Source organism: Salvia splendens, chromosome 7 (genome assembly GCF_004379255.2).
Source record: "Salvia splendens isolate huo1 chromosome 7, SspV2, whole genome shotgun sequence".
Classification (NCBI taxonomy): Eukaryota; Viridiplantae; Streptophyta; class Magnoliopsida; order Lamiales; family Lamiaceae; genus Salvia; species Salvia splendens.
The window spans coordinates 7,509,374-7,580,323 of record NC_056038.1 but is presented as its reverse complement, the minus strand read 5'-3'; the positions used below and the strand labels follow the sequence as shown (position 1 = coordinate 7,580,323).

General features: G+C 40.0%; 4 protein-coding genes, 2 long non-coding RNA genes and 1 pseudogene across 10 annotated transcripts; 6 read left to right on the top strand and 1 right to left on the bottom strand.

Annotated features, from left to right (window-relative positions):
* The first annotated feature begins 24,395 nt into the window (after positions 1-24,395).
* Positions 24,396-28,102, top strand: LOC121741848 (ATPase GET3B-like). Of its 2 annotated transcripts, none has more exons than XM_042134776.1 (11): positions 24,396-24,661; positions 25,268-25,449; positions 25,532-25,594; positions 25,685-25,792; positions 26,313-26,387; positions 26,460-26,528; positions 26,593-26,658; positions 26,792-26,866; positions 26,990-27,088; positions 27,366-27,500; positions 27,759-28,102. In XM_042134776.1, the coding sequence occupies exons 1-11, from the start codon at positions 24,532-24,534 to the stop codon at positions 27,894-27,896; spliced, it is 1,140 nt and encodes a 379-aa protein (XP_041990710.1). In that variant the 5' UTR covers positions 24,396-24,531; the 3' UTR covers positions 27,897-28,102. The 2 variants fall into 2 exon arrangements, with proteins under 2 accessions (XP_041990710.1, XP_041990712.1); XM_042134778.1 differs by having other exon boundaries at positions 24,397-24,661; positions 25,274-25,449.
* Positions 28,103-28,243: 141 nt separating this feature from the next.
* Positions 28,244-38,626, bottom strand: LOC121741849 (annotated as a pseudogene).
* Positions 38,627-42,291: 3,665 nt separating this feature from the next.
* Positions 42,292-49,432, top strand: LOC121742150 (ruBisCO large subunit-binding protein subunit alpha, chloroplastic-like). 2 transcript variants are annotated; one of them, XM_042135202.1, is made up of 18 exons: positions 42,292-42,590; positions 43,200-43,551; positions 43,631-43,803; positions 44,272-44,345; positions 44,748-44,802; positions 44,890-44,964; positions 45,050-45,123; positions 45,204-45,252; positions 45,391-45,475; positions 45,594-45,650; positions 45,739-46,819; positions 46,906-47,107; positions 47,315-47,436; positions 47,501-47,708; positions 47,803-47,948; positions 48,032-48,338; positions 48,424-48,875; positions 48,968-49,432. In XM_042135202.1, exons 2-11 carry the CDS (start codon positions 43,218-43,220, stop codon positions 45,825-45,827), a joined length of 1,065 nt encoding a protein of 354 aa, XP_041991136.1. In that variant the 5' UTR covers positions 42,292-42,590; positions 43,200-43,217; the 3' UTR covers positions 45,828-46,819; positions 46,906-47,107; positions 47,315-47,436; positions 47,501-47,708; positions 47,803-47,948; positions 48,032-48,338; positions 48,424-48,875; positions 48,968-49,432. The 2 variants fall into 2 exon arrangements, with proteins under 2 accessions (XP_041991136.1, XP_041991135.1); XM_042135201.1 differs by lacking the exons at positions 42,292-42,590; positions 43,200-43,551; positions 43,631-43,803; ... (5 more) ...; positions 45,391-45,475; positions 45,594-45,650 and having other exon boundaries at positions 46,344-46,819.
* On the top strand, positions 46,763-47,725 carry LOC121810335 (ruBisCO large subunit-binding protein subunit alpha, chloroplastic-like). Its single transcript, XM_042211128.1, has 4 exons — positions 46,763-46,819; positions 46,906-47,107; positions 47,315-47,421; positions 47,501-47,725. The coding sequence occupies exons 1-4, from the start codon at positions 46,763-46,765 to the stop codon at positions 47,723-47,725; spliced, it is 591 nt and encodes a 196-aa protein (XP_042067062.1).
* Positions 49,433-50,209: 777 nt separating the features above from the next.
* Positions 50,210-52,202, top strand: LOC121741310. Its single transcript, XR_006037829.1, has 3 exons — positions 50,210-50,387; positions 51,493-51,556; positions 52,036-52,202. It is a non-coding gene; the product is annotated as an uncharacterized LOC121741310 (long non-coding RNA).
* Positions 52,203-58,608: 6,406 nt separating this feature from the next.
* On the top strand, positions 58,609-60,039 carry LOC121741501. Its single transcript, XR_006037886.1, has 3 exons — positions 58,609-58,653; positions 58,734-58,803; positions 59,984-60,039. It is a non-coding gene; the product is annotated as an uncharacterized LOC121741501 (long non-coding RNA).
* A 1,425-nt stretch (positions 60,040-61,464) lies between these two features.
* On the top strand, positions 61,465-67,369 carry LOC121811510 (P-loop NTPase domain-containing protein LPA1 homolog 2-like). Of its 3 annotated transcripts, XM_042212388.1 has the most exons (8): positions 61,465-61,514; positions 62,063-62,227; positions 62,805-63,130; positions 63,774-63,855; positions 64,340-64,744; positions 64,850-65,566; positions 66,300-66,407; positions 66,631-67,369. In XM_042212388.1, the coding sequence occupies exons 2-8, from the start codon at positions 62,072-62,074 to the stop codon at positions 66,994-66,996; spliced, it is 2,160 nt and encodes a 719-aa protein (XP_042068322.1). In that variant the 5' UTR covers positions 61,465-61,514; positions 62,063-62,071; the 3' UTR covers positions 66,997-67,369. The 3 variants fall into 3 exon arrangements, with proteins under 3 accessions (XP_042068322.1, XP_042068323.1, XP_042068321.1); XM_042212389.1 differs by lacking the exon at positions 61,465-61,514 and having other exon boundaries at positions 61,826-62,227; positions 64,340-64,741; XM_042212387.1 differs by lacking the exon at positions 61,465-61,514 and having other exon boundaries at positions 61,826-62,227.
* Positions 67,370-70,950: the final 3,581 nt, after the last annotated feature.

The window sequence follows — 70,950 nt, the reverse complement described above, 5'->3', positions numbered from 1 at the left end:
GCAGTGAAAGACATATTTCCCTTCAAACTCCAGGAGAAGGGCAAGTTGAACTCCATGGAATCACTATGAACAAGCGCAAATCCATAATTTCGGTCCTACAAGCAGCCGCGCTGGTGAGAAAAGGGTGTCCCGCCTACCTCGTCTACTTAAGCAGAGAACATAATGAAGAAAAGAAGATTGAGGACGTGGAGATTGTACGTGAATTTCCAGACGTGTTTCCTGATACGCTACCCGGGTTACCCCCAGACAGACGACTGGAATTCACCATCGATTTGGAACCAGGAGCCGCGCCAATTTCAAAAGCGCCATACCGAATGGCCCCAAAGGAACTGGGAGAACTGAAACTACAACTGCAAGAACTTTTAGACCTGGGTTTTATCAGACCCAGCGTGTCACCATGGGGAGCTCCTGTACTTTTCGTCAAGAAGAAGGATGGGACGTTGAGGATGTGCATAGACTACCGAGAATTGAACAAGGTGACACTCAAGAATAAATACCCATTGCCAAGGATAGATGATTTATTTGACCAGCTCAAGGGGGCCAGTATATTTTCTAAGATTGACTTAAGGTCCGGATACCACCAACTGAAGATTCGGTCTGAAGATATACCCAAAACAGCTTTTCGCACCAGGTACGGTCACTATGAATTCGTAGTAATGCCTTTTGGATTGACCAACGCCCCTGCGGTGTTCATGGATTTGATGAATCGCATTTTCCATCCATATCTCGACAAATTCGTCCTGGTCTTCATAGACGACGTCCTCATTTACTCGAAGAATAGATCAGAACACGCGGAACATCTAAGAACTACCCTCGAAATATTAAGGACCGAGAGACTCTATGCTAAATTCAGCAAGTGCGAATTCTGGCTCACGGAGGTTAATTTTCTTGGACACATAGTAACAGCAGAAGGAATCCGGGTAGACCCAGCAAAGGTAGGGGCCGTACAGAACTGGAAATCACCAACCAGCCCGAACGAAATTCGAAGTTTTCTAGGACTGGCTGGCTACTATAGAAGATTCATCGAAGGGTTCTCAAGGATTGCCAGGCCAATGACCCAACAACTCAAAAAGGGCATCAAGTTCGTGTGGACCCCTGAATGCGAAGCTAGCTTCCAACTGCTAAAGGAGAAACTAACCACCGCCCCCGTGTTAGCCGTGCCGGAACCAGGATCAAACTACGTGGTTTACACAGATGCTTCGAAAAATGGACTTGGGTGCGTCCTAATGCAGAACGGGAAGGTGATAGCTTACGCGTCGAGACAACTTCGACCCCACGAACTGAACTACCCCACTCACGATCTGGAATTAGCAGCCGTAGTGCATGCACTAAAAATTTGGAGACACCACCTATATGGGGTTAAGTGTGAGATTTTCACTGACCACAAGAGTCTAAAGTACTTTTTCGAACAAAGGGATCTAAACATGCGACAGAGAAGATGGCTTGAGTTGGTGAAGGATTACGATTGCACCATAAACTACCATCCTGGCAAGGCAAATGTGGTAGCTGACGCACTGAGTCGAAAGTCCCAATCACAAGCTTGTCTAGCCACCAGGGAGGGAATACTAATACAAGAATTCGCCAAGATGAGAATAGAAATAATACAAGCACCGGAAACGGTGGAAGCTAAAATCGCAACTTTGGTGCTGCAGCCCGACCTGAGGAAACGAATAGTTGACGCCCAAAGACACGACGAAGCGCTGGAGAAAATACGAATAAAAGTGCGGACCGGTGAGCAAAGCAATTATAGAGAAGAGGCGGACAATGCCCTCACTTTTGAAGGAAGACTGTGTGTACCGGCCAATCCGGACCTTAGGAATGAAATATTGATTGAGGCACACGACACACCGTATACCGCTCATCCGGGAAGCACAAAAATGTACCAGGATCTGAAAAGAAAGTTTTGGTGGGACGGCATGAAAAGAAGCATCGCAATGTTTGTCGAGAGATGTTTAACTTGCCAGCGAGTCAAGGCATTGCACCAACGACCTTACGGGAAACTACAACCCTTGGAAATTCCCGAGTGGAAATGGGAACATATCGCCATGGATTTCGTGACAGGCCTGCCCAGATCCAAGCGTGGAAATACTGCCATTTGGGTAATTGTTGATCGACTCACGAAAAGTGCTCATTTCATCCCTATTCCCATCACGTATGGATCCGAGAAGCTAGCACAGTTATACGTAAGGGAAATTGTGCGTCTGCATGGAGTACCTGTGACAATCACGTCAGACCGAGACTCGAAGTTTACATCCAGATTCTGGCAAAGCATGCAAAGGGAAATGGGTACGAGATTAAATTTCAGCACCGCATTCCACCCCCAGACCGACGGACAATCCGAGAGGACAATTCAAACTCTAGAAGATATGTTGAGGGCCGTCGTACTCGATAGAGGAGAAAATTGGGAATCCATCTTGCATCTGATAGAGTTTGCCTATAATAATAGTTATCAAGCCACCATCGACATGGCACCTTATGAGGCACTATATGGAAGAAAATGTCGGTCTCCACTCTATTGGGACGAAGTAGGGGAGAGAAAGGTATTAGGCCCAGAATCCGTGGCGGAGATGATTGAAATCGTGAGACGAATCCGGAGTCGAATCAAGGAAGCGCAAGACCGACAAAAATCCTACGCCGATAAGCGTCGAACGGATTTGAAATTTAACATCGGAGAGAAAGTCTTTTTGAAAGTATCTCCTTCCAAAGGGATAACCAGATTTGGACTCAGAGGAAAGCTGAAACCACGGTTTATTGGACCCTATGAAATTCTGGAAGAAGTGGGCCCGGTAGCATATCGTTTGGCATTACCACCCAATTTTTGTAATGTGCACCACGTATTCCACGTCTCCCAACTTCGGAGGTACGTGTTCGACCCGAAGCATGTCATTCGTCACGAGGAAATCGCTTTAGAACCTGACCTGAGCTACGAAGAAAAGCCGATAGAAATACTAGACCGAAAGGTGCAACAGCTTCGGAACAAGTCGATTACTACAGTGAAGGTTTTGTGGAAAAACCACGGACAGGAAGAAGCAACATGGGAGCTAGAAGAGAAAATGAAGGAGAAATATCCCGAGCTTTTTGGTTTAAACACATCCTAAATTTCGGGACGAAATTTCTTTTAAGAGGGGTAGTATGTAACGACCCGCTAAGCCGATATTATTAGAAACAATATTATTAGCTAAATTACTTATATAAGTAACTTTTACTGCGATTAAATCCGAGCCCCGAGCTTGCGCCGTTTGTACCTACACCAAATGAAATGATCAAAAAAAAAAAATATATATATATATATATATATAATAATAATTAATTAATATATTCTCTGATAGCTTATCCGAGAAGGGCATGACAATGCATTTAATGTTACTTGATGAGTAGTAAAAGTAATAAATGCTGCATTTATGAATGCATTAATGAAGTATGAAAAAAAAAATTCTCTTTCTCTGACACAAATGGTGAACATTCTCTCCAAGAATAATTACCGCTTACGTGGCCATCTTTTATTGCCATCTTCTATAGATTAGTATATTTCCTCACTTTCTTTCACCAGAAAAACGTTACCATCACATATCCTAATCACCCCTTCCCAACCCCACTTAATTCCTTCACAAACCCCACATACTATTTCCTCTTCCTACTGCAATTCCACATCGGACAGAGCCTAAGGAGGAAGATTTACACACACTTGTAGAATCAAGTCACCAATCCAACACCACCTCTTTTTCTCCCACATAAAAGGTAATTCCAAGTTTTTTTTTTTTTATGCATATACATCAGATTATAGTAAGAATGAAAATGGAAACATGCTAGGTAACCTTTATTTCCACATATTACATCAGGGACTCCAAAATTCACCCAACACATACAAGTAGCATGCCAAAACCAGAATTTTCCCCAAACTATCGAATGATAGACATAACATAGGACTTTTAATGATGCTTTAGACAACACCAAAAGCATGTGACTCTTATAACAATTCTATGTAGACCTCTAAAATAAATATAGAAACTCATCTTGAGCCAATCAGTAAATCTGCCGTGAGGAACTTCCGGCAGCGAGCTAGGCGCTCCGTCGTCAACAATGACAGCCCACGCTCCAAAAACCCATCCTTTCTTTTCGTTCCATGAATCTGGGAAATCTTGGAATGAAATTAACAAAGTCTATTATCATAAAGGTATTTAAAACTTAAATAAAAAAAGGGGGAGGGGATGAGGGTCTCGACGGCAACGGCGCTGGAAGGGAGGGGAGGGCTGGTGGATGCAATCCCAGCCGAGCTACAACCTCGGCAAGAGCCGAGCATGGTTCCAGCCGAGCTGAAACCTCGGCCAGAGCCGAGCATGGTCCCAGCCGAGCTGAAACCTCGGCAAGAGCCGAGCATGGTCCCAGCCGAGCTGCAACCTCGGCATGAGCCGAGCAGGGAGTAGGAAACGACTCCGGCAGACCTACAGCCTCGGGAAGAGCCGGTCGAGGAGCAGAGTGTAGCAAGGGAGGTAGTATCCATTGCGAGGACAAGGCCGGCGAGGAACGTGGAGCCTCCGAGCCGATTCAGCGACCTTGGGGCTGTAATGCATATTGATTTGAGGTCCATTCCGAAATTAAATTATTCCGGGCCTAAGAATGAAATGGTTAAGTAAGCTAAAATAAATAGTTGTGACCCAAATTGTTTTATTTTTTTTTGGGAGTAATTAGTAAAGTATAGAATATCAAATTTTGGTTGGAATCTAACTAGCAAACGAAGTGGAAGTAAATAATGCAAGATTTGGAAATTTCGAATAATAATAATAATAATAATAATAATATTAATAATAAAGTTAAACCTTGAGATTTTATTTCTCATTTAATCAGATTAGTTTAAAACTGAATTAGTATTTTTTTTTCTTTTCCTATTGTGTTGTTTCAAAAGGTTATCTCCGCAAGTAAGGTCGGAGTAAGAGATTCAAGTAAGGAAAATAAGCGATCAAGGTGAGCTTTCTTATACTTAAAATACAAATCGTATTCTATGAAAACGCGAGCACATGTTCGTGGATGTTTTAAAGATATTGTCTTGCCATAAATGTTTTGTGTATGATGCCTATCTGTTTGGCTAAGGCCAAGTGAATTGTGAATGATGATATAAGTCGAATTCGGGTCCCAGTGAGGGTGGTGTCCCCGCTCGGACTAGTGTACACAAGCTCCCTCTGTCATGTTGGGCAGAGCAGGTGACCGAGGAAGGTGGCCACCTTCCCGGCACATGCATGTAAGGTGACCGTGCGAGAACACCATCTCGACGGCACAAGGTGATCAGATATGGCTAAGTACAGGAAAAAGGGCCCAAAGTGAATATTTTAGTAAGCTCGGGTCTTTTAAATAAAACCCCGAGTATTACTGCGATGATGGCTTGACAATATTTTCAAATGTATATTTGTAATTTTCGGCATTATGTTCACTGAGTACTTTTTGTACTCAGCCCTGCATATTTCTAAACGTGCAGGTTGAGTCGTGGAAAGGGGAAGGGATAAGTGCTGTGGAGAGCAATCTAGTAGATAACTATGAACAAAACTCTCGGAGGTTCATGTCTCCATACATGGACCGCGTTCTTTCGTTTCCGCTGTGCCGGTTAAGAGGCAGTGTCTATCTTACTCTTTACTCTGATAATCAGAACTTGTATGAACGGTCACTCGATTCTACATGATCGAGTGTATTTTGGTTATAAGTATTTCCGTATTTAAGTTATTATGTGCGTCTCGTTTTGCTTTGGCTTTAATTTCCCCTAAATTCTATCCCCGCTTCTTATAATCCCTCCTTAGTCGCGAATTCCCCGAATTATGCTATCCTTAGCTAACTGCGGTCGTGACATGTTTATACATAAGAATTCACGATAAGTTGTAGTTCAATCATGTTATATGCACGCATTCGAAGACCAGTTTTTTGGTTGATTGAATTTGTTGATTATGATGGTGAATTAATATAAACATTTCAATACTTGTTGATGCATTCATACAAATTGAAATGTGAAATTGATGATTCAATTGAATGTGTATTATTCTAACGTTAAAAATTTAGAAATTCACATAAAGTCTCTCAATTAATTGGTTAATTAACTGGGGACTAAGAATTCTTTTAAGCATTCAATTAAAGTTTTAAATTCAATAATTTTTGGTGCATCTCATGTTCCCTTATTGATGTGTGTATTTTAATGTGGATATTAGTCTGCCCATATGAAGATTAATATTTGGCACGAGATACACACATACTTTTAGTGATAAATACGTGACAATTATTCAGTTTTCGTGTAAGTAAGGTGTGATGCCCACATGTGGACACTGTTTAACATGATCTTATTGTCATTGTTTGATCACTGTAAAGAGGCTACAACTTACAAATTCACATTACTGTCAAATGACTTATTGTGAATGTTGTGCTCGGTACCTCGATATGTTTTACTAGTGTTCAAAATAGATTAGTCGAAATAAGACGTTGCAACAGTAACCTCTCTTGTCTAGACTTCTTTACTGCGAATGTTAGGACGGTAAGTGTGTGTGTATTTTTAATGCGGATATTAGTCGGCCCACAGGAAGATTAATATTTGGCACGAGATATACACATACCTGTGGTGATAAAAACGTGATGATTATCCAGTTTTCGTGTGAGTAAATATGATGCCCATAGGTGGACATTACTTGACATGATCTTATTGTCAGTATTTGATCACTACAAACAGGTTGTCACTTACAAGTTCATATTACTGTCCACAGACTTGATTTGAATGTTGTGTCGGTACCTCGAGATGTTACCATTTTATTTGAATTTTATGATGTGAGCATGACAATTTATTTGGTTTTGTTCTCTGTGCAATCATGATGCCTGCTTCTGCAGTTTTGTAACAACCCAAAGTTTTATAAGGAGTTTTTACGAGATCAAATAAAAGCACATTGCGGCTAATGTTATGACATTTCAAAGTGGCACCTAAGATTTTTAGGTATATGATGATGAGTCTAAGAAAATTTAGACAAGACATCCAATAAATATTTTTTAATGTTTAGCAATTATTTCCAATAACTATCAAAGAATAAATTCGAAGAAAAGTTGTAGTGCCCGTTTCACAAACGTCCAACATTACAAAACAAATTGAATCCTAATGTAGCACAATTGAGGAGAAATGTGCAAGTCTCAGACAGCCGTTCAATGGTTGTAGTCTTTTCCAAGAAGGCCCGATTCACCTATGGGAACCACCACCATTCTTTACATGGAGATTTTTTTTCCTACATAAGAAGATGGTTAGCAAGAGTAAGATACTGTTTGCTATTAATAAAATCTCTAAGAAGATATTGGAAAATCAAAATCCATGTGCAAATATGAGTAGGATGCTCGGGTTGATGGAGGGAGGAGATTTATCCACAAGTCCAATCAAATCTTTGAGATGATTCTAACCAAGGAGAAATTAAATGCAAATATAGTGGCAAAACACGTATCTTGGCCGCAGCATTTAATAGAAGATCCAAAATTGGATCTTTGAGATCTTGTAAAGATCTTAAAAAGATTTGCGTCATTAATACAAGATCTTAAAAAGATATGCGTCATTAATAACCATAGCCACTTGCCAAAAGGAGAAGCTTACATATACATATATACCTTAGCCTTTCCTTTTCAACACTCATCACTTTGAAGAAAAATCACACACACGCTAACACTAAGAATCCGGGGGTAAGAAGTAAGAGGGAAGGAATGCAAATTTCGCAACACTAAGGCCCACAACTAACACTCACATCAAGGTATAACCCCTTCAAATTCAATTCAGCGAGTACAAAATCGCAATTTACTGACTCTTGCCACAATTTGCTTGACATCACAGTTTGAGGAAGAAAAAAATAACAAAACTGCCGTGAATCCAATTCTAGGCAATTTCTTCTCTCCAAAGGTACATCAATTCCTCTACAATAGCCTCAATTTTGTGCATCTCATAACTCTATAACCAAACTAATGATCTGGTAACGAAAACAAAATCAAATCCAAGAATCAAACTTTAATTTCACGAAATCAACGTAAGAACTTTACTTGCGGGGCGGTTCGGGTTAGTTTCGGGGCTGCGCGGTGTCGTTTTGGGGCTGTTCGAACAGCGAGCTGACCGACGGGCGGCTGCAAACGACGAGACTCATCGGAAATCAAAACTCACCGCCATTTAGCGACAGCTCTGCACGACCACCGACGGAGCAGCGGCGTCCGACGACGAAGGTGGCTCGGCTGGACGGCAGTGGATGCGCCCCAGCAGCAGCTCTTCCCGGCGGATTGGCGGCAGAAATTCTCCACCGCGACGGCGACTGCACATCAGCGACCGTCGGGGAACAACAGCGATGCGACGGATTCCTCGGCAAAAGATATGTGGGTCGTCAATTCTGGAGGTGGAATCGGAGAAGAACGACGGGAATTTGAGGATTACCTCTGTTGTGTTGAGAGAGAGAAGAAGAAGAAGAAGAAGAGAGAGATAGGCGTGGGGTATGGGGAGTGAATTTTGGGCTCCTTTGTTTTTCTTTAGAAATTGGGCATATGGAATTAAAGTGGATAGTGATAATCATTTGGGCCTCACAAATTTTGAATTTGAGAAATAAGGTGGATGGTGATATTTAGTTTGGGCCGGTAATTAAATAAATCTTTGAGTTGATAATTAAATTAATTGTAGGGAATTATTTAATTAATTCTCAGAATAATTCGATGTACAAATAATTTACCCCAAGTTTCGAAATAAATGTAATTGCGAGGGGAAATACTTGCGATAATTCGGTTAAGCGCTTATATAATTTTGGGATTTTAATTCGATATCGTGGAGGAAAAATACGAGGAGTCAAAGGTGGAAATATGGGCGTGAGTGGCTGACCGGCGTCGCACGCGACGCCTTGGGCAGCCGCCGAATAATCGAAAATATGCGAAAACCGAGAAACGAGATAAAAGACTTTAATGAGGGTGCATGCATTCTAATTAGAAGTTTTCTCGCGCTGATTGTTGTGTTATTATTTTATTTATCTAAAGGGAATTGTTCTGTGAGACTCTAATCCGGAAAGAGGAAATACTCATGTGCGACACCTTTAAGCAGTCGATGTGAGCTTTCCTATACTAAAAATACAAATCGTATTTTATGAAAACACGAACACATGTTTGTGATTTTTAAAGATGTTGTCTTGCCATAAATGTTTTGTGTATGATGCCAATCTATTGGCTAAGGCCAAGTGAATTATGAATGATGATATATGTGAATCGAATTCGGGTCCTAGTGAGGGTGGTGTCCCTACTTGGACTAGTGTACACAGGAAACCTCTGACCGTGAACGACAGAGAAGATGACCGTGGAAGGTGGCCACCTTCCCGGCACATGGAAACCTCTGACATGATGGGCAGAGAAGGTGACCGTGGAAGGTGGCCACCTTCCCGGCACATGGAAACCTCTGACATGTTGGGCAGAGAAGGTGACCGTGCGAGAACACCATCTCGACGGCACAATGTGATCAGATATGGCTAAGTACAGGAAAAAGGACTGCAGTCCAATGTTTATATTTTTAGTAAGATCGGGTCTTTTTCAATAACACCCCCGAGTGTTAATGTGACGATGGCTTGACAATATTTTCAAATGTATATGTGTAATTTTCGGCAATGTGTTCACTGAGTACTTTTTGTACTCAGCCCTGCATATATTTCTAAATGTGCAGGTTGAGCAGTGAAGTGGTGGAAGAAATGCTATTGAGACAAGACATTTAATCCAGTCAGATTTTGACTCTCGGAGGTTCATGTCTTCACACATGGAACTGCGTTCATTTGCTTCCGTTGTGCATCTAAAAAGACTCAAGTCTATTTTGTTCAAAACTCTGATATTTTGAAATTTTTACAAACAATTACTCGAGTCTTCATGATCGAGTATCTTTCTTCTATGTATCAGCACTTAATTAGTCATGTCTCGCAACCAATGTTTGATTTTATTTTCCCTATTTTCTTTCCCCGCTTCTTATACCCCCACCCCTAGTCACGGTTCCCCGACCATGCTATCCTTAGCCAGTGCGGTCGTGACAAGTTTCTTCCAACATGAACAATGTGTCAGTTTGAATGGGTCAAATTTTAAGGACTGTAAAGATTATATTTTGATTGCTCTGGGTTGCATGGATCTGGATTACACACTAAGGATTGAGCAACCTACTTCTCCTACGGACGGTAGTACTTCTTATCAAAGGAGAAACTTCGTGAAGTAAGAATACTCGAATCGTGTAAGTCTATTGATCATTGGGTTTCGCATCCCAGAAGCCTTTCGAGGCGCTGCATCTGAGCATATCACTAAGGCCAGTGAATACCTTGTCAAAATTAAGGAACGTTTTGTGAAAAACGATAAGGTTAAGACAAGCGTGCTTGATCTCAATAGATTATATAAGGGCAAGGGCAATATAAGGGAGCACATTATGAAAATGTCTCACGTTGCTTCACTTAAGCTTGAATTCCAAATACTTGTTTGTGAATTTAGTGTTGCACATCTGGTCAGTATCTCAAGAAATAAAGTAATGGGCATTAAGAAAAAGGGTATTGAGAATGCCGCTATGAATAAGGGTTAATCACAAAAGAAACAACATAAGGATAATGATAGTTGTTTCTTTTGTGGTAGACATGGATATATAAAGAAGAATTGTAACAAATATCACGCATGGCGTACAAAGGAAGTTACAATTCTTGTTTTGGTATGTTCTAAAGTTAGTTTGGATTTAGTCCCTAATGATATACAGTGGGTAGATTCTGGTGCTACTGCTCACATAAGTTATCAATGCAATGCTGTCTGAGCTACCGAAAGTCAATTGATGGTGAAAGATATATCTATGTGGGATATGACAAATCGGTGGAAGTATAGACTATTGGGCATTGTAGATTGTCATTAAAGACAAAAATTATTCTAGTTTTGAATGATACTTTATTGTACTGTCTTTAGACAGAATTAGGTTTCTATTATGCTTAGGACAAATTTGGTTTCTCTTGTTCATTCAAAAATAGTAAGTTTCTTCCTTCAAATAATTCCAGTAATATGGACACTATTATGTTAAGTGCCTATGGCAATCTTTACATGCATAATTATGTTACTTCATATTAAGAAGCTTTACATATTAATTCAAAAGAGACTAGGAAAAAAAATAATAATCACATAATGAAAATTCAGTAATTTATGACACAAGTGTTTAGGTCATATCTCAAAATCAAAAATTGAGAGACTTGTGTCAGATGGTATATTGAATACACTTATCTTTTCAGATGTTGATTTGTGGGTTCAATGTATTGAAGGAAAGCAGGCCAAACATAAGAAATTAGGTGCTAATAAAGCTATACGCTTTAGAATTGATATATACGGACATTTGTGATCATTCCCTTCAGATTCTTGGAATGGTCAACAATATTTTATATCAATCATAGATGATTGTTCTCATTATGGGTACCTATATTCAATTCATCAAAAGTCAGAGGTTCTAGACAAGTTCAAAATATTTTGGGCTGATGTTGAGCTCCAACTCAATAAAGGCCTTAAGAAAGTCAAATCTGGTCGTGGTGGTGAATACTACGACAGAAATGACTGCTCAGGTGAACAATGTCAAAGACCTTTTGCCCTCTATTCGGAAGAGTGATCGTCCATTAGTACACCATGTCGGGATCGCCTAGCATGACTGGTGTAGCTGAAAGACGAAATAGAACTCTAAAAGATATGTGAATGAGTATGGTTTATCATTATTTCTTGTCACATTCGCTTTGGAGAGAGGAATTAAAGACTGTAGCATATATTCTCACTTTGGTTATCCAGAAAATTTTAGGTGTTTTTAAATTTTATGATCCCACAAAAGGAACTGGTTTTTGGTACGAGAATTATAGTATTCCTTGAGGATGTTGAGTGTGGGGGAAAGAATTTAATAAGTGACATTATTTTTGAAGAGGTGTCTGTTTCGGCACCTACTACTGCTTCTGACAATGTTTAGGTATCAATTACTATCATTGAAGAAGAAGCAGATTAAGAACCTCATTTAAAGTCATTCTCAACAACCTCAATTAAGACTCTCGTCAATGGTACCACAAATTTTATGAAGCAGTTCTTTCATTTGGATTTAGAAAGAATGCTATTGATGGTTGTGTGTTAAGTTCAGTGGGATCAAATGCATCTTTTTGGTATTATATGTCAATGACATATTGATTATGATTAATGATAAGGATATGTTGCACTAACACCAAGAATTTTCTCTCGAAGAAATTTGAGATGAAAGGTCTTGGGAAACCCTCTTTTGTATTTGGAATCGAAAGAAATAATTTTCGATTGTCACAGAAGGGATATAGTAAAAAGGTGCCTAAAGTATTTGAGATGCATAATTGCAAGTAAAGAAATACCCCTATGACTAAGGGAGACAAACCTAGTCTCATTCAGTGCCCTAAGATAAATCTTGAGATTTAGAAAATGCAGAAGGTTCCATATGCTTCGACGATTGAGAGCCTAATGTGTGATCAAGTGTGTATTAGACCCAATTTAGTTTTAATTGTTTATATTTTGGATAGATATTTCAATAACCCGATATGGATAATTAGGAAGCAGCAAAATGGGTTATGAGATATTTATAGAGAACTAAACATTATATGCTCGCATACAGAAAATCAGATCATTTGGAGAGATCTTTAGACATTTTGATTCTGATTTTGTTAGCTGCCAATACAGTAAATGATCCATTTTAGGTTACGTGTGTTTGTTGGCTGTAGAGTCATTTCGTGGAGAAGTGCTGAGCAAACACTTGTAGCTACTTCTGCCATGACAACAGAATTCGTAACTTGTTTTGGGGCATCTAGTTATTGAATATGACTATGAAATTTTGTCACTAGGCTGCATACTATAAGGTATTGAAAGATCGCTTAAATTATGTTGTGACAGTAACTCTGCAGTATTATATTACAAACAACAAGAGCTCTGCTATGTCATAGTTTCTTGGTTGTAAATTAAAGTTCAGAATGGACAAATACCTATAGAGCATAAGAGAATGCATTTGATAGCAACTTCGTTCACTAAGGGACTAACACTCAAGGTCTTTCATGGGCATGTAGCCCAAATGGGTGTTATGTTGTTTAAGGGTACTTCCATTTAGTTGGAGTAATTTTGGTTATTGCTCTATATTGTGTTTTGAACATGCAGTTATAAAACTCATGTTATTCTCCGCATAAATAAAGTATTATATTTTGTCCATTATTTGTGTTATTTGGTTTTGGTTTGATCTCATTAAGAATTTGGGAGTACCAGTTGGAAATAGGCATGTATGATCACCTTGCATGAAATTTCCATGCTACACTCCATAATTGATCTGTTGTTGATTATATTTGCATATGTGATTACTGATGGGTTTAATCATAAAAAAATATGGTGACTGCCTCTTTCCTATGCCGATATGGTTGATAATAAGATTGTTCAGGAATACACTATGTGATAGCATATTTGAGCGCTCATTCGGTTTGTACACATTTATTTGGTGTCACGTGTTGCCCAAGTGGGAGATTGTTAGAAATTTGGGCTTCCACATGACTAATTTAATGTGTATGACTATCTTTCAGTTGCCCAATTAAAGTGATCTATTAAAGATTAAAATTTGGGCTAAAGTGTATTTATTCGTTATGGAAATAAGTGTAGATGCCATATGAGATTTCCTATTTGACGAGGGACCGAATAGAAAATAAAAGGGTCTTATATTTATATAAATATAAGATTAGGTTATGGTTCTCAGACGTCAGAAGAACGTTCAATATTTCTGTATTCTCTCGGCAGACTATTGTGAAGGACGTCTCTGATCGTTTGGAAGATCCATAGCCGATGCAAAGCAATTCCACGCTATAATTCTAGATGGATCAAGGTACGCTTCCGCTCTACAGTTTGTGCTCCTTCTCCGTTGTTCTTGATTAATCATCATAGAGAGCTTTATGTAATTATTCACTCAATTATTCCACCAGTATTATTTCATTAATCCCGGCACAACTTGACTAATTTATTTTCAACATGATATTTTTAGAGAGTAGGTTGTTGTATAAGTAAAAGTTATTGGCCAAAAGGAAAACATGCAAAGTGAAGTTAGATAAAGAAACGTGTGCCGTGAAGTAGAACAAAAGGGGTTAATTTTTATGTAAACAAGTAGAGATAATAAACGCAAAATATGGAGTAAGAATTTAGTGTTGTATAGAACCCAAAGGATGAAATGGAGAACACATTTTAAGAGAGCAAATAATTATGACGAAATAAGAATATTTTCACAAGACAGGGGTAGCATAAAGTAATACTCCCTCATAGAGCTAGCCATTGTAGGTGAATGGTACATATATTATAGTACTCCTACTTCTTTCTTGATAAATTGAGTAATTTTTATTTATGATAGCGATAATAATTTATTTTCTCATTTTCACTTATTTTTTCTATTACTTTATCTTTTTTTTAAATTCATTTTGCTATTTTTTTTTCTTTTATTTTAGCTACTCCTATTTTATTACGACAAGGATCACCTGTTGTGCACAACACATGTTGTGCATTGAAACGCAGGCTTAACCTAATAAAATGCAGCGATTTTTTCTTTCATTTTTTCTCTTTTTCATTTTCTTTAAAATCATTGAGTGTGTATATAGCCGTCAGTGATGTGATAGCAGGGAATCCTCCCCACTTTATTATCTACCCACTTAACACACTAAATATTAATTTCATAAATTTATACTAAAATGAAGTGTCTCAACATAACTATAAAGAAGTGGAGGGAGGAGAGAGTCCTTTGTACGAGAAACTCTAGATTTAAATTCAATTAAAGCTATCGGTTACCAATTCAAAGAAAAAGAATTCAGAATTAATCTACTTTAAAAATAACTGAATGTTAGGCTTAAAAGTTAAAATATATCTATAAAATTGCCAGCGTTATTTGGCTTAATTCTAGAGTGATTGTAATCAGTGGCGAATTCAGAATTAATCTACTTTAAAAATAACTGAATGTTAGGCTTAAAAGTTAAAATATATCTATAAAATTGCCAGCGTTATTTGGCTTAATTCTAGAGTGATTGTAATCAGTGGCGGACACAGAAAAAATTCTTGGCAGGACCTTCACTAGTATATGAAAAAAGTACTATTTCCCATGATCCATTTAAGATGACTTGTTTTCTTTTTTACATCATCTCTATTTTTTTCTTTCTTAATTTAACTTTGAATAGAACACCATATAAAATCTCATTTCTAGAAAGAAATTTCGCTTTAAGCAATATATTAAAGCGATTCATGTTGTATTTAAATTTGTTATTGTTTGATAGTATTTATGTATTTCCATGGATTGAATTATATATTTTCTGAAGAGTGTAAATATGATTTGAATCTACTTCAAAATATTCAACTTAAATAACTTAAATTCTAACCCATCATAAAGATTTTAAACCTAATATTTTAAAGTCAAGCAAAATAATCATACATTATAATTTTTTAATAAATTATTCAACTTTATATGAATTATACTATTACACGTCCGATGCTTATTTTTTATATTGTATTCTCATATTTCAATAATAAAGTAAATATAAAGAATTATAAAAAAAATTAATGTTTACATAATTGAATAAAAAGAAAAATCATGATGAAAAACTGAACTTAAATCAAAATTGGCTAAAAAGCTGAGCCACTAAGTTTCCCACAAACTATTTGATTCGACCTCGATTATTTTTTAGTCAATTAATGTGATTTATTATTTATATATCGGTTTACAGATTTTTTATTGAATTAATCACTTATAGAAATAAAATAGATATAGTAGTTTTTGGAAAGTGAAATTATTTGGTAAAGTCAATAAATGTAATAGGCTCAGCAATCAATAATATAATATAATAATCCTATATTGATGGTCATCTTCCTTCAGATGTTGGGCGACCATTTTATTTCTTTATTTTCCTCAGTAAGTTTTCAATTTGCAGGTTTAATTCAGCCATTCCTACCAATAATTTTTTGTTAATTTATTCTTTAATTGCACTATCTTGGCATGGGCTGAAGCTTGCTTTTGAAATTTACCAAAAGTTTTGAAGTGGAAAAAGGAGAAGAAATTAATTTGTTGGCAGTTCTCTCTTACTGTGTCCGCCAGTGATTGTAATGACACCAATTATAGTCTCAATTCTAATTTAACAAAACTCCAAAGCGTGATCTTTGAATCTAATGTTCAATTAAGAAGAAAAAAAAGGATTTGCGTATTATGATAGTCGACAATAAAAATAAATTAGTATGCAACGTTGAACAAAAAAGGTATTCTTAATTGATCGATCATTTTGTTATATCACAGAAAAAATGTGCATATTCAACCCACGTAGTACTTAACATAAAATGATTCATGTTGAATAAGTGCTAATTATGAGAATCTGAGATTATGTAGGACAGTGCAACGAGAGTTAAATATTCCTTTTGTCAGTTTAACGCAAGTACAGTTTGAAAACTGATAAAGATTTGAAACCGTCGGATCTCGATCTAAAGGCTGCCTTGATACTGCTGCCTTATCTTTCCCTAAATTACGAGTTTTTCTTTTGTCCTCTATTTCTTCAATTGAATTTCTTTTGCCTAATTAGGGCATCAATAACTCCGGCCCGGTTTCAAGCCTCAAGTCCCCTCCACGTCATCACTCCTCTACAGTTGCGGCCCAGACTCCAACCGCTATAACCCTGCAGGCCACAACCCGGGCCGCAACTAATAAATGACACTATTCACAACTTCAACCTATTGTAAACGTAAAATAAAAAACGCCGGAAATTTATAACACGGAAAAGTTAATTTCGATCGAAGATTGAAAATTACAACATAGAAATTTTAAAATACAAAATAAAAACGATAAAAAACACAACGTCAATGCTGGAAAACGTTGGTGCGAGTCCAAATCTCTTCGAATAGATCGGCTTGGAGGCGAGTGTGTTGTTCCTCTTGGCGCCGGAAAACGTTGTTGATTTCTTCTTGGATTGCCGGTATCGCCTCTGCTAACAACCGGGACATTTGAGATTCGAATAATCTTTAAAGAGGAGACATTTTTTCAAATTCTAGGAAGAGATTTGAAGTTGAAATGAAGTTGAATGTGTATGAAAATGGAGGAATGGAGGAGTATTTTTAAAAAAAAATCGAATTTAAAAAAAAAAACAAAAATCAATTGCGGCCCGGCCCGAAAACGAAATAACCCTGGGTCGGGCCGCATTGCGTCACGTCACGCACCATTTAACACGTGGCTGGGCCGGGCCGCGGGACCGGCCCAGGCAGTGACGCTCTCCCGTTTAACGCGTGGGATGGGCCGGGACTCGCGATTTGCAGCCCAGCCCGTAACGTTACCGATGCTCTTAATCCGAGGCCCAATTCGTTGTTCTATTTTCTTTTCTTTTCTTTTCTTTTCTTTTCTTTTCTTTTCTTTTTAATTACGCAGGCCTTCTAAAGTGGTTATTCGAATAATGACACAATAATTTGTAAAGTGGGAAATAGATCATAATTTTCATTAAAAAGTTTTGAACGCAACAACTCAATTTTGAAGTTGGAACTGATAATCGAACTTGCAACGTAAAAGACTGATGAGTATTCAAAATTTGTTAATTATAAGTAATGAATTTCTTTTATTCGCGAGATTTAAGAAAAATATAGTAAGTACTTCCTATCTATCAGGTTAAGTGAAATAAAAAAAAACATGAGAGCGAATCAAATAAAAATTTACGGAGTAGTAATAAAGAACGAGATGAAAAATATGATATTTTTTGCTTAAAAACTAAAATCGATTATGTGTAGTGGGGATTAAAAAAATTACTAGTATCAAATTCTATTTGTAGTGGAATGGATTGAGTATTAGTTTATTCAATAATTAAAGATAGTTAAAGATTATACAGAGCATTAGTTATATTTAAACATTGTTTATAAAATCTACTTGGTATCTTATAGTACTATTTTTGTAAGAAAGTGATAGTTACTAAAGTTCCACATCCAACATTATGTTTGAAGAACAAATTAGTAAGTTCAGTGAACTCTTATAAGTAATACTGAGTTGATTAGCTTAAATTTTTTATGTCCACTGCAAAAAAAATATGATAAGAACATTTTTTATGTCTAATTATATCACCAACGTTTTATAAATTGTCCTAATTAAAATTAGAGTACATAAATAGAAGCGTCCTAAAAAAAATAAAAGATTAAGATAACTTGTCCTCAACTTAAGAACGGTTTCTTTTGCGTCCTGTGATTATTTTTGTCAGTCCCACAAAAAGATGTGGATTCCATTTTTGGGAAGTAATCTCAATTTATTACTCATATACATCAACTTATTTACAACTTATACTACCATTAAACAAGACTAATAATGTGGGTTCCACTATCCGCTAACATTATTTTAATGGCGACCCTTCTACTTCTTTCTCTTACTTTACCAATTTTATCTTAATTCTCGTGTCATATCAATTGTACGTATTTTTATAGGACGAAGAGAGTAACTAGTAGAAATAATGTACTGCCGTTATAAGTTTTTCATAACAAATAAAAGTAAAAGTTCAATTCACAATATGACGGTATGGAGTACTCCCTTCGTCCAATGAAAAAAATGTGTATATGAAATGACATGAAAATTAATGCATAATTGGTAGAGTAAAAGAGAAGAGATAAATAGTATTGTGGGTCATAGTAGTATATGTTGTAAATAAATTGATCTAAATGAGTAATGAGTTATGAACAACTTTCCATAAATAAAAATGTTTATTTCTTTATATGAAAGACGAAAATGGAAAGTGCACATATTTTTAGTGACGGGGATTATAATCTTATTTGTGTATATGTCGCCTGAATGGGTAAAATGTTAGAGCGTCCACTATAATGTGGACGCGGCTATAGCCGCGTTTGGGGCGGAAGCGGGGCGGCTATAGTGGGGAAGGTGGGCGGACAACACGCCGCGGCGGTGGGGGTGGCGGACGCGGGATAGCCGCGTTCGGGGCGAGCCCGCGGCTGGGGTGAATGGAGGAAGAATGGGTGGGGCGATGGCCGCGGCGCCCTATAGTGTGAAAACGGGGCGGATGCGGGCGCCGCGGCGGTGGGGCGGCTGTGCGAGAAGGGGGGGCGGCGCGGCGGTCGGGCGTCCGTGCCATAGTGGACGCCCTTAGTACATCATCACTTAGCGAGAAAATCCTTCCCTATTGCCTAGCTTCCACTATAAATAGGGTTTGGGATTATTCTCTCTACTTCATACACTTTGTTCCCTTATTTTCTCTATTTTTTTATTTCTCTTACTTTATGTATATTACCTACTCACTTAATACACTACACATCCATTTCTTAAACCTAGTCCAAAAAAGAAGTGTCTCGACTATAAGGGAACGTAATGAGTATATATAAAAGTTAATTATGTAGTACTACTAAAATAACTTTGCCAGCTGATATACTCCTCAAATACATTTCAGTAAATATGTCAACGCAATTACATATTTATGTGAACGCAAATTTGTGTTGACATTTTATGAATTGCAAGATAAATCCATATTGACCTACTCATGTCATTGTGTTGATTAGTTAGTAAGTAATCCCTTCGTTCCAATTAAATTGAGTCAAAACTTTTGGGCATAGATTTTAAAAAATTGTGTTGAAAAGTATAGAGAATAAAATAGTAAAGATAAAAAGAGTATAAAGTAGATGATGGATAAAGTATCTTTTTTTCTAAAAAGAAAATGACTCAACTTAATCGGGACAAAAAAATACTCAACTTAGTTGGGACGGAGAGAGTACTCAAAAAAATACTCAACTTAATTGGGATAAAAAAAATACTCAACTTAGTTGGGACGGAGAGAGTAGCATGTTAACGCAACCCCTCCTCGTTGCGTTAATTGAATGGTACGAGAAGCGTCTGATAAGACCGATCTGCCCAAATTATTTGTGAAAACAAAAATAAACTTCTTGCCCAAATTATTTTGAAAACATATATAAATTGAATAAACTTAAAAAATACACAAATGTATTCTAATAAGTATATCCAAAATAAATTGTTTACATCATAAATAAATACCCCAACTAATAAAGTTGTACAATCACAGGAGTCACGTCCGATTATTTTTCACTATCCGTAGTCAATGTGGAGTTGCCAGTTTTACTTTTCTGTCACTGTTGCTTATACTACCGAAAAAGTTCCAAAATAATGAATTTGTATTTTATCATGAAATATTACTAGTATTTATCTGTTTATATTGATTAATTGCTACTCTAACTTTATTAATGACATATAATATTAGTTGTCAATTATTAGTACATGGTCAGGACTCAAGAATCTAGTTTTACATTCAACAGATAAGTGAAAAATTAATGACCAGAAAAAAATATAAAACCTTTTTGACTTTTACAGGCGAAAATCAACATATATATACTCAACTTTTATATCAAAAAATTGTCCAAACAAACCATACTCTTAAATTTGTCAAAAAGGGTGCGAATCATATCTTTTGGCTTGAATTTAATACAGTAGTACAATTTATAAACGAATTATTTCCAACAATTTTTCAGTTGCTACTCATTAGTCATTTTCAATAGCATGAGCAGTGATACATGAACTCTATATTTACTTAAATTTTGATTCAATTGCCTATAAATCTTCTGTAATTTTCTAGTGCTTATTTTTAAATTTGTCTGCTTGAAAAACACACCAAGTAAAATACTTAATAATTAATTTTATCTTATTCAAAGATAAATATTTTCCATTTCAAAATATTTCTGAAAATAAAAATGACAATCTCTCTACTTTATTCCATTTTTTATTTAATTTAATCTTTTAACACTTAATACAGAGTACTCCATCCGTCCCAACTAAATTGAGTCAACACTTTTGGACACAAAGATTAATAAATTATGTTGAAAAGTAGGAAAGATGAATAAAGTGAGAAATATAAAGAGAGAGTAAAGCAGGTGATGAAATAAAATAAGAAAGATTGACTGTTTTTTTTAATGATTCAACTTAGGTTGTATATCCCAAAAAAGAATACGACTCAACTTAATTGAGACGGATGAGTACTAAGTACTAGACAACATTGCATAAAATAATCTGCGAAAAAAATATTCTACCTGACTTAGATGAATGGAGCATCAAAGTTCAATAAAATAAAATTAGTACTTCATCCCTCCCATAAAAATAGAGACATTTGGAATGACATGAAAATTAATGCATGTTCCATCTGTCCCACAATAAAAGTCACATTTGGTGTGAGCACGACTTTTAAGAAATGTAAGAATAATGGACTGAAAAAGTTAGTGGAATATGATGCCCACTTTTTTATATTGTTTTTACAATAAAATATAAGTGAAGTGAATTAGTGGAATGTGAGACCTACTTATCATTTATAATAAAGTGAAATATGACTCTTATTGTGGACGAACCAAGATGGAAAAATGTGACTCGGATGAAGTGAGTAATTGGTAGAGTAATGAGAGGAGGAGAATGAGTTAAAATAATGACAGTGGATAGTGAGAGCTACATTATTATTTGGGTTTAATGATGGGCCCGAGTGTTATAAGTTGTACTAGTAACTAAATTGATGTATACGAAAAATGAGTTGGGAAAAATTTTCCAAAAATGAAAATGAGCTATTTTTGTTGGACAGATGAATAAAGGAAAGTGTCCATATTTTTATGGTACGGGGAAGTATAATTCAAGGATATGATCCAACTTACTTGTCATAGCATAACTTGAATTAATAGAAAGTCGATATTTCCTTTCTTGCAACTCTGTCGCTTCAGAACCAATTGTGCTGCTCTTGCGGGCAAAAGTCGATATTTTATGTTTCATGAGTAATTCATTTTAATTTATAAAATTAAATAACAGCTGTGCATGGGCATGGACGACGAAGTCCACCTTGGACGTCACACTTTTGCGTCTCAGCACGAAACCCTACCATTTAGTGCCCTAACCTCCCAACACCCAACCACCCAAATTCTCTTTTTAATATCACTATCCATTTTCTAAAATTAAGCCCTGGAGCGTTGCCTGATCATCACATAGTATACTTTAAAATGTACTGTAAAATATTTTGAGACGATCTTTTATACCTATTGCTACTAAATTATTCCTTCCTATATTTCTACATTGCCGACTTAGGGTTTTCAAATTATAAATTTTCAATTTAATTAGCATAATTTCTTTCTATTCTGTACCACTTAGTTTTCTTTATTTAGTTGAATTTCGATGTTCCAGCATGGACTTTTCCAACATAGACAATTTCGTTGAGACAACATTGTATCAAAATTGTTTTATTCTAGATTGGAAAGCTTTGTACTCCCCCCGTCCCGTGCTACTCGCACGTTTACTTTTCGGCACGGAGATTAAGGAATGAGTGTATAGCAAAGTCAACAATTGCGGTTGTAGGTGATAATTTTTACTAAAAATGGAAAGAGTGCAAATAACTTGGGACGCCCAGAAAGGAAATAAGTGCAAGTAACAAGGGACGGAGGGAGTATATTGATTTCACTCAACTACCTACTAGTCTGAGTAGAGGATAATATATAGCTAGGACTAAACTCTTACAGTCTAGGCAAATGTTCTGTTCTTTTCCTTACAAGAAATACTCCTATGAAATAGAGAAGTATATGATTCACATTCACATGATTTACATAGACCATTCATGTGATTGATTATTGACTCCTTAAAGAAAGCTTTCAATAGAAAAGTAGGGTCCATTTCTGCAAGAGAATATATGTATAGGGTGCTGATGAATTTTTGTATGAGGACTAGAAACAGGAATTTTCCTTTTTATCAAATGTTTGGCCCCATATTCTATCTTTTTGCATCATTTCGTTTGTTAATGTATGTCAAAAATATGCCGTGGTAATAGATATTATTGTTGAATTCAGCTTTCTATACCTTTTTTTATTCCGTGTATGCAGTGACGAATCTATTGCATAATTACAGTTGTATTATCAATAATTTTTATTAATGTCATTATTGATCTAGTATAATTTAATAACTGAGAGGTCCAGAGATCAGAGTATCAACAAACAGACCCCCACCGTTACACTCACAATTCACAAATAGTGAAAAATAGTTCTACTCCCTAATCCCTATCGTTCTTTAACTTGAGATGGATAACATAATTGATGGGAAGATAAATTATTAACTTCAGAAAACTTATAATAGTACTAGTACGTAGTACTAAAATTTGGTCTAAAAAGGGACCCCGGTATTTAATACAGAAAGCCCATTTAATAATATTTTGGGCCTACACCGACATGGTCATGATCAACACTTGCTTGGGTACATCCTACTTTTAAACTAGTGTTACCCATTTAATTAGTTGCACAACGACTCCGTCAAAATTTACCATTTGTGATTTAGTTGACTAGTTTCTAGATTAGTACTTATGCAACTAAAGGTTGAAACCCTAATCTCAAAGGCACACTACATTTCGGTTCAACAGTATTATGAGAGGTGTTTAATTAGAGTATGCAGTGACCCGCTAAGGGGAGAGCCGTAACCCACTATCTTGGCAAAATTCTATATATGCAATGTAACATTAAGAAAAATTATTAGTGGTTACTAAAATAAAACATAATTATAGGGCAAAATAAGTAAGGAATAACTAAATGGCAATATAAGACAATGAAAATCTAACCAACATGATTGGCGTGATGGTTCAACGCCTCATTAGGTTCAATCTATGCTTATGTGAATGGAGCAAACTGTTGTCTCCTACCACTTAGTGCACTTATCATTGGGACAAGGAACTAATCATCTTATTGTCGACATGAGTTATACGTTAGGAAACAAAAAAAAATTAAAATTCTGAAACTAGTCTAAGCTAAAAAAATCTCCCTCAACTCAACCCTAGATCATCGACATTGTATTAGCAGTATAGAAGGGGAAGCTATCAAATATCCACAGCTGAAAAATGTTGTGAGCATACACGGACAATTAGGGCATCTTAATAAAGACACACCACTACCGAACGTCGGCGACCTAGAATATAAAACATTACACGGATCCAACTTTACAATATTCTCTTGAACAAGGATGTCAAACTTGTCTTGAATTTTGTCCAACACTAAACGACTAAGGTGAAGTGGGGTAACCACGTAATCACCTTCGGAACTAACACGTTAGCACTGATCCTAATTATAGTCTATGATCTACAGGTCCAAGCAAATAAACTAAAACTTATTGAAATCCTTAAAGATTAGTATTAAAAATACACGTTACATCTATTTCCTCCCTTCGTAATAATTGTCTTACTTTGATTTAATTTAAATTTTAGAAAAGATAAAAGTAAGTTAATGAAATATGATTTCTACTTCAATCGAATAAAGTCCAAATATCTTAATATTCCAGTTTTAATTAATTTAAACCGCATTTTTAATTTAGTCCATGTATATTCTATAAATAATATACTACTAATTTTGAAGTTAGTTTATTCGACATTATTAAACGGCGTCGTCGGCAGCGCCACCTTTCTTTCGACTTAAAGCAGTTCCCCTCTCCCGCCGCTGAAGGAACCACACTTGGATTTGCAGTGAAGAATTTTCGGGAAACCCAATATTGCTATGGCCTCTCTTTTCACTCACATGTCCAAGTCTTTGCCTCACAAACATTCATCTGCTAAACTCAGCAGAAGCATACAACACTTGGTATCAGCTTATATCAATTCAAATCCACTCACCCCATCATTCCAAGGTGCGACTTCCTCTCATTGACACCCGCGGTAATTATGCGCCCTTTCGCAAAGTATTTTGGAGTATTTTGGTTGAATGTTTGGTATTATTGCTTATTTCTTTGGTGAATACTTTTTATATGCGAGGATTGTTGTTTTCCCCCTTTTTTTGATATTGTTTGTATTCGATTATTTTGTAAGTTTCTTGTACTCTAATTTTAGTTCCTTTTAAGAACTTGGGCTGAAATAATCTGAATATGTGTCCACGAAAACAATTTGAAAATGCATGGGTAGTGTAACATAGTTGATTCTCTTAGGCAGAGTATGAGTGCAGACTGAAGATTTAGGTAGTTTTCAACTGCTAGATGCAAAAATGTTTGCTATGACAATGAAACAAAGGCAATTTTTGGTGGAGGAATTTTGAGAAAATGCAAATGTGTTGCTAGAATTTTGAGTTAATCACATGTTTTTTCGTACATAATCTGCGACCTGTATTCATGGCTGACTTTAAATGCTAGTACATGAGTTCCAAGTCCACAAAGCGTACTGTTTTCAATTAAGGCAACCTTTTAATTTTCCCTGGTGTATTTTTATTGCATCAAGATATATGACCACTGCTATGACAAAAGTTGCAGGCTTTGATGAAATGGTTTCTAGCAATCAAAGGAAATTTTATTTGCTTGGTGGGAAAGGTGGTGTTGGGAAGACAAGTTGTGCAGCATCTCTTGCTGTAAAATTAGCCAATCAGGGTCACCCCACTATTGTGGTGTCCACAGATCCTGCCCATTCACTGAGTGATTCTTTTGATCAAGTAATATCTTGTACTCATGTGTGCTTGAGAATTTGATTTTGTCATATAAGACAATGCCATTTGCTCAATGTGTATTCTGTAGAATTTGACTGGAGGGATGCTTGTTCCTGTACAAGGTGTGGATTCTCCATTATATGCTCTTGAGGTATCCATTTCTTGATAAGATGAAAATATCTCTCTTTGTTTAAGCATCTAGCTTATCATGTACTGTAATGTTGTATTTGTCCTATGAAAGTTAAACCCTGAGAAGGCAAGGGAAGAGTTGAGTTCCAAAGGGCAACATGATGAAGGTGCAGTTAGAAACGTCATGGACAGTATGGGCCTCGGGGGGTTTGCTGGCATGGTGAGAACTTTCATTACTTGTTAGTTTGCCTTTAATTCCAGAGATTTGTTTGGTTCCTTGACCTTCTGTGAATTGCTGGTATATTTGACTTCCCATGGTTAATAGATTCATTGATTGCTTTGAATTATGGCATATGTTGTTGCAGACCGATCATTTGTGGATTTATGAGAAAATAAGACATTCAAAGATGAAACTGATGCAATCGTTGCACTTCTGTAGCAAATTAGGCTTTAGTTTCACTTGTGCGGGCTAAAGCCGCCACTGATTTAGGATGATCATGGTGTACTTCGTATCAGATACTTTTTTGTAATTTTCAAATTGGGTCTTGACAGTTTCTTTGAGTTCGACCGAGCTATGTAATGAGTAATATCTTACACTTAGGCTTATTTGTGCTTGTTCTATAATATGTTTAGTTGACTCTCAAATATCTATAGTTAGCATTTTAGGTTTTAGTTGAACTAGATATATGATGTACATTTATGATCTATCCATGTGTGGTACTTGCTTCTTTCATGAGCAGATGGGAGACCTCAAACTTGACGAGCTGTTGGAAACTTCTCCTCCTGGTCTAGATGAAATTGTTGCAATTTCGAAGGCACGTAATTAAATTATTTTTGTTAACCAGTTTCTGAATTAATGCTAATTTATTACTTGTATTATCTTACAGGTCATGAAATTTTTGGACTCACCAGAGTATAGTGAATTCAGGCGCATTGTGTTTGATACGGCTCCCACGGTAAGGGATTAGTCTTTGTTTCTTGGCCGACAGTTGCAGGGCACTGCTAATATGGTTTTTGTAGGGTCACACACTTCGACTATTGTCGTTGCCAGATTTCCTTGATGCATCTATAGGCAAGATGATGAAGGTGAGTGCATTTTTGTGTTTTGCACTTACGGTTTTCCTATGCTCGACTTCTTTACCCTCCCTTTCCCACGCATAAGTTAGCGATTTTGCGAGGAAGTATAGAATTAATATAAAAATTATCCTACTGGATTCAGATCAAGAAGAAGATAGCTTCAGCAACAGCAGCCCTTAAATCTGCATTCGGAAAAGGAGAACCACAGCAAGATGATGTTAGCAAATCTGTGTTTTTTTTGTTTTCTTACTCTCTTTTTAAAATAGGCCTTCGAGTATTTAACACTTTACTATTCAGAAAGTATAACTACAGCTTTATTATTTTTTCTAAATTCGTGCAGAATGACAAGTTAGAGCAGCTAAGGTTAAGCATGGGAAGAGTGCGAGATCTTTTCCGAGACCCAGAGACCACAGAGTTTGTGATCGTAACAATCCCCACTGTAATGAACCTACAAAGATAGTTAATTTTTTATAAGATCAATGAATAACTGGCATTAATTTCTCCTAATTGATCATTGATTTAGCTAGAACTACTTTTGATGCTATAGATGATACTCACAACAGCACGACCATACTTTTCTTATAATTTGATTCACCACACTCAACTGCTGTAACATGCTCTTAATCGATCATTATCCTTATGTGATTCAGAAAAAAGGGTATTCAACATATCCATTTTAAGTTAAACTGACTGCTTCCTGGTGTAATAATGTGTAGGTGATGGCAGTCAATGAATCTTCAAGACTATGTGCATCCTTGAGGAAGGAGATGGTTCCGGTGAACAGACTAGTCGTAAATCAATTGCTACCTCCATCTGCATCTGACTGCAAGTTTTGCTCAATGAGAAAAACGGTAAGATATGAATCAAAACTTGTTTCTCAGCTTTATCTTGATTTTAATTTTGGCCTAGTAAATCAAAAATCGTTTCCAATATGCTTAGATACTTGAATCAGATGAAGTCTTTTCAACAGTTTGAAAAGCACTAATTTACTATTATTTTATGTAAATAGCAAGAAACTAATATTTTAAGAAGCTAATCATAAGAAAGTAAAAAATAAATAAATTACAATATGACAACGTGTCTGACGCTTGTTATTTTATATCCTTTAGGACCAAAGACGTGCTCTTGATAAGATTAAGAAAGACCCGGAGCTGGCTAAACTGAAGCTAATTGAATCGCCCCTAGTTGATGTAGAGATAAGGGGTGTCCCAGCTCTCAAATTTATGGGGGATATGGTTTGGAGATGAAGCACTCATTTTGATAGTTAGTTGTTCTTAATCTCACTTCTATATATGTTTCAAGAAGAAGTTAATTGGATATCTTGTTTATCGTCCCGTTTCACATGCGATGGAGCATCTTGTGATCTGTAGATGGAACTAAGAATCTGACAAATCAAATCTTCTTTCATTTACCTTTTGCAAATCTAATAAAAACAGTTTCTTCTCTGTCTATATTTAATCTCGTATTTCATTGGTAGGCGGGGGATATATCCCCGGAGGCAAGAATTTTGCTTGAATATGATACAACAACACCTAAACTGTTTTCCCACTCATTGCCATCTTAGGATACAAACATAGTATAATTAAGATTTCTAACTCTCACTACTCACTGTATCCCATGACAATGCTTGCCTGAGAATTTTCTTAACTATGAATCTTGCCCTTCCATGTACCTCTCTGCTACAAGAAAATCAAAACCAGCTAGATTCTCTGTAACTATTTCTTCTGGAAAGTGACCAGACAGAAGAAGGCCACCCCTCGACCGAACATACAAGTGGCAATGAGGTATGCCCAACAGGGGTAGTAGTCCTTAAGGTCATAACCTCTCTGTCTGATTGCGCCACATCTTTGAATAAGCCATACCCCAGAATACCTGCAACAGAAGGCAACAGGTGCTGAATTTTCTTACAAATATTTTTTGAGAGTATGACATGCAGGACAGCTCCTACCTTTCTGCATTTGCAAGCAGGAATGCTTCCAAAGCCCATTTTGTGTAGCAATAGTCTCCTATTTTTGATGCGAATGAGTCAGCATCTTGGTTGGCAATGAGACTAAGAACAACAGGAAGCAACACTGACCACCGAGGAGGTGAAAAAACACAGGATATATTCAAGACTAAAAAATACTCAAAAAACACACTCTCAGAGAAGACAATATTGCGCACCAGTTGGGCTGGAGCGGGTTCGTAGTAGATTGCAAGAACGTAGGCTATGCCAGTAACACAGTATACGAGACACAGCAAGACCAGGTAGTTTTAAAAAATGGTAGACCTGGGATTGTTGAAGAAATAGAACATTGATGGATAGACAGCGGGCTTTATGATGGTGCTGAAACGATCGACCGAGTCCTTTGCTAGGAAATAAGCCAAGCTGCTCATGCCAGAACCACTCTCTCTCCAGTAATGCAACTTGTCCAGAGAAAAGGATCTCAAAGCAGCAATCTTGGTGAGCAGGGCTATACAAACATTGGTAAGCATCAGTTTAGTAGTGTTGTACATTCCATGTCTCGTTTAAGACAGTGAAAATATTTTTATGGAATTCATGGCTTACACACTCCAATGACTGTATGTATACAGATATCCTGATGAGCCAAAGGTTTCATCGCTCATTTTTGCAAGTGTTCCTAAGCAGATTCCTGCCATTAGTAGGATCAGATAGTCCACAGCTTGTGTTCTGGATTCTCTTAGTCGCTGTTTTCCGAGTCTGAGATTAAACTTTAGTGCATCAGAAATCAAGAGGTGAGATGCTACTGCGTTTCCTCATCAATTTAAGCTTTCATCTCATACAATCTTAGATTATGCTTATAGTAGGGAAAAGTTTCCACCAAAATGAATGTAAATATTACCTCCCTAAGAGCATCTCCAGTGGCGGCCTTCCGGTAGGACGTCGGGTCGGACGTGCGGAAGGGCGTTGGGGACGTCCGCCATTGGAGCGTCGAAGGTCGGATACGGACGTCCCGTGAGGACGTCGGGTGTCCTCGGACGTCGGCGCGACGGGCGGGCGGACGTCCGCCATTGTGGCGTCCAGTCGGACGTCCGGTCGGACGTCCCGTTTTTAATTTTTTTTTTTTTTAAACTCTATATATACGGCTCGTATTCTCGGTCAAATTTTATTTCCGTAAATGTAAATTGTTTTATTTGTAAATGTATGATTTTTTTTTATTGCGGGATGTCCTAGTGGAAGGGCGATGGGAAGGGCGGATTGTGCAGGGGATGTCCTAGTGACGTGGCAGTGGGATGAGAAGTCCTAGTGACGTGGCAGGAGATGTTTTTGAGATGTCCTAGTGGATGTCCTAATGGGACATCCGCCCACTGGAGATGCTCTAAGAAAACATTATACTGCATCACGACGTTTGGTGTCTCTCGATTAGACAAGTCTTGTGACCTGTTGAAATTAAGCCATATGTGATCATTCTTTTGGCCTACGGTAAACTTAACATCCTGCCAAAGATCTCCGGCAAAAGACTGCTCTGGCATAGAAGTACTGGCAGGCGTCATTCCTCCATGGGATGAGTCATCAGCGGAAACAGATGACACCCCTGCAGAATCTAGCATGTCGGGTGGTACAGGATAACCATTGTGAAGCATCCATCTGAGGGGAAGCTCCTTAAATTTAACTGCCGCATTTGCACTTGGTTTCACTATTCCTTCCAATATGTCAATGTAATAATCAGGAGGATTCACTCTTTCAGGGACAACGATCCCTAGACCAGAAAAGTAGTCCTCGACTTTCTTCACTGGTCCGTGATACACCGTACGGCCTCCCTTAGCTAAAAGTATCAAATCATCGAACATCCTGTATAATGTGTAACTACAGAAAGAAATGGTCACTGATTAGCATAAAAAATCTGACACCTTAACTTTCTCGAATAATAGACCCACTTAGCTCATAAATAGTGATAGACTCCCTAGATTTACCTTGGTTGGTGAACCACCATGCATATATTTACTCCTTCAAGAGCTTCACGATGTAGGGCTCTGAGGAGTAGCAGAGAAGAAGAACTGTCTAGGCCAGACGTAGGCTCATCTAAGATTAGCAGTGAAGGCTCCATAACCATTTCAAGTCCGACATTGACTCGTTTCCTCTGACCTCCAGAGATTCCTCTTTTCTCGACTGTTCCAACTAGGGAGTCCCTAATGCGCTGCAACCCTAGGGACTCAATTACTCTCTCAACAACTAGAACTTTCTCAAAATTTTCAAGAACAGCTGCGAGTCTAAAGAAATTTTAGGGATTAGAAGATCACGAAATCCATGATTATAAACATAGCATGAGTAATCATATAAGTTAGCAGAAATGTACCTGCATCTAGCACTGAACCAGAGATTCTCCTCCACTGTCAAATTTCCATGAACTATATCATCTTGAGGAACATATCCAATAATTCTTTTATATGACTGCATAGGTTCATTCTTGCCATTGATGAGGATGGAGCCGGTGATAGTGCATCCAGCAGCTTTTCCCAGCAAGGCTGAGAGGAATGTTGTCTTCCCAGCACCTGACGGACCCATGACAGCAGAAACGTGGCCAGGTACGAGCTTCCCTGTCACACACCTCAAGAGATGCTTGTTTTTACCCTTCAACGTAAGAGTCAAGTCTTGGAAGAACACCTCAATAGGTGGCCTACTCGAGAATTCTAAATCGGAAGCCATGGATATGACACCGGAGAATGTCATATTCTTGGTCTGTTCCTGCATCTGCTTCTCCTTCTCGATCTGGCCGTACGCATACTTGAAGATCTGTGATACGGTCAACAGCCTAGGTGGATGGAAGGTGTACACCCGCCGCAAAAAGGGGAAAGAGGTTGGAGGTGGCGAGGAAAAGAAGGGAGCCGGCGCAGGGGTTTGAAGAAGTCAGCCACCCAGCTCGGCAGCAGTTCAGCCGTTTCCTACTTTCATGCATTCCTAGTTTTATGCTTTTTAGTTAAGCTGCGTTTAGTATAAATAAATGTAATTAGGGAGTTCAATTCATCTTGGATAGATCATTTGTAATTAGACGACTTAGTCGTAGGCCTCTGCGGAGGAGTGTTCTTCATTATTCTTATTTGCAATACAAGTGATCGAATTCCATACATTACTAGCCTTACGCTTGGCATATCGTAATTCCGTGCACATCTCGTGCTCCCTACCCCTCCCCTCGCCTTTCACTCCTAACAATTGGTGCGGTGAACGATGGTTAACTCAAGGGCGGACTCACGACTGGAGGAATTGGAGAAGGCGACCGGGGATCTGCGTCAGAGCAATCTTTCATTGGACACGACTGTCAAGGAACTCAACACTCAGTTCCGCCACACGGAGGACCGGGTAGCCGAGGTCCGTTCCGAACTCACGGCCATGCTCCTGGAGATGCGAGCAGGCTTCGCGTCCCTGAAACTCAAGGATGCATCCAACCCCAAGGATGGCTCCACTTCAGCGAACCACGCCTCAAAAACAGCGACGGCCGGGGGCGCCTCGGTGTCGCCCATGCCCACATTCGATGGTTCTGATGCCCTCGCTTGGCTGGCACGAGCTGAGCAGTATTTCTTGATCACCGGGACCGGCCCCGAGGATCGGGTGGGCTTGGCGATGGTGGCACTGGCGGGAGAGGCCCTGTCGTGGTACCAATTGCTGCGACACCGAGTCCCGGATCTGACATGGGCTCGATTCGCAAGAGAGCTGATGAAGCGTTTCGGAGTCACCGCGGCCCTGAACGAATATGAAGCATTCGCGGCGGTAAGACGCACCGGGTCGCTGGCGGAATTTGTGGCGGCCTTTGAGGCGCGCCTTGCACAGGTACCGGACATCTCGTGCCAGCAATACCTGGGTTTTTTCATGGCTGCCCTCCGACCCGAGGTGCGGCTGCAAATGAAGGCCGCCAAAATCACGACCTATGAGGATGCGGTCGAAATGGCCCTAGACCTCGACATCGTGGCATCGGCCCAACCTCAGCGGCCTACCCCCTCCCAAACCACGGTCCAGACGCACTCTTACCTGAGCCACTCAAATCGGTCAGCCACGAAAGGGTATTCCCCGAACCCCTCGTACTCGACAGCCTCGTCGAAGCCAGTCTCCAAACGCTTTCGGAATGTGTCTCCGGAGGAATATAGGCGGCATATTGCAGCAGGGACCTGTGTCAAGTGCGGCTTAAAGTTTGGGCCAGCTCACCGATGCCCACCCAGGACTCTCAACGTCATGATTTGCGAAGAACATGAGGACTCTGCCGCGGACTCCGACCCCGACGAAGAGGAAGTGATGGAACCCGGGGCGGAGCCGCAACTGTCGGTGTTGTCCCTGAACGGTCTGGACACGGCAAACACGATGAAGCTCTTTGGAGGAATCGCCTCCCATCCGGTTAAGGTGATGATCGATAGCGGGGCGAATTACTGCTTCATCTCCGAGCAGTGCGCCCAGCGGCTCGCGCTGCCGGTCACACCGACCTCGCCGTACTCGGTGGTTCTGGGAGACGGCTCCACCCGACAGGCTGCAGGGATGTGTAGACATGTGTCTCTAGTATTGGAAAACGAGGAGTTTGTAGTATCGTGCTATGTATTTCCCCTCCGGAACATCGACGTCATTTTGGGGGTCGCATGGCTCGCGTCCCTCGGCTATGTCATGGCGAATTGGTAGCGTTCGACCATGGACTTCCGAGTACACGGCCGCCCCGTCTCACTTAAGGGCGACCCGTCCCTCATGCGCCGGGCTTGTTCCACTCGCGACCTCCGCGGCCTCGAGGAGAGTGACTGTTGTTGGGTCCTTCGGGCAATGGAAAAGGGGGCGGCGGCGGAACCTTTCGGCCTCGATTCGGCCTTATCCGCGGCGGCCAGATCGCAAATCCTGGGATTGATCGGGGAGTTTCCAGACACCACACGGGAATCCGCCGGCTTGCCTCCTCACCGCCGCACCGATCACAGGATCCCGCTCGTCCCAGACACCAACCCGGTTTCCGTGCGCCCCTACCGGTACAATCACCTGCAGAAGGACGAGATGGAGAAGCTCGTGGCCGAGATGCTGGCCTCTGGAGTCATCCAACCTAGCACCGGCCCATTCTCGAGCCCGGTTCTCCTCGTGCGCAAGAAAGATGGTTCGTGGCGTTTCTGCGTGGACTACAGGGAACTCAATAAGCATACAGTGCCGGACAAATACCCTATCCCAGTGATACAGGAACTCCTGGACGAGCTACACGGGGCCAAGTGGTTTAGCAAAATCGATCTCAAGGCGGGATACCACCAGATTCGGGTGGCAGCGGCCGACATCCCGAAAACGGCTTTTCGCACCCACTCCGGCCACTACGAGTTCGTAGTGATGCCATTCGGCCTCACCAACGGCCCGGCCACCTTCCAGAGCCTGATGAACGACATTTTCCGACCGGCCGTGCGGAAATTCGTCTTAGTTTTCTTTGACAACATCCTTGTCTACAGCGCCACATGGGCGGAACACATGCGCCACCTCCGCAAGGTCTTCGAGGTGCTCAACACGCACTCCCTCGTCGTCAATGCAAAAAAATGCCTTTTTGGCCGGACTAGCGTCGAGTACCTCGGCCACATTGTGTCTTTCGACGGGGTGAGGATGGACCCGGCCAAGATCTCGGCTGTCCTTCGCTGGCCGACGCCGAAATCCCTGAAGTGTGTGCGCGGGTTCCTGGGCCTAACAGGGTACTACCGCCGGTTTATCAAGGACTACGGCAAGATCGCCAAACTGTTGGGCTATGACTTCACCATCATCTACAAAGAGGGAAAGCTGAATCGGGCAGCAGACGCCCTATCCCGCCGCGACGACGACACGCTGGAACTATCGGCGATTTCGATCCCGTCGTGGCCCGAGTGGTCCTCGGTCCAATCGACTCTCGGCCTCCGACCCGGCACTCGCAAAGATCAAGACCGCGCTGGAGGCCGGCCAGCCAAGCGCCCCTCACTACAAGCTGATCCACGGAACCCTGTTCTACAAGGGCCGGATAGTCGTCCCACCCGGCTCGCCGTGGATCCCGCGGCTGCTCGGCGAATTCCATGTCACGCCCACAGGCGGCCACTCAGGAGCCTACCGCACGTATCGCCGCATCGCCTCGAATGTTTACTGGCCTGGGATGGTGAAACAGGTCACTAATTTCGTCGCGGCATGCGCGACGTGCCAGCGACACAAATCTGAAACCAAGTCCCCGGCCGGACTGCTCCAGCCATTACCGATTCCGGATCGAATCTGGGAAGACATTAGTATGGACTTCGTGTCGGGGCTGCCTAGGGCGGGGGGTCTGGACTGCATTTTCGTCATCGTCGACCGCCTCTCCAAGTATGCTCATTTTATCGGCCACCGACACCCTTTCACGGCCCGCCAAGTCGCGGAATTATTCACCCACGAGGTGGTTCGCCTCCACGGCATTCCTCGGTCGATCGTTTCAGATCGCGACCCTATCTTCCTCAGCTCATTCTGGAAGGAGTTGTTTCGGGCCACAGGAACCATGCTTAAGATGAGCTCCGCCTACCACCCCGAGACAGATGGCCAAACGGAGGTACTCAACCGTTGTCTGCAAACATATTTGCGCTGTTTCTCCTCTGATCGGCCCAAACAATGGAACAAATGGCTGGGCTGGGCTGAATACTGCTACAACACGAGCACGCACTCGGCTTCGGGCATGACACCATTCGAGGCGGTGTACGGCCGACCCCGCCCACGCTGCACGCCTTTCTGCCCGGGGAGATTCGGGCACAATCCGTGCTAGATACTCTTCGCTCTCGCGACGAGATGCTCAAGCTGCTGCGCCGTCACTTAGGGCGAGCCCAGGACCGCATGACGACTGTCGCAAACAAACGGCGTCGGGACGTCGAGTTCAGCGTGGGGGATATGGTCTACTTGAAATTTTGGCCGCACCGTCAGTCCTCCCTGTTCAGTGGCCGCAACAGGAAGTTAGCACCCCGGTTCTTTGGCCCCTTTCGAATTGAGGCGCGCATAGGCACGACGGCTTATCGCCTGAAGCTCCCCGACTCGGCCCGCATTCACCCGGTGTTCCATGTCTCACTCCTCAAACGGGCCGTGGGAGACGCACCGGTGGAGGCCACGCTGCCCGATAGCCTGGTCGATGCCGCGCCACTCTTCCTTCCGGACAAAGTGCTGGCACGCCGGACTGAGCGCCGAGATGACGATACCGTCGACCAGGTCCTCATTAGTTGGGTCGGCCTGGGGGATGACGAGGCAACTTGGATGGACGAGGTGGACATCCGAGGACAGTTTCCTTTCTTCAGCCTTGCGGACAAGGCTGTTCCGACGGGCGGGGCAATTGATACGGTCAACAGCCTAGGTGGATGGAAGGTGTACACCCGCCGCAAAAAGGGGAAAGAGGTTGGAGGCGGCGAGGAAAAGAAGGGAGCCGGCGCAGGGGTTTGAAGAAGTCAGCCACCCAGCTCGGCAGCAGTTCAGCCGTTTCCTACTTTCATGCATTCCTAGTTTTATGCTTTTTAGTTAAGCTGCGTTTAGTATAAATAAATGTAATTAGGGAGTTCAATTCATCTTGGATAGATCATTTGTAATTGGACGACTTAGTCGTAGGCCTCTGCGGAGGAGTGTTCTTCATTATTCTTGTTTGCAATACAAGTGATCGAATTCCATTCATTACTAGCCTTACGCTTGGCATATCGTAATTCCGTGCACATCTCGTGCTCCCTACCCCTCCCCTCCCCTCGCCTTTCACTCCTAACAATCTGGCTGCGCGTGTGCAGCTGCTTCCCCTTCCCATGCTTTTTCAGATTCTTGTCTCCGATCTCCACGTTGAACCCCTCATCATTATCAGGATTCTCTTCGAGGTCACGCAGCATCTTGGTTAAGTTGCTTTCCTTTTTCCTTTTCCCTTTTGAGTCACCAGACATTGCAGGCAATGTGCCATCCGATCCCGGTTTAGGTTGTCCGGAGCCTTTATGCGGCTCGTTCAGCACGGACTTCTTACGCGAGAATGTCCGTGACAACTGTGCCGTGAGCTCAGCACTTTTCCTTGCAACATCTTTGGCTGACTTCCATCTCTCCCTTGCCTGCACCGTTTCCCGAGCGCTCCTAGCAGCAGCTTCTCTCGACTTGGCCTGCCTCTTCTCTCTATCACTCAGGACTTGACCCGAGCAGTTGTATATGATGAGAAGGATCATAGTGATCCCACCCTACACCAACACCAACCCACATTTCAACGAAATCCTTCGTCTCTTACAAGATCTAATGAAGCACAGTCGAAGAAGCTTACAAAGAAGATGAGTCCGTAAGCCGTGATATTCTGATTCTCAGTTTGATGGTGACAGCCTGCGAGCTGATAGCACTCTGCAAACTCATCCATGATCAGATTCATAACTGATCAAGACACACACACAAACACAAGATTTGACTTACGCATTTGAGCAGTGGAACCAGACCTACAGAAATGTCTGTAACACATTGAAGAAGAAGAAGTTATGAGTAGGAGAGTGATGCTGATGATGTATGTTAAAAAGCAGGAGATAGAAATACCCTTTGGTGCAGGGGTTCTTTTGGCTGGTGGTGGGACAGTAGAATCCTCCGGAACAGAACAACGGGTAGCCAGAAGTAAAATCAGACCACATGTCAACGCCGCCACAGCTGTGGTTGGCCTGCCCTGGAGGTAGTTGATAACGGTACCTTCCAAATTTTCTTGAGTGTCAACATCAATTATTGGAAATGGATTTGCAGTAGGAAATGAAGACTTACGGAGCACAGACACCGGTGGCTTGATTAAGTTGAGCTCGAGGGCAGTAGGCTCCCAAGGGGCAGGCTTGAAATCACAATTTTGAACTAGTAAGTATTATAGTTATAGATAAGTTGAGTGGAAGTGAAAGAGACTCACGTACCATGCAAGTAAGGCCAAGAGGGCAGAAGAAGCCAGGGCAACAAGGCTGACAGTCAAGAACCCTATCCGGTATCACTTTGTCATTTTTGATGTCAACCTTATCTTCCTTCTTGACATTGCAGGACCACCCGGGCTCGCACCCATTGGGCCATGCTGACATGTTGCAGCTCCTGTTAGGCCTCAGACGATATTTGCTCTTCACTTCTCCGCCGTCTTCCCCTAACAGACTCTGCCCGTAGAACTTCATCTCCGCCGCCGTGCACAGCCGCTGCATAGCATCTGCACATGCAACCATTCACCAAACCATCAAACATTTATATGCAAAACTAGTTTTAAATGCAGAACACAGAACCATATCACGAAGGTCATTGTTCATTATTAGTTTGTTTTTTAGTTCATTTAAAAAATTTCTGTGTTATGGTTCATTCATCTATTGCAAGGAAGATTTTAATGAACTAAAAACAAACTAATAGTGAACTCCGTATTATCTAACAATGACCTTCCGTGTTTTGGTTCTGAGTTGTGCATTGATCAAAATATACATGCCTTTGTCGCCTTTAACGCATTCCGCCAGAAACTTGGTGTTCTTGGAGAAATTAAACGCCTTATCCCATTCAGCATCCCTACAACAATCACCAAACCAAATCAAGAAATGAGCATGAGAGGATGTTTGGTTAATGAATCACGTACATATCTCTGATGCAGAACTTGAGATGCTTCTTGACGTCGGGGCCGAAGAAGGCGGAGAAATTGTTGAAGCGTTTGAACATGGCCTGCGACAGGAGCTGCATGGCCGCAGGGTTATCGGCCGTGGCAGTGGGGTCGTCGGCGGCTGCGGCATCAGGGTCGGCGGGGGCAGCCGCGGCAGCGGGGTCTTGCGCATGTGCCAGCCATGCCTGATCACCCAACACAAGGATTAGCGCGACTGCTATTGCCGACGGCAATATTCTCATTCGGAGCATCGTGTCATTCTCATTTGTTTTGATTCAAGAAACTCGTCTTCTTCCTGGGTTTCTGTTTTTTCTAGAGAGACGAGAAATGGCGGGGAGATGATTTAGGAGTTGGACAGTGTGGACCGTTGGATTGACTTTCAATATCTTTTGTTTTCCTCTTAAATTTATTTTATAAGGAACATAGATGCGGAATTAAAATATATTTATTCAATGTTTGCACAAATTATATAAGGAGCCGTAAATTAAAGCAAAATAGAACAATCGCATACAAATTATATTTTCACAATTTTAAATAACTTTTAACGTGTATGATTGAAAAAAAAAACTCATTTGATGTGATGGAGAAAGTATTAACTAAACGGTCTAATTGTGAGGCCATGCATTATGTTTAAAGCATGTTAAATAAAGGGAAAACAATTTTAGAGATTAGTATTACACTAATACATTTATCATTAAATTATTCTACTCCACCATTTTTTGATTCATTAAATTATTGTACTAATACGTTTTGTTTCTTTATGTCATTTTACAACTTTTTTGTTTATTAAGTCCTTATACAAATGCATTTTGATTTAAGAACTTTTTATATTTTTGTTGGATTTTTATTCAAAAAAACTTCATAATTAATTAAATTTTTTTTATTAATTAAATTTATTTATTTTTCAATTTTTCATACTATTTATTTTGAAATTATTTTAGTTGCAATTCGACTTAAGAATCATAGAGAAAATAAAAAATTTATTTATATTTCCCGTTTTCAACTTATAAATTTATTATTTTTTCAATGACAATATTATAACTAAATTAATTAAAAAATAAATAAGAGCAAAAAGAAAAATAATAAATTTAATTCACACGAGAAAAGTTAATTATTTATGAAATCTATTAAATGAAAATTACCAAAGAACCTTTTAAATTAGAGTGAACTACATAAATAAAATTGCACCTGAACTTTGAGGTTGGGATACTTCTTGGAGTTGGGAGTAATCTCACCCATAGCACTTTTTCACTGTTTGGCCTATTTTTTCACTGAAAATATTCTTCAAGGCATGGAGGATATTTTTGGACTTTCATAAAATTGAGGTACCTATGTACTGGGTATGATAGTGTTCTATCTTTCTCTAATATTGGATATGATATTTATATATAGTTTGGAAAACCTGAAATAATATTTTTTCTCTTCACTTTTCAATCAATTTATATCAAATCCTATTTCTCTCTTCTTCTTAAACTCTTAGAAAGTAAAAAATTATAATAAAATAATACTACTCTGAAATTATTACATATATTAAGTATAAAAATTAAAATTACAAATCTAATTAAAATGATTTTTAGCTAAATTTATTTTGCTTCTAATTCAATTATTTTTTAATTAAAAATTAAAAATTTAATTATTTAAATAATTTGTAACTAAATGACATATTTAAAATACATATACTATATTGGACTTTGATTATGTAAAAAGTAATAAAAATGTAAACAAAAGTGAAAGAGAGAGAAAGATAGATTTTTTTCCAATAAATATATAATTTTAATTTTTATAATTAATACAGTATATTTAAGAATTTGGTACTATTTTTTTATTTAACTATCTTTCCAAAATTATGTGAGAAAGAGAGAATATTTGACATAAAGTAATTGTAAAAGTGAAGTGAAAAAAATCATTTCAGGTACCCAAACTATAAGAAAAATATCATATTCAATACTAAAGAGAGATATAAAAATATTATACTCATGATCCAGTTACCTAAATTTTATGAAATTCCAAAAATGCCATCCATGTGTTGGGCATATTTTTGTTGGAAAGATAGTGTAATAGTGCCATAGGTGAGATTACCTCTAGGTTCAAGGACTACAAAATTTAAAGTTGAAGTACTATTTATAGTTTATTTTTAAATAAATTATTTAACTTTGTATTCAATGAGAGATATAAATTGTTTGACTTTGTATTTAATGAGAGATGTAAATTGTTTGATTTTGTATTTATGAGAGAGATATTGGGTCCCACTTTAATTATTGTGTTATTTAGTTGTTTGACTTTATTTATTTTAACGTTTTCATAATGACATTTAATGTAATAAGGATGAAAAATAAAGATGAGATTTATTGTCGTTTTTAATAAATTCTTTCTGAGACATTTAATGAGATGATTCAGAGGAACGAAAATTTTAAAATGAGATTCTAACAGAGACCAAAGATATAAAGGCCGTATTTTGCTTTAAACAAATAATTAAATGGATTATTTTGAATGAATGAATTACCTTTTCAAATTACGACTCAGTAATTTACAACGTATGTATGAATTATGATTATCAAATATCATAGTACAAAAAGATTCTTACAAGCGACGTGGTAGTCTTTAATTTGGAGCTTTCTTTTTGTTCGAAAAGATTAAAGTATCAAAGCAATAATAGAATATGACCGAGGTTTTAAATTTTACTTCATATGTTATCGTAGATGCATTCTACTTATTAGATTGGATATAAATTTTAGCAAAAAATGTTGAAAGTATTTCAGTGGAAAAAAATGTTAGGACCTCTGAATGGATGAATGAATTAAAAAAGTATAGTTCTATATATTTAGGAGAAGTTGAATGATTGAAATTACAATACTAGTAATTTTTTTGGGACGTCATATATTTTTAACTTTGTATCAAATTTGGACAAAAATAATGAACCGATGCTGCTACGGCACTTTTCATGTTGTCATTTGACCCTACCTAGATTCCCTTTTCTTTTGTTTTTCTCTCTATTTCAAACTTCCTTTTCTTTACGAAGAAAAAAGAAAAAAAAAGTCAGTTACATAAAGTCGCCCACTGAAAAATTATATCGGAAAAATCACATACTCTACAAGTAATAAGTTCTGAAACTAACATGTCATAAATTTATATTTTGTGATATCCAACAATAAAAATAATATTTCCCCACTTAATATTGTGGAATACTCCATTTTACTAAAGACACTATAGAAAACTAAAACTTGGAAACAAGCGATGGTACCGAATTATATTGAAACGTAATTAGAGAATCGGCGTAGACCCTAGAATTTAACTGGAAAAAATGTGATTTTTTAGTAATTAAGTAGGGTTTATAAAGTGGAGATATAAAAAAGGAAGCGGGGTTATATCGTAAAGACAAAGTGATATACATTTTGTATGTACGTAATTATGATAATTAGTATATTTTTTCGTAGACGACAAAAAAGTACTTTTTTTAATTTCCTACGTGCATAGTGAAATACTTAGTAATATCTTTTATCCATTTAAAATGTATGTATCAACGGTTTTCTCTAACACGTGTGTTAGTTAGATGTAACTTTTAATTTGGAATGAAAAGGTCTCCGATGCGCATTGCGTATATATATGTCTGCTTAATAATTATAATTAGTCCATTAAATTACGTAATCATATATTAATTTCATTCATCAAATATTTTATGGCACGTATAGTGGCGGCGTGCACATAAGGCTATTCATATTGAATATACGTCGACTTCTTTTTAACTCTTCAAAAATATTTTTTTATGTTTATTTCGACCAATTTAGCGTCATACATTCTACGTCTAGATAAAAAAAGAAAAATGAAAAAGTTAGATACTCAAATCAAATTAATGACTCACGTTATTAATGTAATTGTCACTACAACTATCCAAGGAATTTTTCTCTAATTGAGTTGTGCAACTAAATCTATCTATTTATGACATATATCCTAATAATATAAAAGTATAATTTACAATAAATAGGGCAATACGAGTTTGATAATGATAAAAAGATAATTATGAAAGTAAAAAAAAAATGAGAAAAGAAAAGGACAAGAAAACGGGAAAACGGACAAACGTAAAGGAATCGCCGTCAGTTTGAGTACAACAGCTTCTGCATACGCTGGGAATTGAGACCCCAAAACTGAGATTCCAATTCCATTGTCTTCTCTCACTCTCTCTCCAGACAGCAATTCAATTCACCTCGTGACATGACACCCCACCCCCCGAAATTCACGACATTTTCTCACTCTCCCGAATCAATCCCATTATTTCCTCACCTTATATAATCATCATTACTTCTTCCTTCCCATCTCTCAATTCCCAGACCTCTCCCTCCCTCCTGTGCCATCTCAGAAGCGTTATGTCTACATGATAACGGCGTTCATGCTCGCCACAGCGATTTCTACCATCACTCAGGACTCAATGTGAGTGTTGCTTGTTGCACAATTCGTGAAATCTTGGATTAAAGTTTGCGTCTTTAAACAAATTCTGCTACTTTCACGTTCCATTCGTTGGCATTGATCATTCGTACATCCATTGATCTTGTTTAAATCGTTTGTGGGATTTTGATTTCTTTATGAACTTGATGTTTTGGAATCATGTTATTTATGCAAGTTATATGTACTAGTGTTTAGTTTTTTGGTTGATCTGGATTTTTGCTTAGCGATTTTGTTTCCAAGGGTTTAATTCTAGTAGGATTTAGCTAGTCTAAGGATGCAGATGCAGCTAGCAAATCTTGTAAATTTTGATGATGATCAATGTGTTGTTTGTGAGAATTAAATCGATTATCTATTTATTGTTGTATTAATTGTACTACAAGTTACTAGAGTGAGCCAATGCTACAAAATTGGGCTTCAGGGGAAACTAGTGCTTGATTTAAGGCAAGAACTAACATGTTGATAGGTTGTTGTATGCCATCAATATAGCATATGTATGTCTTTCCAATAAAAGAAATACGATTTCTTATGAATAAATGTGTGTAGAGTAAAAGTTGATGGATCTTACTAGTCCTGATTTTTTTCTTTGTTTGGCAGATATATCTTGCATTTAGCATGATCACATACGACCAAGATCCGGATGTTATTCGCTGGGGACTCGAGCTCTTTGATGGCGATCCTTATTCTAATTTTGGATATTGTGGTTCCATCTCCCAACATAATACAGATTGCTATCCGGGGCAATATTTGAAAGGGTATCAGTATGAGGCAGACTGCAATTATGCAGGAGACCAGAACCTTAATGTAGACAGCCTTCACGAACAACTATCACAACTTTCAGTGAATGAACCAATCAAGCCCTACCAAGATGGCATGGAGCACCAAACTTCGTTTTGTTCACAGGATTGGTACCCGCATTCATTGGGGAACTACAACTATGTTGTCGACGGTGTGCTGATTTCTAAACTTATTTTTCCCTTACCTAATTTTGCTGTCTTGGTTTAATGGACTATCTCTTTGACTTGTAGGATATGATGGTCAACATGAAGAAGAAACTGTTTTGGGAATTCCGGCTTCGTGTTGTAGTCCTGGAGATGAATTGTACTGCGATGAAGAGTGGTCGAGTTCACTAGAACTAATGGATGAGCATGCTTTTGATGGTGAAGTTGGCAAAAGATTGAACCAGATGGTCTCTATTCCTGTGAGTATAGTGGAAACAGAAAGGGACATGTTTCTGTATATGTGGATTCTAATTGCATTTAGAGTGCTTTCTTAGTCACGTGTCTTAGCTTATGGTTTTACAGAGGTATTGACATAATATCGTATGCATATTTCATTTGATCAGTATGCGTCTTAGATAAAAACATGCTCCCTGGTTTCTCTTCTAGTCACTCTTAGTTTTTAACTGTTTGAGTTAGTTGTATAGATTACTTTGTCTGCAATTATGCAACAGAGCGACTCGTTAAATTCTTCTTCTTTTGCTTAAGCCTAACGTGTAGAGATATGTTGCTTTTGAATTTTTTTACACCATTCAAACTTTTATAGTATATTTGTAGCCATGTTCAACTTGAATTTTAATTTACATATATTTAAACATTTGGCATTGTTGACTGCGAAAAAATGAGACATGCATTAATTTTTCGCTTATCCATGGACTTTATTTCTGCAGCACATTCCAAAAATTAACGGTGAAATACCCTCAGTAGATGAAGCAACTTTAGATCATCAAAGGCTTCTGGACAGGTACCATCAATTTATCTTTTTTACATGAGCTTTTGATGTAGGAAAAAGTACTCCACTCCGGCCCTAGAATATATCCTTTTCCCATTTTAAGACATTTTATGTCTTTAATGTACTTGAAATAAAAATAGAAACCTTCCTAGCATACCTTATTTACTCAACGGAAGTAAAATGATTGCCAATCTCAACGAAGTATTAAATTGCCGTATATTTTCATTGCTTTTCACCAAAATAATGAGATTCATTTATTGCTGCCTCGGGCTGGAAGATTTCTTTGCAATAGCTTATTTGCTAATTTTGTTAAAACTAAATTGTATCTATATCTCTTATACCTAATGCTAATCATACTCGTCTCATACATTTCCCATCACAATGTATTAATTATAGTCATGTTATATTTTGTAGATTACAGGTCTATGAACTGGTTGAATTCAAGGTTCAAGGAGATGGTAACTGCCAGGTTAGTTTTGTTCTCACCAATTTCTGCATTGCCATACAATCTCGCTAAGTGACCGTACTTGACTAAGTGGATCTTATACCTTTTCAGTTCCGAGCTCTGTCAGACCAATTTTATCGTACTCCTGAGCATCACAAATTTGTCCGGGAGCAGATTGTAAACCAGGTTAGGATTTTTTGGTCCATACATCTCCTGTATTAAAACTTAAGATCAATTTTATTGAGCTGATGTTATATCTTCCGCATTATAGCTTAGGTCTCTCCCAGAGATCTACGAGGGATATGTGCCCATGGCTTATGACCAATATCTGATAAAGATGAAAAAGTATATCTCTGCACTTCATTTATTGATGACTCATTTTGTGCTTATATGAATACTTCTAACAAGATGTGAATGGACATCAGGAACGGGGAGTGGGGAGATCATGTCACGTTGCAAGCTGCTGCAGATTCCGTATGTTTTCCCCTAGCACCTTCTTTCATTTTAATGTCGTGATTCCTTTTTTGTATGTCAATAGTATCCATATTTGGGCAATGCATGGCGACATATCAAGTGTCTCGGCCACTGATTGTCGTTCTTCATTTCCTGCAGTATGGTATAAAGATATTTGTCATAACGTCGTTCAAGGATACCTGTTACATTGAGATTCTCCCGAACATTCAAAAGTCGGAAAGAGGTAAATGTTTGTTGGGGATTTTGTTCCTTTTCTACGGCGTGCCCATTTATGCTATACCGTATGCACAACTTATTGCCACCAACTATGGTTAAACGAATTTATATTGTGTCTTGTGCAGTTATTTTCCTTAGCTTCTGGTCCGAGGTTCATTACAACTCAATATATCCTGCTGGAGGTACTCTCATAATTTCGTACTCAAAGCCTACTACAAGAAGCAAACACAATATTTTAGAACCTTGTGTATTTAAGACATTGTCCTGCAGATTGCCCCAGGTTTCGGATGAAGAAGAAGAAGAAGAGGTGGCAGGCTGCTCAACACGAGCATGTTGAGTTACCAGAAGACTATAACTGATGAATGCAATGGCAATAGCTAGGCACCTCAAGTTAACTTTGATATGGACTTATTGGTGTTACTTGATGACCTGATGATCCGGAATAAGCAGCACGTCTGCAGGCGAAAGAGCTTGGGGCCACTGCTAACCACCAACTCTATCATCGACTATCTCTACCAAGGCAACAAGAGCTGATTCTTTCTGAATAAAATGAAATCTGAGAGAGTGAAAAATTTCTCTTGATGACCATCTTTTCTGTTGATCTATGAACCTTTATAATTTAGTTGATGCAGTTTTATTAGAGAGGCAGGAAACATATCATGGAACTTTCCATTTTTACTTGCCAACATGGATAATTCCTTACTCTTTTTATCTGCCTTTATTTAAGAGGATCAATAATGGTTCTTTATTTATCCCATGATAACTTGAACTCCCGACCTATTGAAGGAAAATTCCTTACTTTATTTCAGGTGCTAATGCTTCAATTTCGTCAAGTGTTTTTGTGAGAAAACATAATGATACTACTTTTTATTTATTTATTTTTATGTTTTACTATGTTTTATTTTATATTTTATATTTTATATTTTTTATTCATTCTCTTTTTAAAATTTTTTTTTTGTAGTAGTACTACTACTATAGTATAGAGAACGTGTATGAAATCTTGCATTTTCAGGAATGATATTTATACCATTGATTAATCAACAATTTAATCAACAAATTTATACCATTGTTGATTAATCAAGAAATTGTGTATAAAATTGTTGAATTCCACAATTGAAGATAAAGTACTCCATATAGTTGAAATTAACTGCCTAGTGAGGAACCAATCTTCTAGAATAATTCTTTCCCCCTACTCCTCGAGTCTCTACTTAGCCACATTGGGCGACGCCTTATCCACAGCTTCACTCAACTCAACACAACTCCCATTTTCCTCTTCTTCAATTCTCTCGCAGAAATGGCTTCCGCCAACGCTATCTCTTCCGCTTCCATCCTTCCTTCTCCTTCTAAAGAGGTATCTCCTCCGCTTTCTTCCACCATTTTCCTTCTCAATTTTTCGGTTCTCATTTTTTTTGGTAAGTGGTTGTTTTTCTTTTTCAGTGGCGATTGAAGAACAGTAGAGCGAGCCAATTGCGGCAGGGACAGAAGCAGAAGCAGAAGCAGAAGCAGAAGCAGAGCAAGAACCGGTTTGTGGTGAGGGCTAATGCTAAGGATATTGCTTTCGACCAGAAATCCAGGTCTGCCATGCAGGCCGGCATCGATAAGCTCGCCGACGCCGTTGGCCTCACTCTCGGCCCCAGAGGTAATTTCTCGTCTTACTTCTTCCAATTTAATGTAATCAAGTGCAAACCAATTGCAATTGGGTTGATCTCAAGGATAATTTAGGTCTGGTTTTACTTAGAGGTGTGTTCGTTTTGAACAATATAGGCTAATCCGCCGCATAATTTAATGGAATTGGCCATTATGAGCTTGTTTGATCACGTAGGCCTTACTCTAACCTAATATGCAGGGAGGAATGTTGTTTTAGATGAGTTTGGTAGCGTAAAAGTTGTGAATGATGGGGTGACTATCGCGAGGGCCATTGAGTTGCCTGATCCCATGGAAAATGCTGGTGCTGCATTGATCTGAGAGGTTGGTTTCCCAACTTGTTTGGAATTGTTGTTTCAAATTTTGAATTTTGAATTTTGCTGTGCAGGTTGCTAGCAAGACGAATGATTCTGCTGGTGATGGCACCACCACAGCGTCGATTCTTGCTCGTGAAATCATCAAACTCGGTCTCCTCAGTGTCACCTCTGGTGCCAATCCGGTGTCGCTGAAGAGGGGCATTGATAAGACTGTGCAGGGTTTGATTGTCGAGCTTGAGAAGAGAGCTAGGCCCATCAAAGGAAGGGATGACATCAAAGGTATGCTCATCCATTAGCTTCCTTACCCAACCGTGGAATGCTATTTCTTCTGCAGCCTGCTAACTATTGGTATGAAAAATCTATAACACTGCAGCTGTTGCTGCAATCTCTGCTGGCAACGACGAGAGCATTGGAACTAAGATTGCGGATGCAGTTGACAAGGTTGGACCGGATGGTGTCTTGTCAATCGAGTCATCTTCCTCCTTTGAGACCACGGTCGATGTGGAAGAAGGAATGGAGGTCTGTATCCATTCAAATTCACCTTTCTTCCTCACAATCCGAATTTTAGATCGGCTAAAGTTTGATCACCCTTTGTTATGCAGATTGATAGAGGATACATCTCCCCACAATTTGTCGCCAACCCTGAGAAGCTGCTCGTGGAGTTTGAGAATGCGAAAGTGCTAGTTACGGACCAGAAAATTTCCTCAATCAAGGACATCATCCCTCTCTTGGAGAAGACGACACAGTTGAGAGCACCTTTGCTCATCATTGCAGAAGATGTCACAGGGGAGGCTTTAGCCACCCTCGTTGTAAACAAGCTTCGTGGCATAGTGAGCGTGGCAGCAATCAAAGCACCCGGTTTTGGAGAGAGAAGGAAAGCCCTTCTTCAGGATATTGCCATTATGACTGGTATGAAAGAGTGATTCTTGTTGTGAGCTATTCCATCTTGGTTTTGCATCTGATGATTAGTTTTTCTTTGGCAATATTTGTGCAGGAGCTGAGTATCAAGCAACTGATTTGGGCCTATTTGTGGAGAAGACTGATGTGGATCAGTTGGGAACTGCAAGAAAGATCACAATCAGCAAAGATTCGACAACGGTGATTGCAGATGCTGCCTCTAAGGATGAGCTGCAGGCGAGGATTGCTCAGCTCAAGAAGGAGTTGAGCGAGACTGATTCTGTGTACGACACCGAGAAACTAGCGGAGAGAATCGCTAAGCTGTCGGGTGGTGTTGCTGTGATCAAAGTCGGAGCAGCAACGGAGACGGAGCTGGAGGACAAGAAACTGCGCATAGAGGACGCCAAGAATGCAACATTTGCAGCCATTGATGAAGGGATTGTCCCCGGAGGTGGAGCTGCGTTGGTCCATCTGTCGGGTTATGTCTCCACCATCAAGGAGACGCTCGAGGACCCAGACGAGCTACTCGATGCTGACATCATCCAGAAGGTATAGTATATGTATATGTATATGCATGCATGATATGTGACCATGATAATTGAGCATTGGTAATCATGGTTTTGGTTGTTTTGTGTGTGCAGGCGCTGATAGCACCTGCGTCTCTGATAGCACAGAATGCGGGGGTGGAGGGAGAGGTGATAGTGGAGAAGGTGAGGGCTAAGGAGTGGGAGTTTGGGTACAATGCGATGTCTGATACCTTCGAGAACTTGCTGGAAGCGGGAGTGATCGACCCAGCTAAGGTGACGAGGTGTGCATTGCAGAATGCAGCCTCTGTGGCCGGAATGGTGCTAACCACTCAAGCCATTGTGGTGGATAAACCCAAGCCGAGGGCGTTCCCTGCGGCTGCTGGCTCTGCTACTGATGCCCCAGTCGGCAGTTATTCACTGTAGAATAGGTTTTGAAATGGGAAGTCACATGCTTCTACTTTGTAGGATTAATTCAACGCGGGAGAGAGAGAGAGAGAGAGAGTTCCAGGATTGTTGTTGTTGCCTAACATAAAAACAGTTTTGCCATTTGGAAAGGAAATTGCATTAGTTTATCGCTTAGTACTGTTTTGGAGATGATAATTTAATTATTATGTTTCAATATTTTAAGATTTATTTATATATATTGATGTGGCTTTGATCAGATAAAAATTAATTTTTAATACAGAACACACAGCTTTTAGTTCTGCATATTAAAATTATCAACATAAAAGTATCTCAACACAAAATATAAACTAAATTATTAATATAAAAATATAAGTATATCAACACAATACAGTAAGTGTTATGTCTTTATGTTATAATTTTAAGATAAGATTGAAAAATTATGCTTTATGTATTAGTAATTAGTTAATATTATAACGCCACTCTATATAGAGATGTACTACGGTACAACTAGAATTATAGTGCAAAACATGGACCATATAAATATTAAAATTTGGAGGGATGTGATTATTGAAATGTTGTACTAGTATTACTATAGACATGATGTAATACCCGAAAATTTGTGGAATTTTATTCTTTTAATTAAGGATGAAATTTTTATGTTTTTGTGTTTAAAATATGGTGTGGAAAATATTATTTGTGTTTATTTGATTGTTGTGGATGTGGTATTTTCTACCTAGGCAAATTAAAATGGAATTAAGTAATTAAGCTATGAATAAAAACTCCTAATTAACAAATTAAATCCCTCCCTCCCCAATTCTCTCTTCTTTTTCGAAAAAAAAACCTCCCCCATCACCCCATGATTCTCTCAACCGCCCCCACTCCCTCATAACCGATTTCCCTCCCCCTCTTTTCCATTCGTTCTCTCTTCTCGGTCTCTCTCTCTCTCTCTAGCTCTCATCTCTCTCGAAGTGTGCTCTCACGGTAAGCTCTCGCCCCTCTCTCTCTCGGTTTACCTTTCCCCATTCATCCCCTTCTCATCATCATCTTGGCTTCTTCAAGGTGTTACGCTCGTACGTTGTAAATCGGTGTAGGGAAAGCTTCGAATTTACGTTTGAACTATCCAAGAAAGGTAACCAAACCCTAACCCTTGTTTAATTCGAAAACTCATGCATATAGGACGTTTTGGATGGTTTAGATGCTGAATAGGGTTTGTGGCTTTGTGATATGGTTGAGCATGTTTTTGGTAGTAACTGGCAGTGGGTTCCGACCCCTTTTTATCTAAGCAAACGATCTCCGTTGGGTACGAATTTTGAACTGTATAAAGGTTAATGTGGCTTCTGTGTGGTGTGTAATTTTCAGCCTCTTTGGATGTCGTATGAATTTATTATGATTTTTGCAAGTAAACTGCGCAGTTTCGCGAGTTGTATGTTTTTGGGAGATGTTTTCATGTGCAATTGGCGTGATTCTGAGTGCTATGTTTTTGTGATGAATGTGGGTGTGTTTGACCAAGAGATGGCTCGGGAAAATCAGTGTTTGGTTCGAGGGTTTTGCGTGGGTTGGCCGAGAGTTTTAGGGGCCGGCCTAGGGCAGTGTTGTGGGGGGGTTTTGAAGGGATGATCCCAGGTGTCTGGGTGTGTTTTGGGACGGAGAATGTGTGGTGTGAATGTTGTATAGGGTTTGAGAATCGGAAGTTGGAGGAAAGTGAGTGTGCACGGGACGAGCAGGCGGCCGAGGTGCCGAGCAGGCGGCCGAGGTGCCGAGCAGGCGGCCGAGATGCCGAGCCAGCGGCCGAGGGGCCGAGCAGGCGGCCGAGGTGCCGAGCCAGCGGCCGAGGTGCCGAGCAGGCGGCCGAGGTGCCGAGCCAGCGGCCGAGGTGCCGAACAGGTGGCCGAGGTGCCGAGCCAGCGGCCGAGACACCGAGCCATGTCGAGACGCCGATCCTTTTTCCGAGTTTTTCCGAACCTTTTCCGAGCCAAGTGAGCCGTTTGCACAGTAAGGGTATGCCAGGACTTGGAGTGCTGAGTTCGTGTGTCGTGTGCGCGTTTTGGGTACGTCGTTTGCGTGCGGGGTGTGTTTCGAACGTGTGACTTTGTGTGTTTGTTTTGTAACATGTTGTTAAGTGTATGTACGTGTAACGTGCTAGATGTTGAAGTCGTCCACGTAGGAATCATGCATTGTCGTTTAAAGTCTCGTCTCTTCTGACTCTAATCATGATACAATTTATCTTTCAAAAGGGTGATCGTTTACGAGGAAAGTGTGGTTGAAGAAGGGAATTATTTTAAAAGCTAAGCAATCGAGGTGGGCTTTTCTACCCTACTTTTACGTGGGTTGTTTTTAATACGGACTCTGTTCCGGAATTGTTTATGGAGGTGAACTGTTTGTCTTGCCAAATGTTTTGATTTGAAACCTATCTGAAGTGGTTTACCACATATGTTTAATCGAATTCGGGTCTGTTGGGCTGCGAACCCTCAGGCTAGTGTACACGAGACTGGGTGCCATCTGAGAGCAAGTTGGCCGGTCTAGATGACCTGGGGTGTGGCCACGCCCCTTGTCACCGTTTGGATCAGATAGTGTATGATTGAGGGAATAAGGGTGGCAATATCGGAAAATGACTGCGCAGTCGAATTTATGAAATATATTTTGGTGTACTTGGGTTATTTTCATTACACTCAAAACCCCAATGTTACACTGTTATGGCATGACAAACTATGATTTTGGCGTGTGTCCACTGAGTGCAATAAATACTCAGCCCTGCATGTTGTTTTCTTAATGTGCAGGTTGAGCGGCGATGGGGAGGACGGATGTTGAGCAGTTAAAGTCAAAATGCGTTTCACTTTGTTTTGGATAATGTCGTGTCGTCATACCCGGCATTATCTGTCTCTTGATCTTTTTCCGCTGCTTGTAATCCGAAACAATGTTTTCATTTAAACTCTGGTTACTTAAACTTTTGAAATGTCACTACAGTACCTTGTTTTAAAATGAATTTCCTTTTATTAAATGTCTTTGGGTCAAATATTCTTGTTTTTCCCCTTTCTTCCCCGCTTCTTTACTCCTCCCCTAGTCGCGGTCCACCGTACTTCCTATCCTTAGGAAATGCGGGCGTGACAGAGTGGTATCAGAGCCTAGGTTTTCTCTTTCTGCTCTGGACCCAAAAAAATTCTTTTTCTGACTGGAGTAAGTTTTCAAAAGTGTCATTGGCTCAACATCCGACTCATCGCACTCAACCTGAAATGAGGTAATGAAAATTTCGAAATTTTGGAAAGTATATGGAAGTGGAGGAAATTGTGATTTTGGTGTTGAAAATGATTTTTATGTAAAGTTTAAGTAAATGTTGAGACATGTGGAAGGGTACAAAGTGATGTGGAAAAGTTGGAAATTATTTGAGTTATGAACTGTTATGGTGTTATGAACTGTTGATGTATGATGAACTTATATGAAAGCATGTGGCTGATGTGTGATGATATGATGACGTGAATGTTGATGTGAGCTTTTATGTGAGTATGTGTTGGCCTTTTGAATGTTTGAACTTAGACGTGATAGAATTTCACTAGTGCTTCTTGGACCTATGATAGATAAGAGCTTTTGGCCTTTGAACACCAGCGGGTTGGGAGTTAGAACAGCGATACGTGCATACACACTCTCTCTCTCTCTCTCTTCTTCGGTTATGTACTCTGTTTTTATACGCGAGGCGGTTGTTTCTGTTTTTCTATAGATGGCGCGTATGTTCCGAATCGCGCGACGGAGTGATCGCGATAGACTTAGGGCACAGAGGGTGCTCAGAGATTATAGAGTGTACCGGAACAAGGATCACGTACCGTTGATCGAGTTCGTGGCACACTTCGACACCCTCTGGAGGGCAGCTCAGGAGTTCGGAGTGACAGAGCATGACGGCATTGAGAAGCTAATAGATTTGCTTCCCGATAGCTGGAAGGAGTGGGCCGAAAGAACGGCGAGGAGGTACACGTGGCATGAGCCCGCTACCGATGACATGGTGGGTGACATGGCTGGCTTTCGGAAAGCCGTGTATTGTGCACTGGTGGACTCTCGAGAGGAGCAGCCCCCACAGGAGGTGGAAGAGAGGGTCGTGTATCAGGACAAGTATGTGAGCATGTACGAGGGTGAGCAAGGGTTTGAAGGTGACTACGGGGAAGAACCCGAGGAGGCTCCACAAGGGAATCCCGAGGTGGCTCTGCAAGAGAACCCCGAGGAGGACGATGACGAAGACCCAGAGGAAGGGCCTATGGATGAGGATGATAGAGTCGTAGTCGAGAATTAGAATAGTTCGTTGTCTTTTCAGTTTTTGTTTTCAGTACGATCTACTCTTGGGAACAATGTTGGCCTTCTTTCTTTTAATGAGAATTTGATTTTGATTTATATCCTATGTGTTGCATCTTATACTACATGAAGATTTTGTGAGGAAAAATTTTGAGAAAGTGGTAATTTTTGGATGAGAATGGTAGTAACACTTTTTGGATATTGAATCAGAATGCCGCCAAGACGTGCACGCCAACCACGACAAGGACCCAACGTGGAGGCACCACCACCGCCACCACCACCTCCACCCCCGCCTCAACAAGAAAGATTCATAGTTACGTTCTCAAGGCAGAATCCCCCAAAATTTGACGGACAAGGAGACCCATCCAAAGCGGAAGAGTGGATACGCGGCCTCGAGCGTATCTTCAGGGTCATGGAGTGCACAGATAGGGAGCGCATTGCTGGTGCTACCTTTCAACTGTCAGGTGCTGCCGATTACTGGTGGGAGACTCGGCAAAGAACTATGAATCCTGCCCGCCTGGAGGCGCTAACATGGGAGGAGTTTAAGGTGGAGATTGACAACAAGTATGTCCCAAAGACGTACAGACGGGCCAAGGTGGTAGAGTTCCACACGCTAAGCCAAGGCCGAATGACTGTGACCGAGTATGACCGAGCCCTCGCGCAGATGGCACGATATGCGCCCGAGTTGATGGACACCGATGAGAAATGGGCGGTGAAGTTCCGGGCCGGGCTCAGAGATGAGATAAAGGCCGCGTTGGCCTGTCGAGGAGAACTCTCCTACTCGGAGATCTTGACTTGTGCACTGGACGTGGAAGATGCACTCCCTAAGCCAAGAGTTGTGGCAACAACAAACGCGACACCCCTACAAGCTCAGTCAGGCCACCAAGAGAAGAGGAGGTGGGATGGTGACCAGGCTCAGTATGGTGGTAAGAGGCCACAACACATGAGGAACCCACCCTACAATGGCGGGAGACAGAATACTTTCCAACCGAGGGCAAACTTTCCGCCGAGGAACCCTCAATGTGGAAGGTGCTTCAAGTATCACACCGGGGAGTGTCGAGACCCTAGGTGCTTCAACTGTGGTGGGAGTGGCCACTACATCCGAAATTGCCCAAACAAGAACATGGGGACGGGGACGAGACAGAACCAGCTAGGCTTCCGTCCACAATCTCAGGCACTACCTGCACCTCAACCGCAACAACGCCGCCAAGGATTGCCATCGCAAGCAAGGGCCTACGCCTTGAAGGGGAAACAGCCGGCAAACGGGAAAGAAACCTTTGAGCAAGGAAACTTGGCAGGTATGGGCACACTTCTCAATATGCCTATAGTTGTCTTGTTTGATACGGGTGCGTCGCATTCCTTTATATCAACGTCTTGTGTGGATACTTTGGGATTACATACTGTTAAGACCGAACCCACTATGAGTGTGACCTCACCGGTAGGCGGGACTATAGATATATCCCGATCTTGTGCATGTGTGAACTTTGGAATAGGTGAACTCAGTTTAGTGGCTTATAATTTGCAAGTAATGACGATGGGTAGCGTAGACATAATCTTGGGTATGGATTGGTTAGCGGAGAACCACGTTACCCTTCATTGTAAAGAAAGGGAAATCTCGTTTGAAACCCCCGGAAAAGAGCCGATGAAGTTTCACGGAGTCCCAATGAGCCGACGCAAGTCCATTATCTCTGCGCTGCAAGCCACTACAATGATGAGGAAGGGATGTCCAGCGTACCTTGTTTATTTGAATGGGGAGGAGAAGAAAGACAGGAAGATAGAAGATGTGGCGATAGTGAGTGAATATCCCGATGTCTTCCCTGATGCATTGCCGGGACCCCCACCCGACAGGCAGGTAGAATTCACGATCGATCTGGAGCTCGGATCGGCACCAATATCCAAGGCACCTTATAGAATGGCGCCAAAAGAGTTGGAGGAGCTTAAGGTGCAACTGCAAGAGCTACTGGAATTGGGATTCATTAGACCTAGCGTGTCACCATGGGGAGCACCAGTGTTGTTTGTAAAGAAGAAGGATGGAACGATGAGGATGTGCATCGACTATCGGGAGCTAAACAAACTAACTCTAAAGAACAAGTATCCACTACCAAGGATAGACGACTTGTTTGACCAACTTCGAGGGGCAGGAGTCTTCTCTAAGATGGATTTGAGGTCTGGGTACCATCAGCTGAGGGTTCGGCGAGAAGATGTACCCAAGACGGCGTTCCGAACAAGATATGGTCATTATGAGTTCGTTGTAATGCCTTTTGGACTGACGAACGCCCCGGCAGTGTTCATGGACCTTATGAACCGCGTGTTCCATCCATTTCTGGATCGGTTTGTCCTGGTTTTCATCGATGACGTGCTCGTTTACTCAAAGAACGAAGAGGAGCACAAAGAGCACTTGAGAACCGTCTTAGCAACTCTAAGGGACGAGAAACTATATGCCAAGTTCAGTAAATGCGAGTTTTGGCTCAAGGAAGTGAACTTTCTTGGACATGTAGTAACCTCAGATGGAATTCGTGTAGACCCGGCCAAGGTGGAAGCAGTGCAGGAGTGGAAGTCACCTTCTACACAAAACGAAATCCGAAGCTTTTTAGGACTGGCGGGCTATTATCGAAGGTTCATTGAGGGATTCTCGAAGATAGCAAGGCCAATGACGCAACAACTGAAAAAGGGAGTCAAGATGATTTGGACGCCAGAATGTGAGGCGAGCTTTCAGTTGTTGAAGGAGAAATTGACCACCGCACCAATCCTAGCTGTGCCGGAGCCAGAGACTGACTATGCGGTATATACGGATGCGTCGAAGGTGGGACTGGGATGTGTGCTTATGCAGAAGGGGAAAGTGATTGCATATGCATCGAGACAATTGAAGCCCCATGAACTGAATTATCCGACGCATGACTTGGAACTGGCAGCTGTGGTGCATGCTTTGAAGATCTGGAGACACCATCTCTATGGAGTCCGTTGTGAGATATACACGGACCATAAGAGTCTAAAGTACTTCTTTGAGCAAAAGGAGCTGAATATGCGCCAACGTAGGTGGCTCGAGTTGGTGAAGGACTACGATTGTGGTATAAATTACCATCCGGGAAAAGCAAACGTAGTGGCCGATGCTCTTAGTAGGAAGTCTCAATCTCAGCTGGCCACATTTCTTACTATCGAGGAGAGTATAATCCAAGAGTTCAGTAAGATGCGCTTGGAAGTGGTGAGAATGCCCGAGACTGTGGAAGGGATAGTAGCCACGTTGGTGATGGAACCCGACTTAAGAGCCAGAATTGTGGAAGCTCAACGGCGAGATACGCTACTAGAAAGGATTCGGTCAGAAGTGAGGACGGGTGAACCCGGAAGTTTCCGTGAGGCAGCGGATAACGGTCTCACCTACAAGGGAAGGTTGTGTGTGCCCAAGGATGAAGGCTTGAGGATGGAAATCATGAGAGAAGCACATGAAACCCCATACGCTGCTCATCCAGGGAGCACCAAAATGTATCAAGACTTGAAAAGACAGTTTTGGTGGAACGGTATGAAAAAGCATGTTGCAGCTTTTGTGGAGAGATGCCTAGCGTGTCAACAAGTAAAGGCGCTACACCAACGGCCCTATGGGAAATTGCAACCCCTCGAGATTCCGGAATGGAAGTGGGAACATATTGCAATGGACTTTGTGATAGGACTGCCAAAATCCCAACGAGGGAACACGGTGATTTGGGTGATTATAGATCGTCTCACCAAATCTGCCCACTTTGTACCGGTTCGCGCTACTTATGGATCCGACCAGTTGGCTAAGGTATATGTACGGGAGATTATACGCTTGCATGGAGTTCCAGCGACAATCACATCTGATCGTGATGCTAAATTCACTTCTAGATTTTGGACAAGCCTGCAACGCGAGTTGGGGACTAAGTTGAATTTCAGTACAGCTTTCCACCCTCAAACCGACGGGCAGTCGGAGAGAACGATACAAGCCTTGGAGGACATGCTACGAGCCGTGGTGCTTGATCGAGGCTGGTGTTGGGAAGAAGTGTTGCCATTGGTTGAATTCGCGTACAACAATAGTTACCAGGCGACTATCAAGATGGCCCCATATGAGGCCTTGTATGGAAAGAAGTGTAGATCGCCACTTTATTGGGATGAAGTGGGTGAGAGAAGAATTCTCGGACCAGACTCTGTAGAAGAGATGATAGAGATTGTCCGACAAATCCGTGGGAGAATCAAGGAGGCACAAGATCGACAGAAATCTTATGCGGATGTTCGAAGGACCGAGTTACAGTTCGAGGTCGGGGAAAAGGTCTTTCTGAAAGTTTCCCCTTCTAGGGGAATAACTCGTTTTGGAGTGAAGGGAAAGCTGAGACCCCGATTTATTGGTCCATACGAGATTTTGGATAGAGTCGGCGTGGTAGCATACAGGTTGGCTCTACCACCAAGATTTGGAAATGTGCACAACGTCTTCCATGTGTCACAATTGAGGAAGTACGTGTTTGACCCCACACACATAGTTCACCAAGAAGAGATGATGGTCCTAAATCCCGATCTAAGCTATGAGGAGAAGCCCGAGGCCATTTTGGATCGAAGAGTGCAAGAATTGAGGAATAAGTCAATTGCTTCGGTGAAAGTACGGTGGAGGAATCATGGAACCGAAGAGGCAACATGGGAATCAGAAGATAAGATGAGAGAGAAGTTTCCAGAGCTGTTTGAGTAATCTAACAAATTTCGAGACGAAATTTTGTTAAGGTGGGAGGAATGTAATACCCGAAAATTTGTGGAATTTTATTCTTTTAATTAAGGATGAAATTTTTATGTTTTTGTGTTTAAAATATGGTGTGGAAAATATTATTTGTGTTTATTTGATTGTTGTGGATGTGGTATTTTCTACCTAGGCAAATTAAAATGGAATTAAGTAATTAAGCTATGAATAAAAACTCCTAATTAACAAATTAAATCCCTGCCTCCCCAATTCTCTCTTCTTTTTCGAAAAAAAAACCTCCCCCATCACCCCATGATTCTCTCAACCGCCCCCACTCCCTCATAACCGATTTCCCTCCCCATCTTTTCCATTCGTTCTCTCTTCTCGGTCTCTCTCTCTCTCTCTCGCTCTCTAGCTCTCATCTCTCTCGAAGTGTGCTCTCACGGTAAGCTCTCGCCCCTCTCTCTCTCTCGGTTTACCTTTCCCCATTCATCCCCTTCTCATCATCATCTTGGCTTCTTCAAGGTGTTACGCTCGTACGTTGTAAATCGGTGTAGGGAAAGCTTCGAATTTACGTTTGAACTATCCAAGAAAGGTAACCAAACCCTAACCCTTGTTTAATTCGAAAACTCATGCATATAGGACGTTTTGGATGGTTTAGATGCTGAATAGGGTTTGTGGCTTTGTGATATGGTTGAGCATGTTTTTGGTAGTAACTGGCAGTGGGTTCCGACCCCTTTTTATCTAAGCAAACGATCTCCGTTGGGTACGAATTTTGAACTTTATAAAGGTTAATGTGGCTTCTGTGTGGTGTGTAATTTTCAGCCTCTTTGGATGTCGTATGAATTTATTATGATTTTTGCAAGTAAACTGCGCAGTTTCGCGAGTTGTATGTTTTTGGGAGATGTTTTCATGTGCAATTGGCGTGATTCTGAGTGCTATGTTTTTGTGATGAATGTGGGTGTGTTTGACCAAGAGATGGCTCGGGAAAATCAGTGTTTGGTTCGAGGGTTTTGCGTGGGTTGGCCGAGAGTTTTAGGGGCCGGCCTAGGGCAGTGTTGTGGGGGGGTTTTGAAGGGATGATCCCAGGTGTCTGGGTGTGTTTTGGGACGGAGAATGTGTGGTGTGAATGTTGTATAGGGTTTGAGAATCGGAAGTTGGAGGAAAGTGAGTGTGCACGGGACGAGCAGGCGGCCGAGGTGCCGAGCCAGCGGCCGAGGTGCCGAGCAGGCGGCCGAGGTGCCGAGCAGGCGGCCGAGATGCCGAGCCAGCGGCCGAGGGGCCGAGCAGGCGGCCGAGGTGCCGAGCCAGCGGCCGAGGTGCCGAGCAGGCGGCCGAGGTGCCGAGCAGGCGGCCGAGGTGCCGAGCCAGCGGCCGAGGTGCCGAACAAGCGGCCGAGGTGCCGAACAGGTGGCCGAGGTGTCTCGGCCGCTCGTGCCGAGCCAGCGGCCGAGACACCGAGCCATGTCGAGACGCCGATCCTTTTTCCGAGTTTTTCCGAACCTTTTCCGAGCCAAGTGAGCCGTTTGCACAGTAAGGGTATGCCAGGACTTGGAGTGCTGAGTTCGTGTGTCGTGTGCGCGTTTTGGGTACGTCGTTTGCATGCGGGGTGTGTTTCGAACGTGTGACTTTGTGTGTTTGTTTTGTAACATGTTGTTAAGTGTATGTACGTGTAACGTGCTAGATGTTGAAGTCGTCCACGTAGGAATCATGCATTGTCGTTTAAAGTCTCGTCTCTTCTGACTCTAATCATGATACAATTTATCTTTCAAAAGGGTGATCGTTTACGAGGAAAGTGTGGTTGAAGAAGGGAATTATTTTAAAAGCTAAGCAATCGAGGTGGGCTTTTCTACCCTACTTTTACGTGGGTTGTTTTTAATACGGACTCTGTTCCGGAATTGTTTATGGAGGTGAACTGTTTGTCTTGCCAAATGTTTTGATTTGAAACCTATCTGAAGTGGTTTACCACATATGTTTAATCGAATTCGGGTCTGTTGGGCTGCGAACCCTCAGGCTAGTGTACACGAGACTGGGTGCCATCTGAGAGCAAGTTGGCCGGTCTAGATGACCTGGGGTGTGGCCACGCCCCTTGTCACCGTTTGGATCAGATAGTGTATGATTGAGGGAATAAGGGTGGCAATATCGGAAAATGACTGCGCAGTCGAATTTATGAAATATATTTTGGTGTACTTGGGTTATTTTCATTACACTCAAAACCCCAATGTTACACTGTTATGGCATGACAAACTATGATTTTGGCGTGTGTCCACTGAGTGCAATAAGTACTCAGCCCTGCATGTTGTTTTCTTAATGTGCAGGTTGAGCGGCGATGGGGAGGACGGATGTTGAGCAGTTAAAGTCAAAATGCGTTTCACTTTGTTTGGGATAATGTCGTGTCGTCATACCCGGCATTATCTGTCTCTTGATCTTTTTCCGCTGCTTGTAATCCGAAACAATGTTTTCATTTAAACTCTGGTTACTTAAACTTTTGAAATGTCACTACAGTACCTTGTTTTAAAATGAATTTCCTTTTATTAAATGTCTTTGGGTCAAATATTCTTGTTTTTCCCCTTTCTTCCCCGCTTCTTTACTCCTCCCCTAGTCGCGGTCCACCGTACTTCCTATTCTTAGGAAATGCGGGCGTGACACATGAAATGCTCATCAAAAAGGTAATAATATCCAAATTGTATATTAAGAGAAAAAATAATGGAAGTTCCAAATTTAATGCAGTAATCTAGTTCCACTAAATCACAATCGAAAAAATTATGGTGATACAACTTGATCATTATAGCGTTATAGCATTCTCATAACACATCAAAGTTTATGCATGTAAATATCATACTATTTGAAGTTTATTAACTCCGACATGTTACTCAATAATATTAATGTTTCTTCTTTTGTGATGCAACGACAAAATCTATGACTATCATTGCTATCAAAAGGTTATAGCATACTCATCGTAGTATACTATGTAATATTCATCATAATACTATAATTTTGCCATCAGTATAAAGCTAAAACTTGCACAGATCAAGATACATTCAACGCTGAATATTTGAGATTACCAACAGCTCTGAATGGCCAAAAATGCTAATTATGCTGTATATGTATGAGGGCATGTGGACACCGGTACAAAATATGCTACTATCTCTACCTCACATTTATTCCATGTTACTAACTTTTGTCAAGACCTTTTTATTTATATCTTTCTAATACGTAACTAGGGATAATTCCTAATTATTAAGTACGTATTATTAGAATAGAGAGACTGGAAGGGAAGAGAGTTGGCTTGATTTTTGAGAAGGGGTAAGAGATTGGTTTCTTCAAAAGGGAGAAACCATATATAAATGATATACATGTATTATTTATTCATTCTTCATCATAATAAATTTTTTTATAGTACCTCTTTATACCATGTGTGCGATAAAAATATGTCCTACGAGGATAATTCAAATAATCAAATCTAAACAAACTAATCAAATTAAAATTTTAACAATTTCTAATTTTATTAGAGCTGGATTTGTTATAAAAATTTGAGTCTAGATGTTATACAAAATTAGAATTGGTTAGAGGGAAACGAGTAAATCGGCGCGGGTTTTGGAATCCCGAAAGTAGCCTTGGATGGATGAGTAAAATGGTGGAATCGGTTAGAGTGACTCGTGGAAGCACACAGTTATGATGCGTGGAAGAGGAGGTAGTACAAATGGCCAGATCGCCTCGGAATCGGAAACCGCTCTACGTTTTTGCCTCTTCCATTTCTCACTCCATCTGCTCTCAATCTCTCGCCTCCGCTTCTAATCTAGGTCTCATCTCTCGCGCTGTCTATTTTTTTTGTGTGCATGGGGCTGGAATAGGGCTCTAGGATGTCGGTACCGGAGGGATTGGCCACGAAGCTGCTCTACGTAGTGGTGGTGGAGGACGACGATGATGCTACCGAGGCGTCGTCCTTTCGGTACTCGCGCCCCGTTCTCCAGAGTACTCTGCAGCTCATTGGTTGCAAGCCTCGTCACTCCTTCAAGGTCGATATCTCTTATCCGATTCCTCCATTTTGAATCTTCATTTGCATGCATGCCTTTCGTGATGGATGAACAATCAGATTAAAAGAAGAATTTATCAAATTTCTAGATCTTCGTGGTTCAATTTAGGGATTCTATATCGAGGTTATTAATGTTGTTTTCTTCATTTCATGGAGAAGGTGATATTCTTCTTCCGATTATCGAATAAACTTTTTACAATAGTTTATGATATCCCTTGGTTAATGGCTCTTATTCTGATCTAGACATCTTTATAGCGTAATTACACCTGATAGCTTACGATGTTTAGAATTTGGTCCAATCAAAGCTAGCCACATGAATGTGATAATAGATTGACTTTCAAAATATGGACTGACAACGAACATATTCAGAAAATATGTGTTCTTCTCATAATAGAACCTGCATATGGATCCTATGTTGTCAGTGACTGGAATTGAGCATCTTGCATTTGGTTTTTGGGGAACTATATAGTATAAGTTTCCCTTTTGGCTTTTCTAGCTTGTATCTGGGGACATTGCACCAACTTTCTGGTGTTGTGCCTAAAGCAATATTATTTATGCAGATCAGCCAAAGAGTATTTGAGGTAATAAGGCGGGAAAATGCTCTGGAGAGGTTCGTTTCCCCTCTTGTTGGGGTGCCAGCTCAAGATGTCAAAGCATGTGATAACAGAGAGATGGAAAGCCATGTTGTTGCCTGCTTGGACAAAGCAGATGTTGTTGATTCTGCTTTAGAAGAAGATAAGAGTAAGGAGGAGTCATTTGAATTGTACAAAAGGCGTACTACTGTTGTTGTTAGAAGAAAGTTTTTTCTTGACACTGTTTGTGAAGCTCTCTCCGAATACAAGTATGTCGGGCCAAATCAGAGGGCTGATTTGGTGATTGCCTGCAGGTACAGTTGCATTTCTAATCCAAATTGATTTATGTGGGTTCATAACGAATGTGAGAAGTTCTGAAAAATTCTTCTTGTACTCTCTAATTACTCATATGGCCAAGTATTTAATGATATTCATTGCTTGTTCTGTCAACTATAGTGGCCTAACATAGATTCGTATAGTTCTTCTTAGAGATCCACAGATCATTCTCTCTGCAACTAGTGCTCATGTTCCCATAGCTTCACATTCTTAGTTTTTATAAAAATAATTTTAAAATCCTGTTGTTGGTGTATCATATAGAGTTATCAACTTCACCACTTATCAAAGTTTAGGAAAGTTTTGACTGAGATCTAAAGTCAAAACGTTTTTATATCTGACTTTTGTAATTTGGTCAGAATATCCCTTAATAGTCATGCTTATGTAGGGAGGGAAGAGAGTTGTGGTATATCTGTGCTTATCCGGGGAATGGACAAGTTGAATTGTCCGTTCAACTGAGACATGAAGAGACTAACATTTTTGGTTGATCAGTTTTTTGTCGCCTTTACTTGGTTCACTTCGGTTGGATTAGCTGTTGCTAATTATACTAGGTTACAATGGTTGATGTAAAACATTTTGTATTCCTTTTGTGAGCTATCCTGACCATTATTATTGCACTTCCAGAGTTCGCGAAAGAAATGAATCTGTTACAGTACTGCTGTGCGGCACAAGTGGCTGTGGAAAATCTACATTATCTGCCCTGCTGGTTGGATTTCTGATGCAATTATTATTTACTTCCATCTTCATGGTTCAGAAATGGCTTAAGAAAGTTTTTACATTTATGTTGTCAATGCTACTTTTTTATACTAGTATTCAAGTGATGAAACTTTTATTTTATCGTTGCATGTTTGAACCAGAATTTGAAAATTGTCCATGCAAAATAAATTGACTACGACAGATGGTAACATGGTTTCCATTTTTATTTTTGTGGCTCCAGATTCGGTGCCTGAGAATTTGACAGGCATTGCTTTTATTCAAGCTTTGACATTGGATATACTGACATGTGAAATTAGTGCCCTAGAAACTGATGGGTGTTAGATTAAAAATTAATTTTCTTCAGCACAGTGGTGCATCTCTTCCCATGCATGAAAAGCTTTTACAATTTGAATGTCCTTTCTAGTTATTAGCTGACAAATGTATTGACTCTATTTATGTTATCTATATTGACTCTGTTTATGTTATCATTGCAGGGTAGCAGGTTGGGCATTACAACTATTGTATCTACTGATTCAATTCGGCATATGATGAGAAGTTTTATTGATGAAAAGGAAAATCCATTACTGTGGGCCTCAACCTATCACGCCGGGGAACATTTGGATCCATTAGCTGTCGCACAAGCCAAGGCCAGAAAAAAAGCTAAGAAATCATCTCATGTTTCTGCTGCTTCACATGATGCAGTTAGTAATGATGCATCTGGAAAGCCTGAGGAGAACAGCACCACAAGTGATTTAATCAGTCAAAAAATGATGGCAGTAGAAGGGTTTAAAGCACAAAGTGAGATGGTAATTGAGAGCCTTGATAGATTAATAACTGGGTGGGAAAAAAGGAAAGAATCAGTAGTGGTGGAGGGCGTTCACTTAAGTCTCAACTTTGTGGTATTATTTCAAAATATGATTATGCAATTATTTTCAAATTACTTAGTCTTGAAAACGTTGGATAAAATCTGCTTTGAATTCTCACTACTTTTTAATTTCATGCAGATAGGGCTCATGAAGAAACATCCTTCAATCATTCCATTCATGATTTATATTTCAAATGAGGAGAAGCACATGGAAAGATTTGCTGTTCGTGCCAAGTACATGACATTGGATCCTGCTAAAAATAAGTATGTTAAATACATACGGAATATCAGAACCATCCAAGAATATCTATGCAACCAGGCAGATAAGCTTTTGGTGCCAAAAGTTAACAACACCAATGTTGATAAAAGTGTAGCTGTCATTCATGCAACAGTTTTCAGCTGCCTAAGAAGGCGCGCCGTGGGGGAGCAGCTTTATGACCCATCGACGAACACAATCGCCGTTGTTTATGAGGAGCACAGGAATCAGTGTGCTGCTAATTCTTTGACCTCCAAAGGAATGTTTCAGCTTATTCAAAGGAAAGGTTCCAGTAGACAGTTGATGGCACTTTTGAATACTGATGGTTCTGTGGCAAAGGCTTGGCCTGTTGACATGTCCAATGATGGTGGCAAGAACATTTGGGGTCATCCACCACGAAATGGAATCGGTACACCTATGTATGGGCCATTGCAGATAGGTAAAGCAGAACCTGTCAACCTGCAATTTGGTCACTTTGGCATTAGTGCGTGGCCCAGTGATGGAGGTACAAGTCGTGCTAGCAGTGTTGATGATTGGGCGGATAATGCTAGTCGATGCGTTTCATCATGCTGTAGCTCCCCAAGGGGTCCTGCAAAGGAGGTAAAAATTATTTTATTATCAGCATGGCTTACTGATATGGCTGAAGTTGGGCTATATAGCTGGTTCAAAACCTTCAGCTTGTGTTAGCTGTATCAACATTAGGTAAAGCACGGTTTGGGGTCAACAACAAAACATTTTCCCTGGACTCAACTATTAATCTATTATGCCTCTGGTACTACAAGTTTTCACCATACATCTGTATCAACTTTAAGGTAAAGCACAGTTTGAGGTCAACAACAAAATATTTTTCCCAGGAATCAACTATCAATCTATTAGGCCTCTTGTACTGCTAGTTTTTACCATACAGTTAGCACATATCCTTGAAATTCTTATTGAATTACCAAAAACTTCTTTATAGGTGTAACAATCTACTGAGTTGAGTTATAGGATTAGCCTTTATTCATGAGAAACCTTTACTTGTCGTAGTTGCAATGAATTATTGACCAAACAAATTTACTCTTTAGACCTATAGATGAAGCAGTTTCTTGTGTCAAGGTGAGAAACATAATTTTATATGTAGCATAATGTCAAAAGTTTTTCACCTTAAAATGGGTATATTGTGAAAATTATCGATCTACAAGAGACTGTCCAAACTATGAGTCTATGACCATTTTAAACAGGCCATATGCATTCATATAGTCTTCATATCAACACTAAGAAAAATTATCTTTCTATTAACATGAATCTGGCTGTCTTGTGTAAAAATGGTATTGATGACATAGCTTTGTTTCAGCTCAAGGAAGAATCTTCTGTGCACGGAAGTGATGAAGAGGCTGATGTTTCACCTGAGGTGGACAGTGATGAGGATCTTAGTGATGGAGGGAAAAATCTCCACGAAGAGGTAATGAGGATGAGGTCATGAGGATTATATAGCTGCGGGAAGGCATGAGCAGAAATCTGACACTATAACTAATTCTCAATAATTGTTGTAAATTGTTTGGTTTAGTGCTTGGTTTGTGAAATATCCAGCTTTTCATGCATTAAGACACATTATCATTAGGACCTTCTTTTCTAAACAATTGCTTGTTCGAATAATTGAACTCTCATCTTAAATTAATTTTCAGCTGGAAGGTTCTGTGGATGAGCAATCAACTAAGTCGGATGAGGAGTATGACGACCTTGCCATGGAGGATTCTCCACATGATGGTTACGTGTCTGATGATGAGCTTAATGCTAATTTTTCAGTCTCGGAAGATTTATCAAACAGGAAAGGCCTTCACGGAGATAAGTATCAACGAAATCTTGACCTTTTCTTGAGAAGGAGACATGAACCCCTGTTAGATTCTCTATTGTGCCCCTTTTCATCACCTTCTAAAGAAAAAAGTGAGAGGAGACCTCCACCTCCTGGTACATGTAAATTAACAAGACGTTCGTTGAGCATTCCTTCCTTTGTAAAGCGTGGATCAGTAGTAAATGATCCAATCCAGTGAAGAAGCACTTGTGTGGTACACTATCTGTGCAGCTCCGCTGTTTGTTCTTGTTTCTCTATGGAACTTGAAGTTTGTTCCATCGTTCTAGGTCATTTATAACTCACAGCCTTGGGGTAACCCGGTTAATTCAGCATGCTCTGCATTCTTCTCAAATCCTGTATAAAGCTACCACGGCCAAACTTTTCTCTGTATATCATTTTCTTTACATACCTGTATTTACTACCACTACTTAGAGGAACCAAATGCTGTTTTAGATTACATTGTGTGTTGCCGGAGCACGTTAAACTTTGTTAAGGTACGTTTTTGAGGAAGGTCTAGAATCTATTGTTGCCATGCTTTTGACGATCTTTGCATTCTGGCACAAATGGAAGGTCTAGCTAGATTATCATGGAAAATGTTGCTATTTGCACAAGAAATATTATGTTGAATTCCTAAATTTGGTATTTGTGGAGGCTCCGAACGAATAATAATTGATGACATGTAAAGGAATGTTCCTTTTTCTTATGATAGTGCAAAGAGAATTGTGGTTTTACATTCTTTACAGGAAAAAAAAGGAAGGAATGGAATGTAAAGTTAATAAATTATAGAATCAATGAATATGTATATTTTCTTGCACAAGTGGAATCAGATATACCCAATGACAGTTAAGGAAAGTGAAAAGACTGTAGAGTAGTAGTTATATACCGAAACATGTAGCTTAGTTTATTTTGTACAATTGTGTTTACTCTCTCATTCATTGGCTGCCAAACATGCGTATGTTTGATAATTCATAAATAAATACGTACATGCCTTGATAATTCGATGAAACAACGTATAGAAAAAATCACTCTTTCTTCTCTACTGTTAAACTATAGTCTTGCAATCTTGGTGTATTTATTGCACATTTCACATACATATTATTATGTAATAAATGAGCTAGTTTGCCTTTTATTCTATGTTCACCCAAAATGTAAAATACCAAGAACAATTGCGTTTCACGAATAACATATATATGAGCAATTAAATCAAACCATAACGTTACTAAAACTAATTAATTGAGTATATTATTATACTATGGTTTTGGTCTTTGGAGAGAGATTGCTTAAGTGAGTCATCGAGGGAGATCTAGCAGTACTAGATATGACGATTACCAGTATATGTTTGTTAAAAGGTTGATCAACCGTCCAACAGGTTTTGATTAAATTATCCAAATCATCAAGAATCCATTCCCCCAATGGTACTTGTAATTTTTGTTTGATTGTTGATTAGAATAAAACTAGGTAGGTCAATTGTAAAAGATATATCCCATAAAATAATGTAAGCATGTTTCTAATTTCTACCAAACAATCCCTGTAAACGTGATAACCAAATTCCTACCTACTGTGCACTAAAACCCATTTCTATCACAAGTTTATGCCAAACCACATTGTAAAACCAAATCCAGTCAAAAAATTTAAAAGAACATAATACTATCTCACCTCGAAGTTTTTGAATTGTGTTGCTTTTCACATATCCGCCTCAGTGGCAGAGAGCCATATATATATATATATATATATATATATATATATATATATATATATATATATAGAGTCTCATTATTCACAAATTCACTCTTAAAGACCGAACTAGAGATCAAATTAGGGCCCTTAGATCTAGGGCTTAATGGATGAGATTAGACCATGCTATATTAATTTCGCTCCTTCATTAGGTAGACAATTTACTTCAATGCAGGGGTATTTCGGTCAAAACATATATGAGCTCATCTCCTACCCCATCTCATCTTCTCTTATTTCCTCCGTCTAAATCTCTCCTCCATCCATCTCTCTCTCTAAACAAAATTGAAATCCCTAGAACTCGTCGTCCTCAACGCATTTGGCCCTCCTTCGCGGTACCGCTGCCATCGCCGGAGTGAGATGGCATGTGCTGCCGTCACTCTCACGGCTGTCACGCCCTTTCAGCGTCGTCACCTCACCATAGTGGCAGATCTGTCGTACCAGCCACCATCCATAATTGAACAGATGTAATGTAAGGTTTGATCTCTCTTGGTATGTGGAGTATGTTTTTGCTCCATAATCATATGTCCTTGAAGCTAGTCGTTGATTCGCGATATATATATTACTATGATAGGCGATGTATGATTGGTATTGTATTGTTCGACATGGTTGCAGAATTTCTTGTACGATTCATTTCAGGTGAAGGATCTTGTGGAGGCTTCAAAATCAGTATCTGTGCTGCCAGTGATGATAGATAACGATGTTAGATCTGATTGCGTGCGCACGATCAGGAGTAACACGAGAAATCTTTTGAGAATGAAGCGTACACTTGATATGATGAAGATATTGTTTGAGCAAATCATTTCTTCCGAGTATGTTCTCCCTCTTCTTCCTGTTGTTGTCGCTAGTTGTTTCATGTTGTTTGTTCTGTACTTTCCATGTTGCGATTAACAGAGTAGAAAACGGTGTAACGATGATATTGATTTTTTCATTGATCTCTTTGGAGCTTAATAACTTATCTTTTTGTTGTCTATAGGGGAAATTCCTTAAAGGATCCAGCTTTAGAAGCTTACTCAGTCTTTACTTCGTAACTTACATTCCTAGTCAATCCATTTGTTCAATTATTGGGGCAGAGTTTTGTAGAAGAATTTGGAGTCCTACTGGATGAAGTAAAAACCTAGTATATATAGAGTTGTGATCAATGTCGAACCAATTTTAAAGACCGAACTAGAGACCAAATCTCATCCACCCATTAATCACATCTAATGGTTATTAAAAATTAAAACTTATCTACTTTTTTTATTCAATCAAATTGCCAAAAGGGTAGTTTTGGAATTAGGGGAGAAGGAGAGAAACTATCGCTGCTCTTCGGATTCATTCTTTTCAGAAAAGCTGTGAATGAGGAGCTTCGATCTTGATCTGCTACGGGAGGATTTGCTTTTTCCGGTGGAGTAGTACGACGACGACGGAGTTAACGGCGGTATCCAATCACGCCACTGCTCCAGCCGCCATAGTTTCCGGCCTGCTGTCAACACACCCAGGTGGTGCTGCTCCCCGAACTCAGCCTACTCCGAGGTGGAGCCGTCGTCTCCGCCGTTACACTTCCCTCTACTGTCGCCGACTTCGCTACCGTGCAATTCTCCTCTTTCTCTCGTTTCACCCCACCAAAACAAGCCCCAAATTCCTTTCTGTCTCTCTCCCAATTTCTTACTTCCTTCATCAAATTCTTCTTCCAAAGTTCAACATCAACGTCCCTCTTCTTCTTCTACTACCGACGCAGCCCCAATTCCCTCTCGGTTTCTCTTGGATTTGGAGTTGAAAGAAAGTGGCATAACTTGTAGTTATGGGAAGACTTACAGATTATTGTTTCTCGAAATTGTTGCGTTGAAAGTAAACTGAATTTGTTCCTAATCTTCGTGTGGTAAAGATCATGGAAAAAAATTCCTCAATTGAAAAGAGTGGCTGATTTTGATTTTGCATATTTAGTTGTTATACATATTTCTGACGGGAAATTGTATACAATGGAAAATATAATACCACTAGGGGGAATTGCTCGAACAAGAAATGCATATATTGTCTGGTCTGGTTTGATATTGGACGATTTCCGGTGGAAATCGTCGCGGTAGATTGAAAGAATTTCTGAGTGGAGAAGAATAGATGGAGTATATGCATAGTTTACGAAGAATTATAATTGTAATGAACAAAATAACGTACTTGATGAAGTTATAATTTCAAGTAATGAAGTAATATGAACTGAACTGTGTTGTATGCATCGTTTGCGAAGGATTATAGTTGTAATGAACTAAATAACGTAATTGATGAAGTTACGACCACATGTAATGAAGTAATTTGAACTACCTTGAACTTTAATTGGGTTATTACTTCAGTCCATTACCTTATTAAATGAGGTTATAACTTCATCAACATTGACATACATCATAATAAAGAATAAATACTTCATTTTGAAAACACTTCACAAAGT

Excerpts from the sequence above, each read along its gene's own strand:
- LOC121810335 (XM_042211128.1), top strand. The coding sequence starts at position 46,763 with ATGGCTTCCGCCAACGCTATCTCTTCCGCTTCCATCCTTCCTTCTCCT. Across the intron at positions 47,108-47,314 it reads CCTCACTCTCGGCCCCAGAG|GGAGGAATGTTGTTTTAGAT; the intron begins GTAATTTCTCGT and ends CCTAATATGCAG. Across the intron at positions 47,422-47,500 it reads CCATGGAAAATGCTGGTGCT|GTTGCTAGCAAGACGAATGA; the intron begins GCATTGATCTGA and ends TTTGCTGTGCAG.
- LOC121811510 (XM_042212388.1), top strand. The coding sequence starts at position 62,072 with ATGTCGGTACCGGAGGGATTGGCCACGAAGCTGCTCTACGTAGTGGTG. Across the intron at positions 63,856-64,339 it reads CTACATTATCTGCCCTGCTG|GGTAGCAGGTTGGGCATTAC; the intron begins GTTGGATTTCTG and ends TTATCATTGCAG. Across the intron at positions 66,408-66,630 it reads GGAAAAATCTCCACGAAGAG|CTGGAAGGTTCTGTGGATGA; the intron begins GTAATGAGGATG and ends ATTAATTTTCAG.
- LOC121741848 (XM_042134776.1), top strand. The coding sequence starts at position 24,532 with ATGGCCTCTCTTTTCACTCACATGTCCAAGTCTTTGCCTCACAAACAT. Across the intron at positions 25,595-25,684 it reads CTCCATTATATGCTCTTGAG|TTAAACCCTGAGAAGGCAAG; the intron begins GTATCCATTTCT and ends GTCCTATGAAAG. Across the intron at positions 27,501-27,758 it reads TTTGCTCAATGAGAAAAACG|GACCAAAGACGTGCTCTTGA; the intron begins GTAAGATATGAA and ends TATATCCTTTAG.
- LOC121742150 (XM_042135201.1), top strand. Across the intron at positions 48,339-48,423 it reads GGATATTGCCATTATGACTG|GAGCTGAGTATCAAGCAACT; the intron begins GTATGAAAGAGT and ends ATATTTGTGCAG. Across the intron at positions 48,876-48,967 it reads ATGCTGACATCATCCAGAAG|GCGCTGATAGCACCTGCGTC; the intron begins GTATAGTATATG and ends TTGTGTGTGCAG.